Raw genomic sequence first — 72,089 nt, forward strand, 5'->3', positions numbered from 1 at the left:
CATGCTTAAAACACTCTTTAGACTCACTTCCCATCTTAGTTTTCCTAATAGTCTTCAAGAGTCAGTTCGTGTCCAATTTTTTGAACCCTACCTGATTTCCCAAAGCCAATAGTCTCTTTCATCACTTTTAGAACCTATCTTGTACATATACACACATATAGAAATATATATGTATATATGCATTAATATGTATACATGGGTATACACACATTCGTATAAAATAATGTTATTTCCTCTGACTAGACTGTAAGCTCCTTGAATTCAAGAGCTGTTTTCTATTTTTTACTTTTTTGTCTGGCACACAGTAAGAGTTTCATAAATGCTTTTTAATTCATTAAACCCCATACCTAACTTGACAGAGTCTCCAGCTTCCTTTAAAGCTCAGCTCCCCTGATATTTCCTACAAGAATCTTAGAATTGGTAGCATCCTCTTCCCAGAAATTTCTTTGTATATGTTTTGTATTTAATTTTCTATGTACCCACCAGTTTTCCCTCAATAAGCTCCTTGAGGGGATACATTGTTTTCATTTGTCTTTGTATAGAGCAGTGTCTAAGGCATAGTAGCTACTCAGTAATGCTTGTTGAATTAATTCATTTAATAGATCACTTGTGAGCAGTTACCGAGTGGAGGGCAGTGTATCCTGTCAGGGAGAAGGGAGAATCTGTGATTTCTTAGCTATAGAATTTCTTCTAACAACAAATTTACAATCTTCTCTGAGAGCTGCCTTGAGAATTAGGAGATTAAATGACTTGTCCAGGGTCATACAGTTAAAGGCCAGACTAGAAACCAGAAAGCCCTCTGTCCACTACATCAGGCTTCAGGGGAGATGACAAAAATAAACTAAGAAAATGAAAACTCTCCTTCTCTACCCCAGCCATCCTTCCCCTCCCCCACCTAAACTCAATCAGATATGTCCCGATTCCTTCCCCTCCCCTGCTTCCCCAGGGCGGGTTTCCCTTTGTAATTAATCCCGAAGCTCAAACCTAAGGAGAGAAAAAAGTGCTAATGAGGGAGCATCCCCTTATTCCCCGGGCGGGCTCAGCATGAATGCCGAGTAATTAATTTTTTAGGGGAGAGGGAAATCCCGGAACGAACAGGGAAGTGTGTGTGTGGAAGCTCTCTCTATTGATCCCAGCCGTAGACTGCCCTCTCTTCCCCATGCCACTGGGAGGTGTTGTGCTGGTGTGAGAGGACTCCCAGATCCTCAAACCCTGGTTTTTAAAAGAGCTCTAGGGCAAAGAGAGGAAAGAGTCCTCAGCATCCTCGGGGTTTGGGAACTGCGCCTCGGACAAGGCGGGAAGACATCTCCATCCCCAGCCCTCGGAGAGGCTGCCGGCTAGGCTGGGCGGGGGCCCGGGAATTCTCGCTCTTCCTCTCACAGTTCCAGGACTGGGGTCGCGCACCCTTCCCGACTAGTTTCCAAGAACCCGAGGGGCCTGGGAGAGCTAGGAGGAAAAGGGGCAGGGGGAGGGGAGGGGTGAGTAGCTCGGTTGGTCTGGGAACTGCGGCTCCGCAGACAATGGACGAGGCGGCGGGAGGGGCGGTGGCAGCCGGAACAGCCCGGGAGGAGGTGCTGGCGAGTGAGCTCTCCCCCCGCTCTCCTCCCCTCTCCCCTCCCTCCTCTCTTTCCCCCCTCCCCCCTGTGTTCAGCCGGCTCCTGATCTGATTCTTGATCCCTGATTCCCTGATCCCTGATCCCGCCATGGGAGCCTGAAGAACCCCTCCTTCCCCCTCGACCCCCGTCCCCGGGGCCCAGAGGGGGAAGAGGTTGCGGTCTGGGATAGAGCACGGGGGTGACCAGGACCAAGAGCCCCCCGCGACCCCCCTCCCTCGCCCGCCCCCTCGCCAGCGCTGCCCGGGAGCGCGGAGTTCGCTCCGAGCGACCTGGAGCGCTGCGCTGCCATACAAAGGCTCCGGCTGGGCCGGGGCGGAACTGAACGGACCGGGGCAGCTCGGGAGCGGCGGGTGAGTGCTGAGGCCGCGGGGGGCGCGGGCAAAGTTTGCAAAAAAAAAAAAAGAAAGAAAGAAAGAAAGAAAAGAAAAAGAACAAGGCGCCGCGCCGGACCGAGGGAGGGGTATCCCGAGCTGGGCAAGGGGGGCTTGGGTTTCGGGGGGGGGTTGGGCTTCCCCGCCTCTGGCCCGCCTCTCCACCCTGCAGGGCCCCCCTGGTCGGGGAGGGGAAGGGGCGCATGGGGGGGGGCGGGGCTCGGGCCTGGCAAGCCGGGGACTTTCCTGGGCCTGGGGCCGGGGCGGGGGCCTGAAAGGTCCCTGAGGGAGCGGGTTTCAGCCGGGGACCTGGAGTCCAGAGCGGTTGGGGGTAGAGGGGAATCTTTGAAGCTTGAGGAGGGAATCGGTTTTCGGGCGTGTCGCGTCTGGGGAGGGAGGTTGTATGGAGTCCCAGGAGGGCGCTGGAGGACTGGAGGGGAGCGGATGTGGACCCTGAAGAAGGGACTGAATGGGCTTTCTTGGGATCCCAGAGGTCAAACCCTAGCAACCACCGCTCTTCCCTTTTCTTGTATACCCTCTCTTTGGAGGGCAAAGGGACCTGCCACTGTGAGAACTGTTGGGGGGCGGCATGTGTGTCCTAGCCTGTCTTTGTGTTTGTATTCGTGCACGCCTGTCCCTGCAGGTGTGTGCCTTCGTGTTTGGGGTGTGTAGGGATTTCTCTCTAGCTACCAGCGTTTGTTTGGGGGCAAGGAGTGTCTGGAGTGTCTCTAGTGTTAGGGGGTCTGTATGTGTGTCCTTGTATAATGAGGAGGGGAGATATGTATAGTGGGGGAATGAGAATGTTTGTCTACATGGGTGTATGTATATTGGTAAAGGTGTATATATATCTTTGTAAGGGGTGTGTGTGCAGGCCCAAATATTGAGCTGGATGGGGGCGTGCTAGTCTTAGGGAAGGGTGTGTATGATGAGACTAGAGGTGTGCCTTGAAATAGATGTTTCTGTGGGTTCTACTGTGTTTGGAGATATATCATATGTATATTAGATGGGTATGCCTTTAAGTGAGTGGCTGTCCCTGGTGATGGTGGGTACTGGTCCTCCTCAGCCAGGTAGGTGAAGTGGATTTGAAACCTTAGGAGGAAGGATCTGTCTGTTCCATGGAGTGGTTGGAGGATTTGAGAACAGTAACGGTAGGTTTATTGTTGGGAATTAGGATGGGGTGAGAATGGGTGGGCAGCCTTTTGTGGGTCAGGCAGGGCATGCTTGTGGCTGCTGTGTGTATGTTGTGGCATGTTGACATCAAAACGTTTCTACATCCATGCCCAAGGGGAAGTTGGTGGAAAGTGCAGACCTTTATAGGACTGGCTGGGGGGGGGGGGGTGAGAGGAAGAAGGAGAGGCCATGTGTAAAGTCTGGGTTTGATTGAGTATTTTTTTCAACTCTTGCACGGAGGGTTAGGGGAGACCAGATTCTTGGGTTCTCCTCCCAAGATTCATGTCTTGTCTGCTCTAGCTGTTGGCCTTCCTCCAAGCACTTAACCTTTTTTCCCCTCTACTTTGCCCATACTACCTTTCTCCAGGACTAGTATTTCACCATCCAGTTCTGCTCTTGGAACTCTAAGGCCTTTGTGGAGTTTTGGGATTCTGATATAGGAAGAAGAAAAGAGAGAGAAGAAAGTTAAGGAAATGGGGTAGTTATGATCTTAATTCACTAGGAAGCCAAGCTTTTGAAATTAAGATAAGAGATTTGGGAAAAGAGAACAGGATGTTTTTGGGGAATGGACTCACTATTGGTTTGTGGAGCACAATTCAGGGCCACCCTTCTGCTCTGAGAAGAGCCTCTGTAGGCTGAAGGCAAGCCTGAGGATGGAGAGTGAAAGCTGGGTATATAGATATTATATGGAAGCTGAGAATGTGTGAGATGGATCCATCTGAAAGTATGGGATGTGAGCTGAGGATATGAATTAGTACTGAAGAAAGAGAATAGGAAATGAGGGTGTGGAGTAAAGATTTGAAATGAGGACAAAGGGTATAGGATTAGGTTAAAGATCTGGGATGGATACTAAGCCTGAGGGTTAAGGGTAAGAGATGAAGTTGAGGATATAAAATGGGAGTGAACATATGGGATAGGGATAAAAGCTGAGTGTATGGATTTGGGCTGAGAGTTGAGTTTATTCTTGGATATTGAGACCTAAGAGTTTAGAAGATAAGAACATGGAGTTAGGATTAAGTGTATGAAATGAATGTGTGAGCTAAAGGAAAGGATGGGAACTAAGGGTTAGGCTAAGGGCTGAAAGATGTGGTCTGGGGTTTTATTATGAGTGGTTTGGAGAGGAGGGAAAAGGGAAGCATACTGTGTACAAATTTGCTCTCATCAATCACTGTGATAATAGATGAGATGTGAGGACTCAGTTGCCCTACATCCAAATGGAAATATTTCTCTTTTAGAGAACAGAATTTTTTCCCTTCCCTCTTTGGGGCTAGGACTCTAAGAATCACCCTTTAATAGCAAGCCTGGAAAGGGAAGGGATCAGATTTAGGATAGGACTTCACTTTTAAATTCACAGATTAATAGCCAAATCACCTTTAGGTCAAGACATTAGGGCTTTGGTCTAAATAAATGAGGCTCTTCTAGAAATAGAGGCATTCTTACTTAATTTACTGAGCTCTGACCTTCCCGGATCCCACTCCCAGGTATCACTGCCCATGGGCTGTGCCCCAATCCCATTAGGATTTGCTTGGTAGTCAAAGGGATCTTAGTCAAGACATCAGTAATCACTTTCAGAGATAGAAGAGTTTGGTTGAAGAGTACCTCCTGCCATCTCTGGTGTTGTTCCCATCCCTACACCTATATGTATGTATTCTCTTTTGACTCTCTTGGGTAGGAGACTTAACTAACTGTTTAGAAGACCAGCTAATCAGCAAATAGGAAAGATTTAGGACTCTCTTGTTCTCTTCCTCCCCCAATAGGGTTCAGTAACTCAGACAACCCGAACAACTTCCCTTGCTTTTGTTTCTTTTGTCATTCCACCCTTAACTTGTCCCCCAGTTGTAAGGTTGTATAGAGAAAGCTCTGGATAGGGAAGTGAGGTACCTTGTTCTTGTTTTGGCTTAGTCTTTGATGTATCATGTGATACTAACCAAGTTTCTTTCCCTCTCTGGGCCTTTATTTCCTTTTCTATAAAATGGGACTAATGATACCTGTCGCTTCTTATTCCTAGGGGTAGGAAGGGGATCATGATGAAAAAAGGAAGAGAGATGCTTAATCTCTCTGTATTTTCAAATTCCTAGGAAGTCCATTTAATTTCATATCTGTTAAACCTGGTACCTGATTTCTTTTTTGTGATCTGGATTCCTGATTACTTTCATATTGTTTGGAAACATTTTCTCCACTTCCAGAGACTAAGGTTGGGAACATATTTTGTCTTGCTTCATCTCTTGAATTTTCCTGATTAGATTGCTTCCAGCCTTCTTTTTAATTCCCCTCTCTTAACCCCATTTTTGTCCACCAGAGATGATTTTGTAAAAATAGTCTAACTAATTGCTTGACTATTGGGTCTTCTTAACAGGTTGGGCCCAGGGCTGAAGAGAGTGTTTCTACTCCTGACTAGCAGTTTTGTCTTGCTCTTATGAAACTCTTGTTCTTTTTTTTTTTTTTTTTTGTCTGGAACTGGGAAAGCTCAGGGTAAATTTCTAACTGGGGTTTGCCTGAGTTGCCATATCCTCTGCCCAGCTCTGTGCAAATCTGGGACATAGACACCCTTTCTTTTGGGCCCCATGGAAATGAAGTCAATACTACCCAATGCCCCTGGCAAGGCTCTTAATTACAGACTGAACACCTGGGAAAAGGTTTGGAAGAAGTGGCTAGGCCTAGAATCTCTTAGTTATCAGGGTGGGGTGAGGAGAGGGAGAGTGGGAAGGAACTAGGAGCAGGGTGGGGCAGGCATCTTGGGGCCCCCTTTGTCCTATAGGGCCTCTGCAACTCAGGTTGAGGGATATGTAAGTGACTCAGGCCCTCTTGCCTGTGGTATTCAGTGGTATTCAGTGCACTATGTATGTATGTGTCTAGTCCTCCTAGAACTGAAGACAGGATCATGGGACTACAGATTCATAGATCTGTGGCTGTAAGGAACCTTGGAAGTCATTTAATGTAACCTCATTTTGCAGATGAGAAAACTGAAGCCCAGAGAGATGAAGTGATTTGTCCAGATAAATTACACAGGTCATATGAGTCAGAGTTAGAATTCAAATTCAGATTCTGTGATTACAGGTTCAGTGTGCTTTTTGAACTGTATCCTTTCTGAAATTATAAGTATGAAATTTTACAGACTCTGGGAATAGTACTCAAATTTTTCTGTCTAAACTTTGCCTTAATTTTCTCAAGGAGGGTAAAAAGTGGTGAGGTTCCTAGGAACACTAGAGGAAGGAGCAGTGAGTAGGAAGATCTCAGTAGGGTCTTTTCTTTTTGAAGAGTATGTTGAACATGGCCATGTTAGGGAGATATTGGAATCTTGGACCCATGGGAACACAAGAGAAACCATCCATGGTTTTGGATGAACTATATTGGCTTCTGAGAGTTCCTACTATAGAAGAGCAAGAAGAAGGTGATTGATTTTAACAATGAAGAATGTAGCATGGGAATACTAACCCTGGTACTCTCCCCACCATTATGTTAATTATCTTCAACTCTCCAACAGAATAACTTTCACTCCTCTATTCTGTGGTGGGAGATCTAGAAGAAGGCACTGCATACAGTTCTTCCCAATTTCCAGTCTGATGGAAAAGTTATTTGAGACAAATTTCTCTGTGGGATATTAGTGTAGGTGTGGGTAGGGAAATCACCTTTTATCTAGCATTGTTGCCTTCTGTGATATACATAGAACTTCTTCGTGCAAGACAAACCTTTTTAAATATTATTGTCACTAGAGCATTTCTGCCACCATCATACTGGAATTGTGTCTGATTTCCCTCTCCAGTGGGCCATTGTATATTATAAGGATGTGTGGGAATGTTTGACTGGAATGGTAGTATTCTATGAGTGGGGATATGAAAAAAACATCACTTTGCTATCTTCTCCCTCTTCTAGTTAGTCCCTCCCCTCCAAAAAGACTTGCATTTTGTTAGTGCTGGTCCTAGACTCTCTCCTCTCATTTATTTATTATTTATTTGTCTTAAAAGGGGAAGTTGGGATGGAGAGGGACAGGTGCAGAGACTAGTGTGAATTTTAAAAACAACTGAGTGTGAATGGAGACACTCATTTTCTCACCTGCTTAACTCCAGGAATGGCACTATGGGAAGAGGAGTTATGCTAAAAAAATCTTTTATTAGAGTTAAAAGCTTGGATAGGGAGGGGGGATAATTGAGAGAATGGAGGAGTTTCACTTTGGGGTCCTTTTTCAGTTGGAGGGGTGTTATACCTATCTGTATATGCTGGTCTGCTTAGAAGGAGGAAGAGTATGAATTGTGGAGAAAACGTTCAAAAGAAATCCAGGGATGCTTCTGGCTCCCCAGTATATGTATTAGACTCTCCTATTTCATTGTATCTGTATGCCCCTCATCCATCTAGAGCTATTCCATTACACACTCTCTCTGTCTTTATGCACACATTGCCTGTCCACTTCTCCTTCCTTTTCTATGAATTATTCTACATAAAACTGAATTCACTCCAGACTGGCTTCTATTTCTCCCTCCCAATTATACCTTCCTAAAGCACAAATAGGCTTATTCTGTTGTTTCTCCCCTCCCCTCCAAAAGCCTTTGCACATGCTCTCTTGACTTCTTTATGCCCAGATTTGAACTTTTCCTGATTTCAGGCCCAGAACTCTATCCACTGCACCACCCACTTGCCTCATATACACATTCGCTCCTACCTTATATCTCACTGCCTTTTCCATATAGATCTATCCCAGATTAATAACTCTCACTTCTTATACATATCAGCCCCTTCCCATTCCCTCCTGTCCTTCATTTAAGACTTTCCCATCCTAAATATATTCCACACTCATTCTCTGGTCACCACCTGAATCCTTGTCTCCTCTTTGTCTTTTCTTCCCCACACCCCCATATACATACAAAGCTCTATCCTTTGGCCTCCCTAGCTGGCTGGGCCAGTTAGGGGATGGGTTACTGGACTTTGAGAAGCGCTCTTAGGGTTTGAGGAACCAGACCTGAATCTGGTTGGGACATCAATGGGGTGGGGGTAGGGGAGAGAGATAGGGCTGTTTAGAAGGGGACAGGTTTTTTTTTTTTTTTTTTGAGGGGGAGAGCACAAGGGAAGATCATCGATTGGAATCCTGGGCACACACTTCCTGTTATCCACATGTCTGTTCTTGCTCCTCCTCTCAGGTGTGTGTGGGGAATCCTTTGCCACTCTGAAGTTTTCAGGAAGCTAGCTGAAGCTTGTGATTTGTTGGGGATACTAAATCTTGCCCTTGGAGGGGGAACCCAGGCATCCAGATTCTCTCTACCAGCCCCGCTGGCTCTTGCCCCCTCCTCCTAGCTCTTGCCTGGGACAGATGCCAATGAGATTACTCATCCTGTCCTCCCCTTCTTTCCCCCCCCCCCCACCTCCCCAAGTTTGCTGGGTCTCTGACTGGTTGTGGGAACAGTGGGAATGGGCCTGGGAGAGGCTGGGGAGTGTTTGTGGGGGCATGTGTATGTGATCCTGGGAGCTAAGGTGGGGGTGGGGATGGGGGTGAAGAGAGAGCAAAGCAGGTCTCTGCAGAGCCCGCTGGGCTGGGTGGGGTAGAATGGAGCTGGGTGGAGCCAGCCAGAGCCTTTCCAGGTTTCCAGGAGGGATAGTATATATAGGTCGGAAGGACCCTTCTGTTTCTCTGTGCTTCTCCCTTGGATGCCCTGATAGCCTAGCTCCTTTCATGAGCCCAAGCACAAACCCTTTAACCTCAGAATAGCCCTTCCCCTTCTATGGAATCCAGTGCAGAGGGATCCTTGATCTCTGCCTGTCATCCCCTCACCCCCTCAGGCCAGTGAGAATGGTGAGCTCACGTCTGAAGCTGCTGGGAGCTGCCCTGGGAGAGTGTCAGGTAAACAGGGTGGGGGCAAGGATACCCAATGCCAACCTCTAATGGACAACCTGTGGTTCTCTGAGCCCAGCCCCTGTCCGCCCCCTCTCTGGAATTTCTTCATCTCACGGTAGCTCCACCTTTTTTTTTTTTTTTTTTTCTCTGACCTCCCAGTCAGATGTACCACCCAAGGGGCAATGCTTATTTCTCAGGGAATGAAAAGTTGCAACTCTCAGGACTATTGTCCTTTCTCTGTTCCTTAGTTTTCCTCTTGAGTAGAGAGTTATAGTACATAGTCTGGATGGGAGATGTCTCTCTAGAGGGATAGGTTTGTACCATTGTCTAAAGATTCCATGTCATTTTTCTTGTCAGGGAGAGAAGACAATAAGATCCATCACCTAAAGGCTTTGAGACCCTTCATTCTGGAATAATGGTTGGGGAAATGCTTGAGTCAGTAGGGAATTAGCTGAGGTCCATGGAGTCCTTCTTGTTTGTTTCAGGCTTTGGGTCTGCTGAAAACGTTTTCTTATCTGTGGTTTAGACCTGGTAACTATGTAAGTCTGTGGCTTGAGGGAAAAGATAAGGCTGAACATTAGGTCAGTTGGCTCATTCTCTACCTTGGCCATGTGGATCCCTTTGGGCCCTTCAAAGTGCAGATTTCTGGGATCCCATGTCCCCAAGTAGAGGTTATAGGACTCGTGGTGTGTGTGTGTGTGTGTGTGTGTCTGTGTGTGTGTTTGTGCAATCTATACTGACCTTTTTTTCTGAGGGACTTTTTTTGTGTATTTTACTTTCAAATGGAACTATTTGGAAGGGGAATCATTGTGTACAGTGAAAGAAATGGTAATAGGAGTCTAGAGAGTGAGTTCCCTGTTCTCTCTCTTCAGTACATCAAAATTTAGCTTCCAAAGAATTCCTCATTGTATGTGCGCTCCCTACTGATTGGAACCCTTCCATGCCTTAGAAGGTGGCTTTTTGGTTTATTGTGACTAAAAAAAATTCATGATAAATCTGTTGAAATGAACTGACCAATATGTGGTCAAGTTTCTGGTGGCAAGCCAATCTGCTTTTGGCTAAACCTGGCTTTCAGATGACAGAATCTCTTCTTGGTTGATGCTCCAAGCTTTTTCTGATGAGAAGGATCTTCAAGAATTCAAGCTTCCCTCCATGTTAAGATGGGTTATTAAGAAAATGACTTCAGTAAAGGTCTGCCAATAATAATAGCTCACATTTGTAGTATACAAAATGCTTTCCTCATGACAACCTTGGAATTGGATAGTGCATGTTTTATATTCCCTATTTGAGGGATAAGTAAACTGAATGACATCTCTGGTCCCAGATCAGAGAATCTCAGAGCTGGAAGGGATCCTTGGTCTAATCCTTTCCTGACCAGGCTTATCTTTTCCAAAAATCCCTTCCTGTGAAGTTCGGAGGTCTTTAAGACTCACTTTTAACTATTGATCTCTGGCATTGCTAGGGCTGGGAACCCAAGTTGTCTTATTCCAATTCAAGGTTCTTTTTGCAATATCCCACAACTTTGTGACCTTGGATCACTATTTCTTCCTTTGTATAGTAAAAATGTTGGTCTGGATAATTTCTTAAGTCCTTTTTAACTCTTAACATTCTATTCTGTTGCTTTTCTTATGTTTACATATTTGGTTCAGTGGATCACTCAGAGCCTGAGAATTTAAACCCCACAATTCCTTTGATAAAAACATATCTATCAATCCTTAGGATAAAAGCAATCCAGGAATGTAAAAGCAGGTAAAAACAGCTAGGCTGTCAAAAGTGGTCTCAAGGAACTCCCTGGGGTCTCCTTCCCTGCCAAAATCCTGAAAGTGTTTTGTTGTCCTCTATGCCCAAGGCCATATTTGGACCCCAGATCCATTTATCTGGAACAAAGTTAAAAAAAATTTGGGGGGGGGCAGCTAGGTGGCTCAGTGGATAGAGCACCAGCCTTGAATTCAGGAGGACCCAAGTTCAAATCTGGTCTCAGACACTTAACATTTCCTAGCTGTGTGACCCTGGGCAAGTCACTTAACCCCAGCCTCAAAAAAAAAAAAAAAAAAAAAAAAAGGAAAGAAAGAAAGAAATTTTTTCAAAGTTATTAAAAATTATTATCCATAGTATTCAGAAGCTGTTCAGAGGCAACTATATGCCTGATGCAATAAAGAGTGTGAGCCTTGAATTAGGAAAACTGATGTGGTCTCAGAACTTACCAGCTGAGTGACCTCCTAAAGTCATTTAACTTCTGCTTGCTTCTATCACCTTAATTGTAACATGTGTGTGTGTGTGTGTGTGTGTGTGTGTGTGTGTGTGTGTGTGTGTGTGTGTGAGAGAGAGAGAGAGAGAGAGAGAGAGAGAGAGAGAGAGAGAGAGAGCAGCTAATTCACAGTATTTTTATGGGCATCAAATGAGGTAAACAGCACAATGCCTATAACATAGTAGGTGCTATGTGAATTTTGTCTATTAGTATTTTTAATTATATCATATGAATTGTCCTAGATTTATCCAAACTACTCTTGGCTTACTATAGCCCTGGTTAGTGATATGGAAGTGTGAGGTTAGCTCAATTGCCCCATTCTACTAGTTTCTCTTGGCTCACAATATCTATGAACCTACTGAGAACTAATTACAGCTAGACTAGTCATAGGCAGAAAACAAACCCTACTTTCTTCTCATAATGTCATAGATTAAGAACTCTCCTCATTGTTAGCTTGACTTTGAGATAGATGATCAGAGGATTTGTGACATGTCCATAGTCAGGAGGGATGTCACTTCTTCTCTGAAGTCAAGACAACAACCAATGACCACCATACTTCAAAAAATAGCCAGAGCAGAGCCAGGTCATTTTGCATTTTTAGGACATGCAGATTAATAATTCTCTGACTGGTTGTCCTAGGCTCTATGACTTTTAAGAGTTAATTATGTGCTCCATAGGTCAAAATCTAAAAGTTTTGGTCTAGTGAAAGCAGAGATGGAGCTGTATCCCTTCTACATTCTATTCCTTCTCAAGTCTTATTGGGGACTTGTGCCAGGCACTATGAAAATGAAAATAGATTCCTGTCCCAATAATCAAGCAAGCATTTATTAAATACCTATTCTGTGCCAGGCACTATGAAAATGAAAATAATTCCTGTCCCCAAGTGGCTTTTATACTGCTTAGGGGATACTATCTACAAAGATAAGTAAATACAAAATAGAATTTTAATGATGTTAGAGAAGCACAAACTAGAGAGAAAGGCCTTGTGAATAGGTGTCAGTAGTTGAGCCAGAGATTTAAAGAGGTACAAGGGAGAAGAGGGAGTGTTTTGGAATGGAATGGGGGGAGAGGCCCCAGAGGGTTTGAACATTGTGAGATATAGGATGAGGGAAGTCAAGGGAATCAGTTTGATTGGAATGTAAAGTATATGAAGAGGAGTAACAGAAGGGAGGGGGGCAATCCTGGGACCTGTGGTGGGCAGAGATGGGTTAGACTACAGCCAGGGAAAAAACTAATTATTAGGGAAGGTTTTGAGCACACGCTGTGCACAACACACACACACACACACACACACACTCTTATACAAACAAGTGTTTACATGTATACACGTGTTTGTGGTGGGCAGAGTAGGGAATCAGTCCAAGCTCTGACCTGCTTGTTGGAATGTGCTTCATAGATAGTTCTGTAGGAGGGAGTCTGATGAAATTATTTTGCCCATGTCAGAGCTTCCTACAGGAGGAACTAAACTCTCCTAATCTCTAATGTTTGGATTAATTTCTATTTAAAAACTACCACACACTTCTATTTCCTGTCCCAGAAGATTCTGCTTCCGACCCTTATGTATCGTAGCTTTTGTTTCCAGAAAAATCTGTCTTCTTCCTGTTGCAATATTATCACAGTTCCTCCATTCCTGTCCTTAGTGGAGATTAGAAGTCATGGGGTCCCCTTTTTTGTGATGATTTATGAAGGATGCCATAGGACATAGGGAGAGCTAGTATGGATTTTTGAGATCATTTAGTTTAGCCCTCTTATTTTATTTATAAGAAAACAAGATCATTAAGACGAATTGGCTTGTAACATACACATGGGTAGTGAGCTGGGACTAGAATTTAGGTGTCCCTATTCCTAGTTTCCAGGCTTAGCCTTCTCTTATGGAATAATCTTGGCCCCTTGAGCAGTGTATCTTAGTCCTGGATTCTTCTATTCATGTCTGTTGTGTACTCTTCAGCTGGGCTGTAAATTGGACCAGGACTGGATAGCATTGAGAGGTATCATGGTCCTAATCCTGATTAATTACACTTCTATGTGCCAGCCCCCTGCCGTGTTGTTTATGCTCTTGTGTGGGCAGTGAGGGTGCTTGCACATGTGCCCTATATGTGTTGTCTTGGAAATCAGGTGGCCAAGCCCCATCCGGTCTAAATGACCTGATGAATGGGGCAGGGTCTGTTGTTGGTTTGGGTTTTGGCCAGTTCTGCCTGTATATCTCCGGCTTCAAAGGCTGCACTCCTATCCAAGTGTATGTGTCTGGGGTGGGGGGAAAGCTACAGCACTGGGCTTAATTTTTTTCTGGGGCCTTTTACTCCGATTGTTTCTTGGAGAAATCGGATCCCAGAGCCTAGACAAAAGCTGGGGTTGAAGGAGAAACCCCATTCTTTCCCCTCGTCCCTAACCTCTCCCCTATCCCATCCTTATAACCTCTCGCTTTGGATGATGGGTATGGGTTCCAGGACCTGGCTGCCATCACCTAGGCAACAGGGGGCTTTGGTTGCTATGGTGATCAATGTGGGAGAAGCTGGGCAGCAGGGACAAAAGACTCTCCTCTCCCCCCCTCAACTCCCTCGGGATGAGGCTAAGACATTCCATTAATTTTATTTGTGAAAGACCTTTGGGGGAGGGAGCACCCCTCTTTTTGTGAAGGATCTTTTCCCTCCTTCTGGCCTTCTTTTAACCCCATATGGACTGTTGAAAAGAATTAGGTTTTTTTGGAGAGAAGATAGATTAGGGGAGGGATTGGACTCCCAATTTAGAGGCCCTCTCTTATCTATCCCTCCGAGCTCCCTGCTCCGCCCCAAGCCTATAATTCCCTCCCCGTCTCCCTGTCTCCCTTTCAACATTCCCACTTGTTGCTCTCTCCTGTCCCCACCCCCTTTCCTGAGAATCCTGCCTACCCTGGAGACACCAAAGCCCAATCCCTGGGACTAACTAAATAGGGAAGGACTCCTCCCTTTTCCTTTCTGTTGTGGCTGCCTTGGTAGTTAGTTGGGTGTTGGGGGGAGCAGCAAGCCGGTGTCCCAGACTTTTGGATTCTATCCTAGATCTCTCAGTGACCTTTGGTGGGTGGTATTTGGGTCTTTCTAGGTACCCTGTCCTATTTTAGGGAGGGAGGTTAGTTAGTGCAGAGGGTGGTGGGGATGGTAGAAGAAAATGGATCTTGCTGTCTGTCTCTTTAAGAGTAACTTGGGGAAGGAGGTGGATGCCTGAGCCTGTTCCCCAGGCAGGGGGTAGAGGTGGGTGGCTGGGAAGGGGCCTGTGGGCTGAACAGGCAAGGACAAAGGACTAGGGGGAGGTGGGGTACTGGTGGCTGGCCCTGCGTCTGTTTTAAAAATTTATCTGTGGGGATAACACCACCCCATCACCCTCTCTTCCGCATGTGTTTGAAGTGACTTTTCTAGCCAGTAAGTGTGTATCTGTCAGAGTGGTTAGGGATCTGGGCTAGGATGTACTTCTGTATATTTGAGTAAGTTTGACTTTATTGATTCCATCAAATCTTGGGGATCTGTAGTCTCTGAGGAACTGGAATGTGTCTGTTCCTGGAGCTGTGGCTCATCTAGTCTCACTTTTTAGGAGATCTGGATTTATCGATAACACAAATTTATTAAGTGTTTGCTATGTGCAATGTACTGGCATTGGCTGGGGGGGGGGAAACGGACTAATGGGTTAGAAGGCATGGGGAGGTGCTTCAGGCTATATGCTGACTGGTTTATTCTCAGCGCCCTAAATGTGCTGCCATTTCTCAATTTCTTGCCTTTGTTTACACCCTTTGCCTATGTTTGAAGTAGTCCCTTCCTTCTCTGTTAAATTCCTATTTATTTTTAAAGTCTCAAATCAAATATTGCCTTTAAATTTTTTAAATTTTCTTTATTTTAACTTTTCTTTCTTTAATAACATCTAGAAACCTGGAGTCTTCTCTATAAGTAACATCCCTCATTACTTTGTCTCTTACTCCTAACAATGTGGTACTTATCATGTAATATTTTGTGTTAGTTTTATTTGTGTTCATAGTAAATTCTATGAGAGGGAAGACAGGGTCTTTTTTAAACTTTGTATCTTTCCTTGTTCAGGAGAGGGATAATAAATACTTGTTGGAATGAATTGAATCAAACCCTTTTTTTTTTAATTTTTGGAGCTTTATATAGAATATTGTCTATTGGAAAATCTTAAGTGATTCATGTCTACATTTCATACCCTGTCAGTTACCAAGTTCTATAGATCCCAGATTCCTTACATTTCTCCTTATCTCAAGTTCCCTATCTTAGTACAGGTTTTCTTCCATATTAGAAAGCTGAGATGATGAGGAATCATAAAGGATGGGTAAAGCCAAAAGGGGTGGGAGGGTGGATTTTCTAGGCACTGAGAACCATGTGAGCAAAGATAGAGAAATAGATGGTATATAGTGCAAGTGGGCAGTATTTCAGGAAACATGGTTTACTCCTATGGAGGTGAATAAAATGAGATAATACTTAAATATAAGAAGTTGCAGATATTGGAGTCCTTAAGTGCTAGACAAAGGCATTGAACTTTACTTGGCGATAATAGGGAGCCATTGAAGATTTTTTTCTGTATTAGGGGAATAACATGAAGAGATAAAGATCAACCAGTGTTAGGTTTTCCCTTTGATGGGGGCCGTGATCAGAATGAGTGCTAAGGCATGGAGCATATTTAAAATTTGTCTCGATACTAGGGATGCTTCACACTATGGACCCAACTGTGATATGCTCATATGAATTGAGTTCATCTAGGGGACTATGGGAGGAGAGATGTGCCCTGAAAATGTTCAACCAGATGTCTTTTTTTCTTTTTTAATAATATTTCAATTTTTTCCCCAGTACATTTTTAAAAAGGGTTTTTTAAAAATGTTTTTGTTTCCTTCTTCCTTTCTCTCCCCCTTTCTGAGACCAATCAGATGTCTTTCTGATAAAGTTCATCATCTGAATTACTAGGCTTCCTTGGAGGCCCCTTGCTGGCACCCAGGGCCATAGAAATAAGCATATTCTTGGCCTTTTTGGGATTTATTCTGTGGAACATAAAGATATACCTATCAGTTTAGATTCTGACTTTTTTTCTGAAACTTTTGCTTATAGCTCCTTGAATTCTCTCATTCAGGAACAAATTCAGGACAGGGCATATGAAGAGTGTGATCCATATAGAGGTGGGAAGTAATATCCTAGGAGTGAGTAAGATTGTCAGGGGAGGGAAGATTGGGACATGGCAGATCTGTGGGAATACTCACATTGAAGAGGTAAGGAAGAGGATGAATAAAGGGCACAGAAAAGGAGTAATTAGATTTAGGAGAACTGTTGAGTATGTGAGATATTTCAAGCCAAGAGACGAGAGAGTTCCAGTAGAAGGAATAAAACTCTACAGAACAGTCAAAAGAATTAGCACTGAAAAAAAGACCTTTGGTTCTGGAGAGTAGGGACTCTGTTTCATGTTAACCTTTGCAAGAGCAACTTTAGCATGTAAGCTAGATAACAAGGGATGAGGAGAAAGTGTGGAGTGAGGAGACAGAGGATTCAAATGTAGACAATTTCCCCAAAAGTTTAATCTGGAAAGGGAGGAAAGAGATGGGATATTATTATGTGAGGATTTTTTTTTTTCCTGAGTGAGGGAATCTGAGCATATTTGGAAGCAGATAATAAAGAGACAATGGAGAGGGAAAGACTGAAGGAAGGTTCAGGAGAGAAAGGATAGCTTCTAGAGCTAAGTACTAGAGAAGATAGAAAAGATGATCATTAAGGGGACAAGTAAGGGATAAGCATTAAATTAGTGAGGCTTAGGAAACTGCTGATTCTATGACCTGAAGAGAGGGTAGATTCTGATACTGAGAATTTTTGAGGACTGAAAGAATGTATGTTCTGAAAACAGTTCATGTTTAGTATATGTTTGGTGAATGATGAATCAGTGACTTAGTGATTAAAGGTCCTTGTCCTCAAGGAATTTAGGACAAATTATTGATTGGGAGATAATGAATTTTCTCTAGAAACCCATGTCTATCTGGCCTGGAAGAGAGAGTACTGAATCACAATTCTGAAAATTTTTAAAATAATCCAGAAATCCTGGGTTCTATTTAGAAAATTACTTTGAGCCCATACGGAAAGTACATCATGTTTTTGGTGAATGGGGCATAATAGACTGATAACCTGACCTGAACTGAAGTAAGAGACAGAGAGCTTTCTTAGGTTTAATCCATACATTCGTCATCTTTTGAACTTTTTTTTTTCCTATCATTATATGCCATTGTCCCTTGTGAATTGCTCACCCTCAACAGATCCCTATTTTTGTTAAATGGGAGTTTTAGTCTTCCAGAGTAGGAAGTAAGATCAAAAGAACAGATTAACCTTACTTAACTTAGTAGATGATTTTCCTGACATGGGGGCTGGGCAAGTGTATAACATACTAGAATGGGTTTCTAAGAGGAAGATCATAGGATAAAAAACTGGAAGAAGCCATACTATATTCTTGTCCAACCCCTTCATTTTAAAAATGAGGAAAATAAATCTCAGCAAAATTAAATGATTTTCCTAAGGCTACTCAGGTCATAACTGTCATTTGTATAATTCGAATCCATTTCCTCTGAATCCAGAGACAATATTCATTCCATCACACCACACTGTCTTTTTTCTTCAGGGATTTTTGAAAATGCAATGTTCTTTCTCTTCTTGTCTCTGATTTGTTTAAAAGGAAAAAATGACAAGATGACCTAATGTCCCAGTGGAAAAGCAGTCAGTGCCTTTATAAGAGGTCTCATCCCCAAATAGGAGCCCTTGGAAAATATTTATAGGGAATCTATCTCCTATTTGGCCTCTATGCTGGACATTCTCCATGACAGCTTCAAACACTGTCTCTTTTATGACTCACCTGATAACAAAATCAGGTCATCAAACAAAATTCTTGATATTGTTCTATTTTTAAGCCAATATGGTTGCCAAATCATTCATCTTCACAGCATCTCTTGCATTCATCCACTCCCTCCTCTTCACTTACACATGAACCATTTCAATCTAGCTCTTAATACTTCTCAATTGCAAAAGTCTGTTTGGTCTCCCCAATTCAAATCACTCCCCTCTTCACTACATCCTCTCCTAGCTACCAAAGTGATTTTCCTAAAGTGCAGGTATGATCATGTCATTTCCCTACTGAATAAATTCCAGTGGCTCTTTATTACCTTTAGGATCAAATTTAAACTCCTTTGTTTGGCATTTCAATCTCTTCACAGCCTGGTTCCTTATTCCCTTTCTGCCTTTCAACATATTACTTCAAGTCTCCACTAAAATCCTACCTTGCTACAGGAAGCCTTTCTCTGTCCCTCTTAATTCTAGTGCCTTCCTTGTGTTATTTCCAGTTTTAGATATGTTGAGTTTAAGATTTCTGCGATATTCAGTTTGAGATGTCATTTGAAGGCAATTGGAGATGTGAGTTTGCAGATAAGAATAAAAAGAGTTTTTTAGGACTGGATATGAATTCAGCAAATGGAGACCTCAGTGCAGGCTAGGATGGTAAGAAAAGGCTTTCTAGAATAGGTGATGCTTGAGCACAGCCTTAAAGAATGGATCTGATAGGGATCACTTGAGAAGAAGGAACAAAAGTATTTCAAGAAATAGGCCAATTATTGTATGAGAAGGGAAACAGACCAGGTTAAGAATACAGAGCTGGCCACAGTCCTAGTCTATGGCAGTTACTCAGACCTTCTCAGAAAAGTGGTCATTGATGCTAGATCTTTTGGTCCTTATTTCTTGATGTCTTTTGACTAAAATAAGATCAGTAGGCCCAAAATGAGATACCTGTGTTTGGGCAGGATCATTTAATGATATATTGAGAGAGAGACCATGATTCTGTAGGAGGTCCATTCTTTGGACTTGACATATATAGGTTCATGACCAGCTTTATTTATTCCTTATTCCAATATGTGAATATTCTCCTCCTAAATCTCTTACACAATGTAGCCCAGGCAACCGCCCCCAAAAATTTGTTTTTAATGAGGGGCAGTGTGATTTGATTGTTTCCCCAGGCTCTGATATCAAAGGATGGGGAGCCACAAGGGATTGGCTGAAAAAACTTTTCAGCAAAGGATTCATGATTTTGAGAGTGGAAGAATGAAAGGGAAAGGAAGGATTGGGGATGTAGGGGAGGGGAGGGATCCTGAAGAAGGATTGGAATGGGGATGTGTTGGGCACCTTGGCAAGGGGAGGGGGTTTGTCCAGAGTAGGAGTAGGCTGTGTATATGAATCTTACACAATTTTTAAAGAGCTGCCATTAAAAAAAAACCCAAACCCAAAACAAAACAAAACCAAATCTAGATATTTTCTGGTTTACCAACACACTGGTCCTTCACCGAGTCTTTTTTTTTTTTTTTTAATTTCTGATCAGACCTATAATTTCATGGGTGTAGGAAATCTCCAGGAATGAAATCACTTATTCAACCAATGCTTCTCTTCCACTTAATGTCTTAAAGAATTGCCTGGGGACATAAGAAGTTAAATGACATTTATCTTAGGCAGGGCTTGAACTAAAGTCTTCTTGACTCTAAGACCAGCTATCTATTTCCGTACTACCTACTTATCTCACAGTGGGAAAAGTTTGGTCTTGACCATCTGGGCTTTAAATCCTTCAACATCTTCTTGATCCCACCTATAGAAGGCAGTGTTCTATAGGAAGGAATGGATTTGGAATCAAAGAATGTGGATCCAAATCCAGTCTATCACTGTATCAGGGTGGCCTTGCACAAATCACTTTATCTCTATTAACCTTCTCAGTTTTGTTCTTGCTTTAAAGAGAAGAGGTTAGATCAAAATATCTGTCTCTAAAGGTCTCTTTCAGCTGTGAATCTTTGCACCTATAATTCCCTTCAGCAGTAACTCTGTTCCTTTTCTCCTCTCTCCCCACTCCCTCCAACAAACCAAAAACCAAACCCTTCCCAGTACGTTGCTTTTTAGGTGTGCTAAATAGAGACATTGAGGAAATGAGATCCAGAGAAATGACTTTGGATACAATCCTTTGTATAGGGGATAAGTAAGTAAGTATATAGGAAGAAGGGAAAGAATGAAGACAGCTAGAGGATAGATACTATCTGATGACTAAGAGTATTCAACAGATGTGTGCTAGAGCCAGTTCCTCCCTAGAAAACAGATTATTAAACTTTCAGTGTGGGCATTTACACCTTGAAAAAAACTTCCAATCAAAGTTTCATTAATTCTTTTGTTGATTTCCTAGACTTTAAAATTTTAAAGTCATGGGAAAAGATTTAATAATTCAGTTAAACTTAAAAGTGTGTCTAGTCTATTTTTTTTTTTTTAATGGAGAGCTGGTTGTTAAATATTTACCAACATATTATTGTTCTCTATTCAATTTGAACTGATTTTGTATTCACTTTTCTATGTCCATGTTATATCTTTCATGTAAAATGTAAGCTTCTGGAAGGCAAGTACTATTGAATTTTTACTTTCTATCTCCAATGTCTAGCACAGTATCTAGTTCATCTTCATTCAGAGCAAATGAAAGGAGTGGTCATTTTACTATACTCTACCATAATCAGATCATTTTTGGAAGCCTGTATTTATATAACATTTTAGTCAACACATTTGACAAAGGAGAGTATTGCAGCAGTAGAGTCTAAAAATTGGGAAGGCCCTTGAGTTCATGCAGCATGAGAATGTGTGGTAGAAGGAAGTTAGGGATGGTTAGCTTGGTGAGAAGACTTGGGGAAGGCTGAGGTGGGTTACAATGACTCTTTTTATTTGTTTGAAATACTTCCATATGGAAGAAAGATTAGATTTCTTCTTTTCGTGCTCCTCTTCCTCCTCCTCCTCTTCCTCCTTCTTTTCCTCTTCTTTTTCTTCTTCCTCTTTCTCATCCTCTTCCTCTTCCGCTGCCTTTTTCTCCTCTTCCTTCTCCTTCCTTTCTTCAGGGTATTATGAACAAAAAGTAGAAGCTGCTGAGGCAGATTTTGGCTAGTTATAAGAAAAGACTTTGCAACAATTAAGTGTTCAGAAAGTGAAATGGGGAGTTGGTGGTTTCATCAATTTTTGAAATGGAGGCTGGACGAATAGTTGATGGAGTTGTTATTGAGGGTATTCTTGATTTCTTATGTGGATTGAACTAGATGATTGCTGAGTTTCTATTAATTCTACAATCTTCTCAGATCTTCACAGGAATAGTAGGGTCATTATCATGAGCCATTATATCTTTGGAACCCATTCTTTTCTGGATCATTTATAAATGGACAACATTGACTTGACACCCAATCCTGGGATCTTCCAGATAGTCTTGATTCTCCAGGAAGAATCTCTTGGCACTTCTGCTTCATCCAAATCTTAGTGCCTTAAGAACTTTTCCTATTTAGCATACCTAAAGTTTAATAACCTTGTCAGAAAGTTATTCTGGCTTTTTCCTTGAGGGGCATGGTGAGTGAGAATATAGAAGAGGAGTGGAGTCACTGATAGAAGAAATCATAGTATCACAGATTAGAGTTGGGAAGGACCTTTACAATGATTTAATATGACCCCTTCATTTTATATTGGGGAAGAAAACTGGAGGTTGAGAGTTGTGACTTGCTCAATATCATGCCAAAACTGGTTCTTCAGAGTTTTCTGAAAGAGTTGTGAAGAAGAATTGACTAGACCACTGAATTGGATATATTGGTGGGGGGGAGGGTGAAGAAGAGTGAAGAGTAGGAGAGGACACTGGCATAATGAACCCAAGAGACTGAAAGCAGGTGGTGCATCAATAGGAATGGAGAGGGAAGTTAGAAAGAAGGGTTTAGTCAGAAAGAGTACAAGCTTTGTTTTGGACTTGTTGAGTATGAGATGCGTGTGGGACATCTACGTGGTAATAACCAGCGGGCATTTGCTGGTGTGATTTTGCAGCTGGGTTTTGTCCACACCTAGATCTGGAGGTTCTCCTTGAATCTTAATCCTTTGATGGGATGTTGAAAGTGGAGGGGCTCCATTCTGCACATAATTTGTTGTGCTGCTCTGTTTCAGGGGGGGAATCAATGAGTCTGTTAATAAGAATAAATAGGAAGTAATCTGAGAAAAAAGATGCTAACAGTGGGAAGGACTCAGAAAGCCTTGAAACTTTGAATACCAGCTCTATCCTATCTAGGGTCATTCTTATTTCCTTATATCTTTCTGGGTATCTTTATACCTGTCTACATATTTGAGTGGTCTCTAACTTCTCTTAGTCCTCTGAGGAAAAGAACACAAGCTGAGGAGTTAGGACAGACGCTTTGAGAACTATTTGCCTGTCTCCCATTCTCCATCTTTTTTACCCTGAGCTCCTGGATGGTGCCCCCTTGCCATGTCTAACCCCACTTTCTTTCTGTCAGGAGTGCCGCTTGGTTTTCTCTGAGACGAGCCCACCCGCCCAGCAAAATAGAGTCCCTCAGGGTGACAGTTGACTTCCTGAAGGTGCCTCTTGGCCTGAAGAAGCCAGAGCTGAAGGAAGTGGCCTTGGGGCCCCCAAGGAGGCCCCAGCCCACGGCCCTGGAGCGCTACAAGGCAAGGCGCTCTGAGGCCATGGACACCGAGTCCCAGTACTCCGGCTACTCCTACAAGTCTGGCCACTCCCGAAGCTCCCGGAAACATAGGTGGGTATGGTGGACAGTAAGGAGGAAACAGGGGACCTGAATAGATAGACAGAACCAGAGACAGACAGACAGAGAGAAACACAGAGAGACAGAGACAGAAAGAGGGACAAACTGACAGAGAGATAGAAGGGGGGGGAGGGGAAGTGGGAGGGAGGAAAAAAGGGAGAGAGAAGAAGAAGAAGGAGGAGGGAGGGAGGGAAAGAGAAGTATCTCTCTGAAGTAGAAGTGAGAGTGGGGAGGGGGGTCAGATAAGGCAGCTGGTCAGAATGAGAGGGCAGATAAAGTATAGGTGGGTCCAAATGTGACAGTGATTTTTGTCCTCTTTGACTCTTCATGCCTGCCCCCTTCCCTTCTTACCACAGAGACCGGCGGGACAGACACCGTTCCAAGAGCAGGGATGGAAGCCGAGGAGACAAATCAGTTACAATACAAGCACCGGGGGAGCCCCTGCTGGACAATGAATCAACCAGAGGGGATGAACGGGTAAGGAGCCATGAGAAGGAGATTCTCTAATTGCAGAATTTTGTAGCTAGAATTATCCTTAGAGATCATCTGATTCAGCTCCCTCATTTTAAAAGTGAGGAAAGTACAGTTGGTGCAACTATTTTAGAATCCCATATCATCACTTATTGCCCTTTTCTGAGACTAACTCCAGTCTCTTTCTCTCAGGATGATTGTTGGCTTGTCTCATACCTGAGACAAGTCTTGCTTTACCTCATCTGTAAGAATGAGGGACTTGGATTACCTGATCTCTAAGGTCCCATCTTTTTCTAAATCTATGATCCTATGTAACTCTGGCCTAGAGATCTTAAAAATGATTAGTCTGTTATTGCATAGGAAGTGTCCGAGACAAGACTTAAACAGGTCTCTTGCCTGTCAGGGCAGTGACAATCCCTACTTGTACAGTTGCTTCCTCTTGTTTCTTTATTTTATCTCTGTCTCCCACTTTTTTTTCTTGACTTAACAAACTTAACAAACATTTATTAAGTGAATATACTATGTTCAAAGCATGATTCTTTGTGCTGGAGTATAGGGATGAAAATGACCCTGCCTTTATGGAGCTTAGTTCATTCACTAAGCAATTATTAAATAGATGCTACAGATTAAAATACTTGAAGTAGGGAAGACCTAGTTTCAGATACTTACTAACTAATGGGCAAGTCACTTAACTGCTCAGTCTCTTCTTCTATAAAATGAAATATAATAAAATACATACCTTCCAGTATGAGGATAAAATATGAGATACTTTTTATAAAGTGCTTTTATAAATCTTAAAGTTCTGAATAAACACTGTGGCAGATATATCTTTCTGTATGCAAGATTACAAGGGAAAAAAATACTCCCAAAACATCTCCTAACCACAAGAAAAGGTCAGCTAGATAGCTCAGGGAATAGAGTTCTGGGCCTGGAGTCTGGAAAGTCTGAGTTCAAATATGACTTGAGACACTTAGTAGCTGGACAAGTCACTTAACCCTATTTGCTTACTTTCCCATCTGTAAAATGAACTGGAGAAGGAAATGCAAGCTTTTACAGTACCTTTGCCAAGAAAACTCCAAATAGGGTCACAAAGAATCAGACATGAACTGAATCACAACCACAAAATGGGAGCCACTAATATGCACATAAAGATCTATCCCCACTTAATATTGATTTAGAAAACCACACATTAATATTATCTGTGTTATGTTATATTCTTAATGATTATTTTTACATATTTCCCAATTATATTTCCATCTGGTTCTAGCCCACTCTTGGAATTGACGCCTCTGATAGAGTGGATAGAATCCTGGGAATCAGAACACCTTGCTTTTAAATCTTGCCTCAGGTGCCTGTAGCCATGTGATCATGGGCACTCTCAGAGCCTCAGTCTCTACATTTATAAAATGAGGGGGAGGATAGCCTTCTAGCTATAAATCTATAGCTCTGTGAAGTCATACATAATAATTATAAAGTAATTTTGATGGGTAGGACACTAGTAATTGGGGGAATTGTGATAGGCCTCATGTAGGAGTTGGCACTTTAGTCTCTACTCATAGACACAGTGACATAATCTACTCAGGCACAAACACCACTCATGACCTTCTGGATACTCCTGTTTGTCAATACAAATGCCTGTGATACATATATAAACTTCCAGGCATACATTTTCAAATTCTTGTACATAGAAACTCAGCCACATGTAGATAAAATTAAAGTAACGTGGGTAGCCATCTCTCTCCCCATGTTTGTCTGTCTCCCTATCTCTCTGTGTCTTCCGTACTTCTCTTACTCTCCTCTCTGACTCTTTTGACTCTTGATTATTTCCAGTTTTCTGTCTCTCAGTGTTTTCTTCATTTCTATATTTCATCTGGGTTTCTGTCCCTAAGATTCTGCTCTCAATATATCTTTTTAAAGACTTTATTCTCTTATTTCATTTTGTCTTTTTGTCTTTATTATTTCTCTGTGATCTGAAGAGTCCATCCATCTCGGTGGATAGATTTGTCCCAAGTTCATTCATAATTGGTAGCAAACTAAGAACTGGGACCGAATTCTCTTGAGGGTAGTTTAGATTCAGTAGGTAGGTAGCATAAGGAGGGAGACCCTACAGGAATCTACTATTTCTTTCTGGATGGCCTTGGGGTAAGCCACGATCTCTCTGACTCTCATCCTCATTTGTAAAATAGTGATACTTACATTTGGGGTTAACCCTACTTTATGGAAATGTTATTTAAATCTTAAGGCAATATCAATATTCCCTTTCAGAGTTCCATGCCAAGTAGAAGAAATTTCTGGAGCAATAAAAGCTACCAATTTAGGATTTAGAACTGTCAGGGTCCTTAGGAATAATCTAATTCAGTCTATTCATTATAGAAATGAGGAAACTGAGACTCAGAAATCTTGAATTTTACTCAGTGTTAAACAGATAATCAATAGAAGAGCAAGGATTCAAAACCAGACTTCCAACCAGAGCTTTTGGGGTTTATCTCTGCCCTGTACTATGTCTTTTTTTCATTGGAGGCTTCAAAAAAAGTGGGTCTTGGATAGGCATTGCAATGGGGACCCGCCCCCTGCTTCCATACTGCTAAAAGTCATGTTTATGGTAGAGTTGAAATTCTGAGGCTTAAGAAGCTCCTGTGAGTAGGAGGATAGGGGAGAATCTGAAGCCCTCTGGTGGCAATTTATCAAATGACATTTTAACAGGCTTGAGTTGTATGGTACTAAGAGCAGATGAAGAAAATAGGAAAAGGGGAAGGTCAGAAATTCAGTAGATAAGGCTGGAAGGTTAAGACTTATTTTCTTGGGGAGCCTGATTAATAATGACTATGTAACCTTTTGGCCTGCTGGCCTCATGGAGTAGAGTGTGAGGACATATCTAAGGATCTGCATCCTGAGAATGGAGAAGGTAGTTATGAAAGTGGTACATTTTGTCTCTTATATTCCTACAGGGGATCTTATGCTTTCAAATGATGTTCAGGGAAGTTAAGGGATTTTTTTATGAGGTCACAGAGATAGGAAATGTGAAGAGTGAGATTTGAATCCAGATCTTCATGCTCCATACCTAGGCATCTTCCCACCATATTACTCCACACCAAATTCCTCACCCCCCCACCACACATCAACATCCTGATGCTTTGAAGGAGGAGAATTAATTTTTTTCCTTTTTGATAGAATCATAAGATTTCAGAGTTGGAAAGATCACAAAGCAAACTTTACCTAAATAGGTATCATTTGATACCTATTTAGGGACTAATGCCATAGCTTCCCAACTGGCCTCTTTGACTTAACTTTGGACCATTCCTATGCTTTCAGTCCATCTTGTGTCTCCTTTTTCCTCCTCCTCTCCAATCAATCGTCCCAAAATAATGCTTTTATTGTGTCATTCCTCTGCTCTCAAACCTGCAATGACTCCTCACTGCTTATAGGTTTATAAGCTTTTTTTTTTTTTAATGTCTATTTGTGTTTTGTCAGGTCTGGAATTCAGTCTAATGGGAAAAGCCTTTGTTTTGGATTCTTTAGCCTGGCATTCAGGGTCCAAATCTGTTTCAAAACTCCATTACTACCCCCTTAAATATTGTTATGTCCAAATAGAACTATATACCAGTCTGCCATGTTTTTTCTTTCTTTCTTTTTTTTTTTTTTTACCCCAATCTCTTTACTTTTCCCTTTAAGTTTCTTCCACTTGGAATGTCTTCTCTCTGATGTCTCCATGAATTCTTCAAAACCCAGCTCAGGTGCCACTTCAACCAAGAAGCCCATAGTAATTTTCCCTTTTCCAAACACTATAGTACATGTAGTCTTTACTATTCCTTTAGTGTTTGGCATTGACTGCCATGTATGTCATTTATTTTTGTGTGTGGCTGTATTTTTTTAGTATGTCGTTCGTATGGTAAAGACTCCTGGATTTGGTGTCTACTGCCACCTGCTAGCTCTGTGATCATGAGAAAGTAACTTTGCTTCTCTGAGATTTAGTTTCCTCATCTGCAAAATAGGGATAATGATATAATGACCATGCAGGATTGTGGCAGGGAAAGGGCTCAATAGATCTTTTGAAATATGTTACTATCTTTTTTGCTGAGGCTGGGGTTAAGTGACTTGCCCAGGGTCACACAGCTAAGAAGTGTCTGAGACCAGATTTGAACTCAGGTCCTCCTGACTTCAGGATGGTGTGCTCTATCCACTGTGCCACCAAGCTGTTCCCAAATATGTTGATATATTTAAAAATATATATTACTAGCTTAATGAACAATTCAATAATTCAGGGGGAAAGGACCAAAAAAGAGGTTGGAATTGAAGCCTTAAGCTTCTATAATACATAGTTTTTTTATAGTATGCATTAAATTTAACACAGTAGTAATAACAAAATTGTTCCATTTGTTTGTGCCTTCTTTTAAATTTTAAAAAAGTATTTTCCTGTAGGTACTTAAAATTTTTTTTTAACAGCCTGTTATCCCTTCCCCCAATAAAATTGCTCACTTATAACAAATTAGCATATCATGGAAAATAATTCAGTACCTTGGTCATGCCTAAAAAATGCATGTCTCCTTCTGTACCTCTTTCTTAAAGAGCAAGAAGCATGTTTCATCATCAGTCTTCTATAGTCTTTTGGAGCTGTTTTTCATCATGTTCTTTGGATCCAATCAATGTCAGTCAGCATTTATTAAATACCTTCCATGTAGCAGTACTAAGTGCATCATATTTATTATTTTGTATGGCCCAATTATATTTCATTATGTTGATATACCACAATTTTTTTTATCCATTTCTTTAATGCCCAGAGCTTGTGATTTTTGTTTTCTCTTGATTGTAAGTTCTTTAAGGACAGAAGGTATTTTGTATCTCTCTGACTATGGAGCTTGATACAGTTGAATACCAGTAGGTGCTTGATAAATACTTAGTAACAGAATGTTTGCTGATTAACTTCTTCCCTTCTTTCTGTTTTCTCATTTTCCCTTATCCTTCCCGCCCTTTTCCCTCTCTTCTCCTTTCCTGTTGTCCTTATCCTCCCCAACATTTCCCCCTTTGTTCCTCTCCACTTTCTCTCAAAGGATGATAACTGGGGTGAGACAACTACGGTGGTGACAGGCACCTCGGAACACAGCATCTCCCACGATGACCTCACACGCATTGCCAAGGACATGGAGGACAGCGTCCCCCTGGACTGCTCCCGTCACCTGGGGGTTGTGGCTGGGCGACCCTTGCGCTGCTCTCCTTCCTCACCCCGCTGGCCTTCCTCCTGCTACCCCCGCTCCTGTGGCGGGAAGAGCTGGAGCCGTGTGGGGCAGCATGCGAGGGACTCTTCATCTCAGTGGCCTTCAAGCTGCTCATCCTGCTGCTGGGCAGCTGGGCCTTGTTTTTCCGCCGGCCCAAGGCTTCTCTGCCCCGTGTCTTCGTGCTGCGCGCCTTACTCATGGTGCTTGTCTTTCTGCTCGTGGTCTCCTACTGGCTCTTCTACGGGGTTAGAATTCTGGAGGCGAGGGAGCGCAGCTATCAGGGTGTGGTGCAGTTTGCCGTTTCCCTAGTGGATGCCCTGCTTTTTTGTGCACTACCTCGCCGTGGTCCTGTTGGAGCTGCGCCAGCTGCAGCCCCAGTTCACCCTGAAAGTTGTGCGCTCCACCGACGGGGCCAGTCGCTTCTACAACGTTGGCCACCTCAGGTACAACAGGCGTGAGCGTGTGTGTGTGTGTGTGTGTGTGTGTGTGTGTGTGTGTGAGAGAGAGAGAGAGAGAGAGAGAGAGAGAGGAGAGAGAGAGAGAGAGAGAGAGAGAGAGAGAGAGAGAGAGAGAGAGAGAGAGAGAGAGAGAGAGAGAGAGAGAGAAAACAAAAGGGAATAGGAGATAACACTAGGTTAGGACCAGGGTTATAAAAAGGCAGGGAAAGAATACTAGCATAGGAAAGAATTTTAGAGCATATGCAGATATATGGTTGGGGTTTGGGTAAAGGAGTAGGAAGAATGCTGGGGGACTGAGGGCATGAGTTTTATCTGGGGGACCTGGGGTGTAATGCTGTAGTATCCAGTAGCAGGTGACAGGCCACAGGGGATAGCTGGAAGTACTGAGGGACAAATGGGTTGGAATTGAGGGAGTGATCAGGACATGTATTTAGTGAGGCTGAGGCACTTTGGTGAGAGAGAATTGGTGCAAAATTCATAGGGGAGATGGAGTACTGAAGGTGGGAATGAAATAGAAGGAATGGGAGGAGTTCTGTGGAGAAGGATATGGGCCAGCGGCTTCTTTGGATCCTTTTTACATTTCCTTTGGTTGTGACTGCCACAAAAGCATATTCTTTCTGGTGACTCAGTGAGTATGAAATGAATGAAGCTGGGTAAGGCAGAGGAGGTTATTTTGAAAAGGTTATGTTAGAGAAGGCTAAATAGAGGGCTGTGGTTCAGTGGTCATGCACTACTTATGAGTTAACTTGGGAAAGGGTGTGTATATTTGTTTGGGTCCACTTGTGTGTGTGTAGGTATCCTTGTCTGTATGTGTATATTTTTGACAGGATGTGTGAGAAAGATACTTCATTGCCAGAAAGATCTGGCAACTTGGCAACTTGAGTCTTGAGCCTGACCCTGGACCCTAATGCTCTTGGGAGTTCCCATTTTATTGTTCCTTAGGATCAAGTATATGAGGTCGGTTGGTTTCCAACCCTCATTTGGGAAATTTTCTCAGCCCAGTGAGATTCCAAAGGCATGATGAGTAGAGGCTGTTGGTGGCAGCTCCTAGAAGGTCCCACTTATATAGACTTTAAGTGTGGAACTAGATGACTGTCACAACCTGGCCAGGAAAAGGGCTCTGATCTGGAGGCTGGAAGGAGACCAAGGGGGAGAGACCTCAGGGTGGCTTCCTTAAGCTGGGCTTGTCAGAAGCAACTTCTCCCCATCCTTTGTTCTTTCTTGTTTTAACACCCTGCCCTGACGTGTCCCTCCCTCTGGACACCTTTGTCTGGTAGTGGAGGTGACCATGAATGTTCCCCTTACCTCCTCCCCTCTCCCTCTCCCCTGTGCTCTCCCTTTCCCTCCCTCCCCTCTCTTCCTTCCCTTCCCCTCCCATCTCCCCCACAGCATCCAACGTGTGGCAGTATGGATCCTGGAGAAGTATTACCATGATTTCCCCGTCTACAACCCTGCCCTTCTCAACCTGCCCAAGTCCGTCCTGGCCAAGAAAGTGTCCGGCTTCAAGGTGTACTCCCTCGGAGAGGGTGAGCTGCCAGGATCTTCCACTTTTCTGCTCTTCCCTATCAGGGCTTCTTTGCTCCTCCTCTTCTCTTTTTCTCTGTTTTACCTTTCCCTTCCACTTCTCACTCCCTTTCTTTAGTCCCTTTTGTACTGTCCTTCCCCTTGGCTCCAGGTGGAGGGTCTCAGCTTTTGGATCCTTTCCCCTATTTCTTTCTCTTTCCTTCTACCTTCCTCAATCCTGCCCTCTCAGGTTTCACCTCCTTTGACTGCTCCTCATCAGCCCTGGCACTCTCAGCCCTTCAGCCATTTAAGTCCTGAATCTTATGGATCTCCTTGGAAGTCCTGGCCCTTCTTTGCTGCTGTTCCCTGGGTACCCTTTTCTAAAGGTGGCTGGGGACAGTGCCTCCTGAAGACTGCATAGTCTGGCTGCTGCCCTCAGCCCCAGGTCTTTCTGGAAACCAGTTCCCCATTCTGATCCCCTCCTCTGCCTCCCTGCCCTCTCCCAGAGAACAGCACCAACAATTCCACTGGACAGTCTCGGGCAGTGATTGCAGCAGCAGCTCGGAGGCGGGACAACAGCCACAATGAGTATTATTATGAAGAGGCAGAGCATGAGCGGAGGGTGCGCAAACGTAGAGCCAGGTATGTGCTCTGGGAAAGAAGAGGGGGATGTGTGTAAAGAAAGGTGAATGAAATAGGATGGGCTAAGATTGCATGGAGACTATATGACTTTAGAGAATCCTTGTTTGGCCTTAGTTTTCTTTCTTTCTTTCCTTCTTTCTCCAGTTGAGGTTAAGTGACTTGCCCAGGGTCACACACCTAGGAAATGTTAAGTGTCTGAGACCAGATTTGAACTTGGGTCCTCCTGACTTCAGGGCTGGTGTTTTATCCACTGCACCACCAGCTGCTTCTGGCCTCAGTTTTCTTATTTGTAAAATGTATAGGTTGAATTAGGTGACTCTATGTTTTGATGATTCTTTGAATTCAACTGGGAGGTTGTCCATCTGGGGGATGAAGGTTGTAAATGAGTCTTCATGGTCTCTGAAAAGAATAGACATGTGGAACAAGTTGCTTATATTTATTGGGAAGAAAAATGGAGTTGGTACCCAGGAAGAAGAAATAGGTAAAAATCTGTGGCTTTAAAAGTAGAGGCTAGATTTGATCTAGGGACAGGTATCAGGGTCCAGAATCATTAGTTTTGGTACTAATGGTGGTCTTCAACATTTTAACTACTTTTCCTTGCTAGGCAGTATGCTAAAAATTTTATAAATATCTCATTTTGATCTCATAAAATCCTGGGAAGTAGATATTGTTATTATCCCCCATTTTATAGTTGATGAAATTAAAACAGACAAATTAAATGACTTGCCTAGAATCATACAGCTAGTAAGTATCTGAGGCTGAACTTGAATTGAGATCTTCTGGCCTCGACTTTCTATCCACTGAACCACCTAGCTACTTAGTAGAACTTTGAGCTGATTCCAGTTGTCTCTGCTATGGACACTTCACTATACCCTCGCTCTCCTGGGTTTACTAACATTTCCATTAGAAAGGAGAACACAGCCTTCAGCAGTGTCCCATTCTTTGCTTGTAGGATCATATAATGGCGAAGTTGAATGGGACCAAAGAGATCATATAATTCAAATACTTCATTTTACAGCTGAAGAAATTGAGTTGAACAGATTTACCTGACTCCAAGATCACCATTCTATTCATTAGAACGGGAGGCAAAACAAAGTATACCATGCTTTTCCTCAGAGACTTAATTTTCAATCTTTTCTATATCCTGCACTCCAAGGCTTTGGGTAAATGAAAGAGTAACTAACCCCTTGCTGTGGAGTCCTAATATCAAATTCTTGTTTTGTATGTATCTAAGATGTTTTTGGTCTTTCTGGTCATGAACTCATAGTGTCAAAAAATATTTTACTTCATCTTAACTAAAAAACCAAAATAAAACAAAATTTGAGATTTGAAAGGAAAATGACTAGGAGAATAATTTGGAAGATGATGGAGGATAAGGATAATGCAAAATCAGTTTCAGGAGTAATTTCATCCTGAAGAAAATGGAGTAAGAGCTTACTTAAAAGAACTGGTTCTTATTGAAAGTTTTAAGAAGTTTATGTGTAGACAGAGTGGTGTAGATGTAAGACTGGAAGACCTGAAGATCTGGAGGCCTAATCCTGGCTCTGTCACCTAGTTATATCACTATATGTAAGTCACAACCTCAATCTCAACCTCCTCTACTGTAAAATAGAGATTGAAAATTCTTGTGCTGCCTCACTTAAGGATTGTGATCAAAATTCTTTGTGAAGCAGAAAGAGCTACATATATATGGGTGGTGATATCATTATTGACAGTAGTTATTCCAAGAAGAACAGCTAAAAGCTACTACTGGTTGTAGTGGTAGTGTAGGAAATGTCAGAAAGAATTTTCTGAGTTCTAAAAGGAAGTTTTGAGGTCCCCTTATTTAGAGAGTTCTCCCTGGAAAGGATACTGCCTCTTTCTGTTAGGAGGCTATGACTCAACATCACCTCTTGTTGCAGAAATTAGACAAGGCTTAGGCTTCTTTAATGAGAGAAGGTTGAAGGGGTTTTAAGAGGTGAGTGTGAACTGTGTCTTGTTCTCAAACAGACTGGTGGTAGCAGTGGAAGAGGCCTTCACACACATCAAGAGGCTACAGGAAGAGGAACAAAAGAACCCAAGGGAAGTGATGGATCCAAGAGAGGCTGCCCAAGCCATTTTTGCTTCCATGGCACGAGCCATGCAGAAGTACCTACGCACTACCAAGCAGCAGCCCTATCACACCATGGAGAGCATCCTGCAGCATCTAGAGTTCTGTATCACTCATGACATGACACCCAAGGTAGGTTCTGTTTTACCTCCCATCCTAGTAGAGAGTGCTAGCCCTACAGTTAGGAAGTTCTGCTTTCAAATCCTGCCTCAGGCAATTTATAGCTATATGACTCTGGACAAGCCATTTGAAATGATCCCTCTGGGGGTTTCATTGTCCTCATTAAAATAAGCAGGTCATACTCAATGGCCTTTAAAATCTATTCTAGTTCTTGATCTAGGATACTGTGGTCATGTGCAGACAGGGACAGAGAGAGAGAGAGTGAGAGAGACAAAGAGACACAGAGAGAAACAGAGAGACAGAGAGTATGGGTATGACCTCAGCAGCTGCTTCAGCAAGATCTTTGGTCTTCCAATCAAAGGCAATTTTTCACTTTGACGTGTTAGTGTTTGCTTGAATGTGATCTCTTTTTGCCCTCTGCTGCTAGTTGTGGGAATTGCTCTCCTTTCCAACTCCAAATACTTAGGAGAGTAGTACAGCTATTCTGGATGATGATATTATTGCATTATAGATTTAGAACTGGAAGGGCCATTAGATGTCCTCTAGTCCAACACCCTCATTTAACATATATGGAAATTGAGGTCCAAAGAGAAGTGACTTGTCCAGAGTCTCAGGTTATATCACATTATTATTCTATATATCACCATATTATTCTATTTGAACTTTCATAATAATATCATATTTATATGTATGGTATACACATATATGTCAAGTCAGCAAACAATTGTTAAGCACCTACTATGTACCAGGTATTGTGCTGAAGAGACAGAGAGAGGCAAATACAGAGTTCTCACGCACACATACACATACATACATGTGTGTTTGTATCTATATATGTATGTATATCTGTACCAGATAAATTGGAGCTAACCTCAGAGGGAAGGCAATTAGGGGATTAGGAAAGGCTTCTTGAAGAAGTTGGGGTTTCAGCTGAGACTCAAAGGAAGCCGGGAGGCAGAGACCAGGAGGATTAGTATTTCAGACATGGAAAATGGTCAGTAAAAGGTCACATTTGGTAAGTGTCATGGAGGAGGAATAACAAGGATGCCATTGTCACCGAATTATAGAGTACATGGAAGGGAATAAAAAACATATAATGAAATATATAATAAATATATAATAAAAATATTTAAGGAATAAAAAAAAACTGGAAAGGTAGGAAAGGTCAATGTTATTAAGTGCTTTAAAATCCAAACAGAGAATTTTATATTTGATTCTGGAGGTATTAGGGAGCCACTAAAGTTTATTGAATGGGGAGGATGTGTGTGATGTGATCAGACTTGTGCTTTAGGAAGGCCAGTTTCAAAGCTGTGATTCTGAGTATGAACTGAAGAGGGCAGATTTGAGCTACCGTGACTGACCAACAGACTTGGATTAATTCAGGTGTGAGGTGAGGGCTTGCAGCAGGGTGATAGCAGTATCAGAGAAAGGGGACTTATATTAAAAAAATTACAAAGATAGAATCAGTAGAAATTGGCAAGGGATTGAACATAGATGGGGGAGAGGAGGAGTGAAAGAAAATGAGGAGTTGATCTGCCTCCTAGATTGTGAGTTTGGATGACTGGGAAGATGGTTGGTACTCTCAACAGTGATAGGGAAGTTAGGGAGAAGGCTGGGTTTTGGGGAAAAGTAATGAGTTCTCTTTTGAACACGTTGAGCTTGAGATGTCTGAGACATTCACTTTGAGATATCCTATCCTAAAGGCAGTTGCACATGCAGGACTACTTGTTATGAAATAAACCTGAAAATTGCTTGCATAGAAATAATAATTGAAGATTAGCAAGAGAGTGAAGCTAATAGAAGGGGTGATATACTAGTAAAGATGGAGTAGAATAAGATGGTATGCAGAGGGATTTGTTTTCCTAAGAAGAAAGGCATGGCATATGGGTGAAGGAAGAGAATATAGAAGAAGGATTCTGAATGGTACTAAGTGAAGATCAGGTAAAAAGGGGGAGTTCATGGTGAAAGGAGTTCCATTTTTTTTCATTGAAATAAGAGCAGCAGTCTTATCTTGGGTATAGTCATGAGCTGTTTGAGAAGGGATGGAAAGGTTTGGAAAAGCTGTTGTATTGAATAAGATAGTGAATTCATTAGGGAGATATAAAAGGATTCTTTGCTATAGTGAAGATCCAGTTGAGATTATTTAACATAAATCTGCAGTGTATCCAGTCATCATACTTATATGATTTTTTTTCAGGTGTTTTGTTTTGTTTTTTTGTTTTGTTTTGTTTTGTTTTGTTTTTTGGGGGGCCTTTGATGAATAAGATCGAAGGCAGCAGATGGCAGAAAAAAATCTGAAGCTGGGCCTCAGGAAGGCAAGATCAGTATAAACAGGACAAATGACTGAAGAAAAGAGGATGGTATTAACTTGATTATTAAGGATGTCAAGATGAGGAAGGGAAGAGAGTATAGTCAGTGAAGGGGTGATAGCCTGAGAAAGAACTGAGCAGTGGAAGAAGCTGAGGTTGTGATAAGGATGTAGAACAGGGATTGTATGATAGATGTAGGTAAGGAATGGAAAAAATTGATGATGAGATAAAATAATTTCAAAGTTTATGAATATGGAAATAGAACACTTGTGCGTGATGGCATTAGAGGTATGACCATCTCGTGTGTAGCTGAGCTATGGTGGTGGAGTGGGTCACAGGAAATGAATTAAGTCAAGGAACTAGAAGTTCAGGTGTTTGAGGGAGTATCAGTATGTATGTATGAGGGCAGGAGTTAAGGAAGAAAGAAAGACTGTGAGCCAGGCATTGTGGAACTCTTAGGAAAGAAGGAGAGTGTCTTTGAGGTTAAGCAATAGCTCTCGAAATCTTGATTAGGTGGTTAATTGTATTACAGATTGAGTGAATTGTATAGTAGAAGTTTCTGAGTGATGGTGCTGGTGGAAGTGGTAGTGGGGATCAAAGAATTATGACTTACTCAAAATGACCCAGTGAATCTGGAGTTATGAATGAAAGAGCAACCCATGCTGGAAAGGGTGGCCAGGGAAGCTGTGTCATCAGAACAGAATCAGTTGTACAAGAAGATGGAAGGAATGAGAGAGGAAATGTTTTAAAAAGAAGGCAAATTTATTACATGTGGAAAAGTTATCCATAGAACACAGTCAAAGGAGTGAGTAGGTCTTGAGTGGCACTGGGGCAAGGTTTGTTAAGGGGAATGGGAACAAGATAATGGGTAGTGGATAGCAGGGAATGGGAGTTATATAATGACAACTGGGGATTCAAAATCACTAGGATAGAGAGGGTATGATCAGGTGGGTACTGAAGAGAAAATTCAGGCAGATCATCATTGCCCACAAAAGTTCAGACAACAAACGTGGGGCTGTAATCAATCTAAAAAGGTGATTGATGAAATGACTGATCCAGGCAAAGACCTTCCTTTTGGGGAGGCGGTAGCATACATATTGTGCATATATAATGGGGCTCATAATAGTGCACCCACAGGGTCAGTGTGAAGTTCAAATGAAATCATCTTTGTAAAGGGCTTAGCAGAGTGCCTGGGATATAATAGGTGTTTAGTAAATACTTTTCTCCTTCTCCCTATACACGTATGCACATATACATATACACATATATTTACACATATATACATGTATGTATATTTGTATTGATATGTAGATATGCCATAAGGTTTATAAAATATTTTTCTCACTATAACTCTGTGAGAAACTGAGGCTCAGAGAGGGTAATTTGCCCAGGAATATATTGCTAGTAAATGTCAGGACTGAGATTCACATATGGGTCCTTTGATTCCCAGTTTAGTTTTTTATCTGCTGTGCTGGGTCTGGTCTTGACTACTGCAATTAGAATGAAGGAGGAATGAAAAAAAAAAAGAGAAGAGGAACATTATGGGATGGAGATCCTTTTGGGGAACCCCTTCTGCAAAGAGTAAAGGAGGGTCTGCAGTGAGGTGGGGGTAACCAATACTATATTGTGCCATTCTCTTTTCCTAGGCCTTTCTGGAGCGGTACCTGGCAGCTGGCCCCACCATCCAGTACCACAAGGAGCGCTGGCTGGCTAAACAGTGGACACTGGTAAGCGAAGAGCCAGTGACCAATGGACTCAAAGATGGCATTGTCTTTCTCCTCAAACGCCAGGACTTCAGCCTGGTGGTCAGCACCAAGAAGGTCCCATTCTTCAAGCTGTCTGAGGAGTTTGTGGACCCAAAATCGCACAAGTTTGTTATGAGGTTGCAGTCTGAGACCTCTGTGTAACTGTGCAACAGAATGGGGCGAGTTGGGGGGGGGTGGAGGGCTGTGGGAGACTCCTGGGGGCAATGGTAGGGGGCTTGAAGTTCAGCCTCAGCCAGTTCTACTTCCGTCCCTTCTGCCTCCAACTCTGTTTTTTACTTGAATTCCTAACTTACTCTCCACTCCCACTCTCCTCTTCCTCTCTTCCCTTCCCTGTCCCATGTGAAAGGGGAAAGACCACCCTGAAGTGGGGGCAGCAAGTAGAGTGATACCTATCCTGGTTTTCCCATTCCTTTCCACCTCAAGCCCTGTGGGAATAGATTCCTCTTCTCTCCTTTTTTCCTCTTTTCTCTTCTTCTCTCCTGTTCTCTCCTCACCAAGACAGTCTCTGCTGACCAGGGACATGGCCCTTCTGTCCCCTACTCTTCCTTCTCCACCCCTCTTCCTCTTTCTCCATCTAGGTTATTGTAGCAGTTCTCTTCAGCAGCCTCCTGGAAGTACTTCTCCCAAGGGGTGAAATCAAGATCACAGCAAACCATGGTGCCAAATCATTCCAGGTCAGGGCTAGTCCTCTGGCATCCAAAGTGAGATGAGGCTGTTTTTCCTGCCTGTCTCATTAGGATTATCTCAGGAACTCTGAGTTTGGGGGAAAACAGGACTCCTGGATCTGTGGCCTTTTTAATTCCTGCACAAGTCACGAGGGTCAGGAGTCTCCCACAGAAATTTTTTTTTTTCTTGTTGCTACTATAGCCTCTTTTCTGTCTCCTGGTTATTTTCCTTTTATATTCCTTCTCTTCTTGATCTCCTGGTCCCAAACAGACACACAATCTCTCTCTTTTTCTCTCTTTCTCTCCCAGAAGGGAAACTCATTTTCTCCTAGCCTTGTCAGGGAGAATTCTCCTTTTTCTTTCTCTTATCCTGATCTCTTCACTCATATGGAATTGCAAGAACCCAGAGGAATGTGGTCCCTTTGGGCTCTTCCCTGGGATATGGGAAACACTCCTCTACTCTTTATCTCTCTCATTTGCCTTCCCTTTCCTAATTCCCTACCCTAACTCTTTGCTATGGGATGGATTTTTCCCCCCCCAACTCTGTCTTAGTTACTAGTTGGCCTGGAGAGGATGGGAAGACCCATGGGAAGAGAGGTGAATTTAGAGCCAGAGGACCTGAGTTTAAATCCTAGTTTTGTCCCTTACTATCTGTGTGGCCTTGGATAAGTGACTTTCACCTTTCTAGGTCTTGGTTTTTTCTTCTATAAAATGACAAGAATTGGACCAGAATGTGTCTTGTAACTCTATGATCCTGTGATACATGGAATTTGGATGAGACCCCTATGGAAGTCAGTGAACCTGTTCTTTTTATCCTGGATAGGTTTTTCCATTGTCAAACAGGTGATGATATACCTGAAAGGAGTGAGCTTCTAAGCATCTCCTTTCTCCCTCTGTGATATCCCTCTTAGACTTTTCTTCCCTGGGCAGAAGTGCTACTTTTCTATGTTGGGGAGGGCCCCCATTGCTTCTTCTCTTCTCAATTTAAATGAATCCCTTTACCTGAGAGATCTCATCACTTCAATGCTCTGGGGATTCCATTTTGTTTGGCTGATCTCACACTGGAATCAGGAGCTGAGTCCCTGATGTTTTGAGATCACATAGTCCCTTGCCCCACTTCAGCTTCCAAACGTTTCTAGCGGGATTCATCACTTAAAGCAAATGTGGGCAAAATTGTCCTTCATCCTATTTTCTGAATTTGGATTGTCAGCTTGAGTATGGGAAATTTTAGCAAGGGGAATGGGAATTTGAAGCATTAACATGTCCTACTCTTAACCCTTATCCTTCCATTCATATCCAATCAGTATAGCTCCAGAAGCTGGGATGGGTCCATACCCTGCTTGGTGTGCTTGTGCTTTGCTCCCATTTTGGTCCATCTTCTTCCCTGCATCATTTATTGCTCCCCCTTTGTGTGCAAATGCCTGGGGAATTCAGAGATAGAGCACCCTCAGCTTCATTCTCTTGGAAACCTTCTACCTTTAAAATAGAAACCCTGAAGGTGATTCTGGGCTTCAAAGACTGCTGCTAACTTTGTGAGAGAGGAGGCAGAGCCTTAGCCCCATTGATCCAACAGAGTCTTTCTGAATAGTGCCATCCTTGGACTTGTACCTTGAACCCTTCTCTTCCCCTTTGGAAATGCTCAGGGACGTATGGGGGGGTTCCCTTTGTGTAGGCAGAAGTTGTACCTGGTGATTACAAGACTGATTTTTCCAGAATTGCAAGTCCCTGGGTTAAGCCCAGGTAGTTTTGAGATACTGCTAGAGGATTGGGGTGCAGCCACTTTTCTGGACATATCTGTTGTCTGCAAAGTTTAATGTGGGAGGGGTCTCTCCTGGTCTAAATAACTCTTTTCTAGAAAGGGGTCTTGGATGGATAGTCACTGCCTTGGTGGAAAGAGTATTGGAAGCAGGATGGGATTTTGAGATTGTAAAGGACAAGGTATTTGAGACCCTTATTGCTTTCCTTGATTATGGGCAGTGGATGATTCTTTTAAAGGACCTGCCATGTTTTTAATCACTGTGATTTTTTTTCATTCCTTTTCTTTAAAAAAAAAAAAAAAAACTAACAAAAAAAAGCTACCCTAATTCCCCTCCCCCCCTTGTCTCTTAAGCACTAAGGGCTGTGATTGAGAATGGCAATGTTTTAGACCCTCTGTGTCACAACTGTGGTATCTTTTTGTTTTCATTTTCTTTAAAAAAAAATCAGGATGAATTGTGATGTGTATGTATGTATGTATGTATGTTTTGTGTTTTATCTCTCCTCTGTGGGAAGTAGTCTTAAGGCTGTGACCAATAGTGGGATGTAAAATTAACACTCTTCCTTAGAGCGTTCTCTCTCTCCCTCCCTTTCTGTCTCTCTCCTCCCCTTTCTGTAATTCTTTTTCTCTTCCTTCTTATAGAAGCTTCTTGTAGTTCTTTTGGGGAGGCACAGGGTATGCCCTTCTTCCATTGTTTCCATTTGACTTTTCCTACTCATTAACCATTCATTTAGTTTTTTTTTGATGTACTTAATCCACCTTTCCCACCCTCTGGTCACTGTGCCTCAATCCTTCACCTACCTCACCATTCTGCATCTGTCATCATTGATTGCTTTTCCTTAAGCTCATTTCTGTGTCTTCTGCCTTCATTTTTCTCTATTTTTTTCTTAAACTATCATCTTTCTCCTTGTTCATCCTTCATCCTGCCCTTAAATTCTTTCCTGACATCCCCCATGGAACTCCTAGGCTGTCCCTTTTTTGTTAGAAGAGATGAGGTGAAACAAATGGACCTTTAGAAACCCTCAACTGGGCCATCTGTTTTTGCGGGCTTGTGCTTTCCTTTCTTGGACCCACATAGGCTCCCCTGTCTCTGTATGGTGTCTTGTCTGTCAGTTTGTCTTTCTTCTCTTTCCTGTGCCCATCCCCTAGGGCAGTACCTGCTGATGGATTCAGTCCTGGTGTAGGACTGTTCTATTGCGTTCTCCTATGCGCAAAAGGAAGGGGAGGCAGGGGGACTACTAGGTCCCTTCCAAGTGAGATTGTAAATGTAGAATTTTCCATTCAATTCTAGAATTTTTTTTTTACAAAGCTGAGACCTTTGTGCATGCATGTAGAAAATTGTAAAATGTAAAATTGTTTTTTTTAATATATAAAAAGCTTGTTTTTACAGTTTGCAGTGGATCTAAGCATTATGGCAAATTTAGGGATTTTTTTTCTTAAAATATAGGAACTAAAACTGTACAAATTTTTTTTATATAAAATAAACACATTTGACTTTTTGGGGTGGTATCTGATTGCTTTATTACTGAAGTAAGAAAAGAGCTTCCAGGAAGTCAGCCCTGGAAAGTCTAGATTTTTCACAGTTCTGCAGCCACAAAGACCTAAGTGATTGATCAGATTATAAAAATGCATCAGCAGAGGGCAATGTAAGCTTGGCTTAAGCTCCAAGTTCCTGAGGGTGAGATGGAAAGGAAATCTGGTGTTGGGTAGAAGGATTTATAAGGAAATTATGTCATGGGCTATGTTGCTTGTGAGAGTCCTCACACTGTAGTTGTAGACTGCAAGAGACCTTAAAAACCAACTGACCCAAGCCCTTCATTTTTACAGATGAAGAAATGGAGGCTCAGAGAGGTTAAATTATTTGCCCAGTGTCACATAGATAATAAGGTGATCAGTAGGACTGGAACCCAAGTCCTTTGACTCAGTGCTTTTGGGTAATGACAAAGGGATCTTTTCTTTTTTCCCTCCCTCCCTCCCTTCTTTCCTTCCTTCCTTCTTTCTTTCTTCCTTCCTTCCTTCCTTCCTTCCTTCCTTCCTTCCTTCCTTCCTTCCTTCCTTCCTTCCTTCCTTCCTTCCTATTTATTTCAGAATCATGAAATTCTGGATTCAGCAGACTTATTGAAAAAACCTTAAATTATTAATATAATGAAAACTATAATTTACAAATAGACCCAAGGAAACTAATTTCCTTAAATTTATTCCTTTATCCCTTTATTATCAGTTTGCACAAAATTTATCTAAGTATATAAAATGGGGTCTTTTCTTGAAAATAGACACTATAGAACATTCCAATTCTTATCTGTGTGACTATTAAACTTCATATCTTCCTATTTCCTGAATCCCAGAAAAATAGGTTTTTTAAGAGGCAAGTGGGATCATGATTGGAAATCCCCAACCACTCAATAACCTGAAAGGAGATATGTACCCTTACATTGAAACCTTTCTTTCTTACCTCATGGCTGCTTAAGTTTCATGTATACCCAATTTGTTTTCTTGATTCTTGGTGTTGCCTTAGTTAATCCATTTCATCATCCCTGCCTTTTCCTTTTGTCCCTTTGACCCAGCTCGTCTTTCAACATCTATGCTTTATAAACAAGAAAAACAAAATAAAAACTATCTATGCTTTCTCTTTGATTGTCGATGTTTCTCAGCATGTGATTTCAGAATCTTAGTCTCTCAAGGTAAGGATGCACTTTAGAGGCTACTTAGTCCAACCTAATTCCTGTGATGTGGAAGAGATAACTCTACTTTAAAAAATTTCATTGATGCCTCTTGTTTTTACAGTATTAATTTCCCAACATCTCGATTGAACCCTTTCTTGTGTTAAGCAAAAATATCTGATCCTGATTTGATCCTGAGACTAACAATGTATACAATATTCTGTCCTAGTAGTCTCCTACCTCTGTTCAGAGAGAGGAAGCTGGGAGTCACTTTTTAATTCCTTAAAATCATGTGATCAAAACTGTTGACTTTTTCTCCCTTTCTATTTTTATTTAGTAAACTATTTTACAGAGGTAGCTGGTGGTGCTGTAGATGAATTACTGGTTTGAAATCAGGAGATTCAGAGTTCAAATCCAGCTTTAGGCACTAGCTATGTGTAATTCACAGCAAGTCTTTTAATCTCTGCTCATCTGTTTCCTCAACTATAAAATACAAGTAATAATAGCACCTTCCTCTCAAGGTTGTTGTTAGCATCAAATAAGAAAATTATCTAAAAAATGCTTAGCACAGTGGCCTGGTGTTATAAAAATACTTATTCTCTTCCCCCCTTAATTACAACATCTAAAATGCTTTATTCATATATCATCAACACCCATTAATACTATTATGTCTGGAATAGTCTAATCTGACAGTTTGCCAATGGAAACTTAAAAGCTCCAAGAAAGTGATTTGTCAGTGATTTACAGGAAATAAATACATCTATACCAGCCACTAGAAAATGTGATTCTTAGCCTGAGGGAAGGGGCAGACTAGACCCTTCTTGGTGGTACACTGATAGATTTTTGGGAAATCCTTGAACTTGCATAGGAATGTTTTTATTATCCCTAACTTCTAATTGAAATTTAATATTACTTACACTTTTGAATATAGATAATAAACCTTTGTTTTAAGGCATACAAGGATACAAAAAGGCATTTAACTTTGGTAAAAAGTGAAAAGAGAAAAGATCCAAAAAAGAGCCTAGTAGGCTTGGAGATCTGGGTTCTCATCCTAGTTTAGCCACTAGTTTAGCCATCCATTCTGTGACCTTGGGAATTTTTAACATAAAAGAGCACTGGGGAATCAAAAAAATTTGTATTTTAGTTACAGGTCTGCAATTAACTTGTGGATTTGGTAAATCATTTAACCTTTTTACACCTTTTTTTTAAATCTATAAAAATGAGAGGATTTGACTAGATGTCAAAGATCATTTCCAGCTCCATTGTTGCTGTTGACATTCACCCAGGTATAGCTGTGCTCAATTTGTACCATTATGACATCAATTAGCAATCTAATCCAGCAATTATTTATTAAATACTTAATTATATGCAAAGTACTCTGCTAAATATTAAGGTTATTCAAATACTTCAGTGCTAAGGTTCTTAATCAAGTATCAATGGGTCCTTGTTTAGCCTTTGGATAGATTCTAGGTCCATGAACATGGATGGGGAAAATGACATTTTTATTTCCTTTTAACTTCTCACTGAAATTTAATATTTTTTTCAGTTGTGACTGTAACGAACAAATGTTATTTTGAGTGGAGGTCTTTAGGTTCTACTAGATTGCTAAAAGTATCTGTGACACAAATAGTTAGCATTTATATAAGCACTTTTAGGCTTGCAAGGTGCATTACAAACATTATCTCACTTAATCATCACAACCTGAGAGGCAGATGCTGTTATTATTGCTCTCATTTTATAGATGAAACTAAGGTAGATAGTTTTTAAATGACTCAAGATTCTATAGAATAGAACTCTGGTCCTAGAGTCAGAAAGACCTCAGTTCAAATGCATTATCTATATGATCTTGGGTAAGTTATTTAATCTCTGCCTCAGTTTCCTCAACAATAAAGTGTGGGTATTAACAGCATCTATCTCACAGGAGGCAAGATTTGAATTCCTGATTCCAGACCCAGCAGTCTATCATCTGTATCACCTGTCTAAATTTTTTTTTAAGGTTAATAACCTCTAGTCTAACGAAACAGTGATCTTACCAATTTTGAATTTTCTTCTAGTGGTATAGATTGTTTACCTACCCAGTATGCCTCATTCATGTTTTTTCTATAATTTCTCCCTTGAGTATTTGTCTTGATCTATTAAGACTACTCAAACCATCCACTGTAATCCTTGCCATGTGATCAACACATCTTTTCTGATCAACGATTTCTTGGTGACATCTTTTATTCCTATTTCTCAAAGTTCCCTATTGATTACAGATTATAGACTACTCACTTACACATTATAACAACTCATTTTTAATTCTTGAGAGACTATTATATTCAATCTCTTGCTGCTATCTAGCAGCTGGGAATACAAAGACAAAATGGGAAAAAAAAATAACCCAATTTTTTCTCTTAAGGAGCTTGTGGTGGGGAGGAAAGGACACACAAACAGTGGTGCGGATAGATTGAAACCTATCCATCCACACTTTTTCTATGTGACTTTTGCTCTGTCTTTTGATAAATGCAGTATATTGGAGGGCTTCCAATATTCTGTGAGCATAAATACTGTCTAAATCTTAACTCTCATTAACATGTATGGGCTGACACTTTTCTGACTGTTTATTCCCTGGGTGATGATCTTCTATATCATTTCTTGCATCCAAGATATGACATTAATAATATGTTATAGAATTTATTATCCACCACATGTTTCTTCATTGTCCCTTGGGCCACTAGCAATATTGAATCTCAATATATTTTGGTGTTTCTTACTGAGTGTCCGTGTGTGGGGGGTATGTGTGGGTGTGTGATGGAAATTGTTTATGTGAATAATTAGTGAGAAAACCAATTTGACTGGTGAACCTGGAGCAAATGTGTTACCTCTATGCTAACCTAGAACTCATCTCCTTTTCGAGCCTCAATTCCTTCAGCAAAAGAAAAAAAAAAACTATAGCTTCAGAATTTTGATAAAGAAAAAAGAAAATTAAGAGAAAAATTCTTTGAGAACCTCAGAAAAAAGATGTGTGTGTATTAAAACTGGCTCATAAGGGGAAAATAATAGGAAGGAAAAGGAGGAGTAAATGGGTTAATGCACTAATGGCAAGGATGGTTACAGAGGAATAAGCAATTGCTGGTAGTCAAAGCTTTCAGTCTAATATTGTTGAACCATTTCCATACAATATAGTAGCCAGACCCTGAATCATATTACTACCACACTGAGAGATCCTGCTGTGATAATAGTTAGCATTTATAGTGCTTTCAAGTTGGCAAAATACCATACATACTATCTAATTTGATCCCTTCAACAACCCTTTTGAGGTAAGTGCTATTATTACCCCTGATTTTAAAGTTAAGGAAACTGAGGCAGACATTAAATGACTCATCTGGTGTCACACAGTTATTAATGTATTAAGTGAGATTAGACTCCAAGTCCCAAACTCTCACTCATTGCACCACCTACTATCATGAGTGTGGTTTTTTTTTTCTCCTGCTTAAGATGATCAAATGTCATTAGTATTTACTATTGTATACAATGCATTTGGTGTCTGATAGCAATTAGGCCATAGGACCTACCCCTATATGTGGGGTTGGAGGAGGTCCATAACAAATTCTGTGGTACTGGAGAAGGGAAGGGTCTGACACTTAAACTTGCTGCAACCACTTATTATAGCTCTCTCTATCCTATTCATGCCTCATTATCTGCCATAAACTCATGCTATCCCTTTCCATAGTGTCTGGTCCCCTAAAACTTTATATTACTAGCATTCTCATTCCTTCTTTTTTTGAAGCATATGCATATATTTTATTTTGATAATAGTTTTTATTTTCAAAATACATGCAAAGATAGTTTTCTGCATTCACCTCTGTAAAATCTTGTGTTCCAAATTTCTCTTCCTCCCTTCTCCTTATCCCCTTTCCCTAGATAGCAAATAATTCAATATAGGTTAAACATGTGCAATTCTTCTAAGTATATTTCCACATTTATCATACTGCACAAGAAAAATCAGATCAAAAAGGAAAAAAAATGAGAAAGGAAAAAAATCACAAGCAAACAATAAGATGATACCATGTTGTGATCCCACATTCAATCCTTATAGTTCTCTCTCTTAACACTGATGGCTCTCCATCACAAGTCTGCTGAATTTGGCCTGACTCACTTCTTTGGTGTAAAGAGCCAAGTCCATCACCACAATCTTCTTGTTGCTGTACAATGTTCTGTTGATTCTATTCACTTCATTTAGCATCAGTTCATGTAAGTCTCTCCAGGCCTCTCTGAAATCATCCTCTTGATCATTCCTTATAGAACAATGATACTCCATTACATTCATACCATAACTTATTCAGCCATTCTCGAATTGATGGGCATCCACTCAGTTTTCAGTCCTTGTCAATGCACAAAAGGCTGCTACAAAAATTTTTGCACAGCTCATTACTTCTTGATCCCATTAAATACATAGCAAAGGGTTATAAGTACTCACTCTTTTGTAGGGGTTTCCAAAACAGTGGGAGATGCAAAGGTAATCTTTCCATAAAAGGGGAAATGCCAAGGTGTGCCTTCCTGTCTCAGTTTAGAGAAAGCAGTATGATGCAGTAGATGAAGAAATAGTCTGGAAGTTAGGATACCAGGATTTTAAGCCCAACTCTGCCATAATTTCATTTCAAGAAACATTGAGCATGATAATACAGTTTTATGGGAAATATGTATCTTTCCATAGTAGAATGTAAACCATATATCCTTGCTAAGTCCATCATTTGTTTGCTTGTGTTTGCCTTTTTATGTTTTTTGTTTTTGTTTTTTACACCTGTGTTTCTGTGGCAAAATTTCTATGCATTTCTCAACTTTTCAGCAAGTGGGAGCCCACTATTTCATTAAAGGCCTATTTTCCCCTAATAATATTTCATGAATCCTGAAAGATAGATAACTTTAGTTATTATCTATATTTCCTTAAATGAGGAAACATTTAAGTTTATAGAAGTTAGAAGATTTGTCTGGTCATATTCAAACCTAGAGCTCTTTCTTTTCCAAATGCAACACTCTCTGCTATATTATGAAGGACATTTCTAGGTAATAATGCATCCAAAGAAGGGTGACCAGGTCGATGGAAAAGACCTTGAGATTATGCCCCATAAGGATTATTACTGTTTAGGAATGGGATGCTTAATCTGGAGAAGCCTTAGGGAAAGACTTGATAGGTGCCTCTGTGCAGTTGGATATCTGCTAAATGGAGTAGGTATTGGATTTATTTAGTGTATTCTCATGGGGTAGAAAGAGAAGCAATGGGTAGAAGTTGCAGAGGCAGATCTATAAGAAAAAAACTTACTATACAAGGCTAGATTTTTAAACTAATGGTCGATGATCTTGTATGCTGGAAAGGGGGATAATTGTTTCTATGTGGATTGAACTAAAGGACCATGAAGGCCATTTTAATTTTGAGATTCTGTGGTTCTGGTATGAATTCCATTCAAAAAAAGACATATGCCTCTGCTTTTCTTTTACAAGAAGGGAAATTTTAGCTAAGAGAGGAAGAATTGAGTCCACCCTTTAGTGCTACCATTCCCCATTGTAGCTTTCAGACACATATCAGCTCCTTTCCTTCCCCACAAGTGCTCCATCCTTATTATCCTTATCAACTGGATATGTAATTAAGTGTTTGGACTTTCCAGGAGGTCTTTTTAACTGGTTTGATGTCTCTGTTTATAAATAACTATTAGATTCTCACTGTGCAGGTTGTTTGGCACCAGCAAAATTGATTCAGCTCAAGGCACTCAAGAAGAGAAGGCTTCTAGCTTCATCCCTGAATATTTGGGTATTTCCATATGATGAGAAGGAATCTTTCTGCCCCTTCGACTCACCTTGAAGTTTTCATTCCCAGGCCCCTTGGGGGTGTTACTCTCAAGGTTTTATAATTGATTCAGAACATGAGCCAAGAAGATTGTCCCTCCTGGCAGTTACAACTACTAGTCTGTCCTAGGCCCAACAGAGTACCCTTGACCACTGACCTTTGCAGTATGAACTCTACCCGGCTCGCCTCCTCTGAGGCCTTCCTTCTCTGGCCATGATTTCTTGAGTCTATAGCTTAATAACCAGTAGCGCACTCAAGAATAGCCACGTGTAATCTTAAAAGCCTTTATTATACCTACTCACATAATGCCCTGACTTGATGCCCTGACTTTAAAAAAATTGATTCTTTAATTTTCTTATAATATTGTTAAAATTGATTCATTTAAATATTGTTTTCTTTTTAAATTTTGAGTTCCAAATTGATTACCTTCCTTTCTCTTCTCCCACTCACTGAGAAGGCAAGCAAAATAATATCTATTTAATTATATATGTGATACCATGCAAAATCCATTTATAAATTAATCATATCACAAAGCAAAGAAAAAAATAAAGCCAGAAAGTTATACTTCAATTAGTACTCAGAGTCCATCAGTTATTTCTCTGAAGATGGGTAGAGGTTGTTTTGTTGTTTATTGTTGAATATTTTTTTTTATTGTGGGTCCTTTGGAATTGATTTGGATCATTGTAGTGATCAGAGTAGCCAAATATTTAAAAGCTTTTTCATAAAAAACAAATTAAATTTATTTTTTCCTTTATTTTTCTTAATTAAATGTAAATTTGTTTAAAATTCAATTTTAAAAGTTTTGAGCTTCAAAGTCTTGTCTCTGCTTTCTTCCCTCCCTCTCTTTTTCCCTTATCCTTCTCTTTCCTCCCTCCCTCCCTCCTTTCCTCTCTCTCTCTCTCTCTCTCTCTCTCTCTCTCTCTCTCTCTCTCTCTCTCTCTCTCTCTCTCTCTCTCTTCCCCCCTTTCTACCTCCTCTCTCCCTCCCCCTCCCATGAGAAGGTAAGCAATGGGATATAGATTATATATGAAAAGTCATGTAAAATATATTTTTACTTTAGCAGTGTTGCAAAAGTAAACACAGACTCTTCCTCCCTGCTCCTCACCCCCCCCCCGAAAAATAAATAAAAATATGTTTTAAACTGTATTCATGTTTCATCAGTTCTTTCTCTCAAGATGGAGAACATTTTTCAGTGTCAGATCCTATATCATTGTATGGCTCAAAACAGCTATAACCTTCACAGCTGATCACTGAACAGTGTTACTATAACTATACAATGTATATATATATACAATGTTCCTTTGCTTCTGTTTATTTCACTTTGCATCAATTTATTTTTTTTTTTTAGTTCACTGTATCATTAGCTGTTTTACTTGCTTACAAGAATCCTCTCACAAAGAATGTAATCTCTAAATGTTTAAAATGTAAAAGCAAAACAAAGCAAAACAAGCAAACAAGCTGAAAAGGAGGGTACATATAAGGGCACTTATTGTGTTCAAAACCCATTAATTAGATTCACAGGCACTTTGCAAAGTAAACATTGCCAATAATCTCCAAAATTAGTTATATTAAAATTCTAAAATTTTGCTTCAGTTTACATAAATCTTCCCAGGTTTTTCTGGAAGCATCGTGCTTATCATTTCTTATAGCACAATAGTATTCCATCACAATCATACACCACAATTTGTTCAGTCATTTCTCATTGATGACCATCACTCCACTTTTCAATTCTTTGCCACCACAAAAGAGCTCTTATAAATATTTTTGAATATAAATAGGTTCTTTTCCTTTGATCTCTTGGACATACAGACCTAGTAGTGATATTGGTGGGTGAAAGGATATATGTACAGATTATACCTCTTTGGGTAGAATTCCAATTTATTCTCCACAATGGAGAACCAATTCACAACTCCACCAACAGTTGAGGCTAGATTTGAATTCAGGTCTCCCTGATTTTCGGGCCTACTCTCTAAACAGTTTATTAGTGTAACTATTTTCCTTCATCTCCTTCAACATTTGTCATTTCTGATAGATGTAAGAGAGAGAGAGAGAGAGAGAGAGAGAGAGAGAGAGAGAGAGAGAGAGAGAGAGGAAAGGAGGGAGGGAGGGAGGAAAGAGAAGGATAAGGGAAAAAGAGAGGGAGGGAAGAAAGCAGAGACAAGACTTTGAAGCTCAAAACTTTTAAAATTGAATTTTAAACAAATTTACATTTAATTAAGAAAAATAAAGGAAAAAATAAATTTAATTTGTTTTTTATGAAAAAGCTTACATTTGCATTTCTTTGACCAAATGATGATTTAGAATATTTTTCCATAAATAGCTTTGATTTCTTCTTTTGAAAACAGCCAGTCTTAGAGTTGTTTTGTTTGTTTTTTAGAAGGGACCAAACAAGTGGGTGATTTCTTTTTCTTATATTATTTTTGGAAATCTTGCTGCCTTCTGAACTCGCAAGAGCTAGTCACTTTGTGACTCTGGTAGCTCTTTGTTACCAACAAGAGAATGAGTTAGTGGAGGGAGGGATGGTGCTGTTTTGACACAGCATAGGCCACTGCTGATGAGGCTATCCATCAGCGCAGTCTCAACTCTAGAGCTCCAGCATCAGACATAAAATGAACATCTGATGCATTAATGTCTTTGGGTTTCTCCACCCTGCCTCTCACAAATTACTGTTGGGTTTTCCGGCAAGAGTCTCCCTATCTGACCCCTCCTATTTCCTGTTCATTTTATTGAACATAGATTTTTAAATGAGTTAACCTCAAACAGAAAAAAAAAAAAATTGCTTGCACTTTAAAGTCATTTTGGCAGAATTAAGAACAATGGGTAGAAACTGCAAGAAGGCAGAATTAGGATTGACCAGAAAAAGTTTCCTAGCCAAGAATGGGTTTCCTCAGGAGACCATTGAACTATTTTCAAGTTGAAGCTGTATGACCACATTGGAAATTTACTTTTGGAAAAGGAGACCCTTTATATGACTGTCCAATTCTCTTCCAACACTGAGATGCTGTAATCCTGGACCTATCTTCCTTTTCTGAGCAGACTAAGTCAGGCTCTGGTCCTTCCACTTAGTGAGAGCTGCTACCTGGATCTCCATCTCTGGAGGATCATTCTTTACTAATCACAAACCTGACTCATTTTGAACTATGGTTCCAGACTTGTAGAATATGAGAGTCAGATGGGGGTCTTTGGAAGTTGATTAGTCTAACACCTTCATTTTTCAGGCAAGGAAAGTAAGACTCAGAGAGATACAAATACCGAAACCACACAGCAAAGACTTGGAATGCACACCTTTCTCATCCCTATCTCCCAGAATTCCTTCTTTTTCTAGGTTCAATGTGGGCACCAACTCTTTCAGGAAATCATTCTCCTCTTTGAGATCCAATTAGTTGAAAGTATTTTCTGCCTTCTCCACTCTCCTGGAAAATTATTTTGTATTTACTTATCTGTGTAAATATTACAGTCTACTTTGAAGTTACTAAATGGCAAAGTGAATAGAACGCTGGGCTTGAAGTCAAAAAGACTTGAGTTTAAATCTATTCTCAGATACTTCTTAGTGGTGTGACCCCATACAAATCACTTAAGCTCTATGTGCCTCAGTTCCTTCAACTGTAAAATGAAGATAATAAGAGACCTACATTGAAACATTCTGAGGGTGGAAATGAGATGATATCTGCACATGGTAGGTGGTTAATAAATGCTTATTTCATTTCTTTCCTAATGGAATGTAAGCTTTTAACAGAATTACTGGGTTTTTTTTTCTTTGTGTCTCTAGCTCTTAGTACAGAGTTCTGCATATATTGGATGCTACTATAGGCAACTGTAATTATCTACCTTGATTGACAGGATCAAGAAATACTAGATATATTGAATTAAAATAAATTTTAGCAAAGCTAAATCTAGATAATAGGTCAAAATGGCTATATATACATTCCTTTCTTGTACTGAAGAATTTCAGTTCTGCCGTAGGAGAGGTGAGTGAGGAAAAATGTTGACATCAAAATCCTTTGTGAACCTCAGAAGCTTCAACCATAACTGGACTCTTGGGCAATCTACCTTGAAGTCATATCTAATGTCAGATATCTTTTTGTGAGTTAGGCTCACAAGTTGATAGCTTGAATGGTTAATAATAGTAATAACATCTTATATTTGTATGGCATTTTTTGATTTATCAAAACATGCTTTCATACTTTTTATCTCATTTGATCTACTTGAGGTCCCATAAGATTTGAAAGGACAAGTATAGTACAGAATAGTGAAGCAACTTATAGAGTTGTATAGCCCAGAGATATGCTAGGGTCAACTCCAACTAGCTCATGAGAGTGATTGTTAAATTTTCAGGGTGAGCATTTATTTATTTATTTATTCTTCTTTTTTAAAATTAATTTTATAATTATAATTTTTTGTCATTACATATGCATGGGTAATTTTTTTTTACATTATCCCTTGTATTAATTTTTCCAAATTTTCCCTTCCCTCCCCTAGATGACAAGCAATCACATACATATTTAATGTGTTATAGTATAACCTAGATACAATATGTGTGTGTAAAACCAAATTTCTTGTTCCACAGTAAGAATTAGATTCCGAAGTTATAAGTAACCTGGGTAGAAAGACAATAGTGCAAACAGTTTACACTCAATTCCCAGTGTTTCTTCTCTGGGTGTAGCTACCTCTGTCCATCATTGATCAACTGGAAGTGAATTAGATCTTCTTTATGTTGAAGATTTCCACTTCAATCAGAATATATCTTCATATGGTATTGTTGTTGAAGTGTACAGTGATCTTCTGGTTCTGTTCTTTTCTCTCAGCATCAGTTGATGTAAGTCTCTCCAAGCCTCTCTGTATTCATCCTGCTGGTCATTTCTTACAGAGCAATAATATTCCATAACATTCATATACCATAATTTACAGGGTGAGCATTTATACCTAGAAAAGCTACAACTTAGAGTTTGCTTTATTGTTTTGTTGTTGATCTACATTTAAGAAAGTGATAAAAATGTTAATTCAGATTGAATTTAAAAATGTGTCATTTTTTTTAAGTTGAAGAGTTATTGTTAAACATTTATTAGCATACTCCTGGCTGTACAAGAACCTTGATTTTCCAATTCCCTACTTTTGCTTTTTCAAATTCCATCCATGACACTGTAATTAATTATGCTACACCTTTCTGAACTTCAGTTTCTTCATTTCTTCATTCTTCATTTCTGGGAGTCAGGATAATTTGGGTTCAAGAACAGTCTCTGACACTCACTGGCTATGTTGTCCTAGGCAAATGATCAGACTTCTCACTGACCTAGGAAATTTTCTTAAAATTATAATTTGTAGAACAGGAGCTCATCTGTATTGGTAGAGGGTTTTTTTCCACTAGGATTTTCATATATCAGTGAAATCACAGGTCCAGACCTCCCCCCCCCCAAAAAAAAAAAGAAAAGAAAAGAAAATTATTTCCTATATTTCTCTGGGGAATTCTATCTTACATCAAGAAATAAAAATAAATACCATATTCATGCTGTATTCTGTCTGTCAGTTATGAATTTCCCTCGAGATTTGTCAGGGCAAGGGACCATGTTTCCTTTCCATCTATCTTTTGCACTGACAGTCCAACCTTCTATTCCAGTGCCTTGTACCTCAGTAAAGGCCACTGACTGACTTGAAGCAGTTGTGGGGGTGGGGGGAGAGGAGGGAGGAAGAGAAAGAGAGAGGAGGAGGGAGAGAAAGAGGGAGAGAAGGAAGGAGAGACGGAAGGAGACAGAGACACAGGAGAAAGAGAGAGACAAAAAAGACAAAGATAGAGACACATAATTAGAAACATAGAGAGACACACATAGACAGAAACATTTATTTAATATGAAAAGAATCTCTTTGACTGGATTCATTGGTGGAACTAAAAAGAACCTTGCTTTGGAGTGAGGGTAATGGTGAGTCTGAAGTAGTAGTAAGTTTTCAGATTGTTCATCTGGGTCACCATTAGTTTCTGTAGTAGACTTGGAAGTCCTAGAATGTTGGACCTGGTAGGGATTTTGGAAAGGACTAGCTAGGAGCGTGCAGGTATGTCTAAAAGATTGGTGTAGGATTTAAATAGAAATGGGGCCACTAATCTATATATTCTCATAAACCATGTGTTGGCTTAGTTTAAAAATAAAATGTTATCTATATTTTATTGTATTTTTATTTTGTTAATTATTTCCCAAGAAAATTATTTTGGGAGGCAATGGGTTAAATGACTTCAAGTCCTCCTGATTCCAGAGCTGATGCTCTCTATCTGCTGTATCCCTTCTCACCTAAATTTTAATCTGGTTTTTGCCATATCTAGAAGTGTTGTGGAGTGGCAGGCCAGTGTGTTTGACACTTCTAATTTAGTTTTGTTCAGACATATGCTAGGAGATTTTTGACAATAAACTTTCTGAAAAAAAATATGTCTAACACACTGATCTGCATGATTAACATTTCCTCAGTCACTTTCTTAGGTCTAGATAATCAGTAAAACAATAAATCTGCCCTGATTTGTAATATTTGTCAATTCCTGAGGAGTAAATGCTCAAAAGGGCAATTAGGTGGTGTAATAGAGAGAATATGGGTCCTGGAATCAGGAAGAACTGAGTTCAAATATGACCCCATGTACTTCCTAGCTGTGTGACTCTGGGTAAGTCACTTAATTATGCTTACTACTGTTTCCTTAACTATACAATGAACTGGAGAAATGGCAAACCACCCCTGTCTCTTTGCAAAGAAACCCACAAATGGGGTCATGCAGAGTTGGACATGACAACAATGAAAATGTTCATACTGAGAATTTAACAGTTAGCTGCTGGCTAAGTCCACCCTCTTGTTTTCAATATGAAGAAATTGGGAAGACAAAATGATTTGTTCAGATTTATAGATTTGTGTGTTTAGAAATGTGGATATGCTTTTAGAAACCTCAAGGACCAAGAAATCTTTAATGGTAGGATTTTTAAATGGTATTTTATTTTTCCAAATACATGCAAAGATGGTTTTCAATATTCACCTTTTAAATTATTATTATTATAGCTTTTTATTTACAAGATATATGTGTGGGTAATTTTTCAGCATTGACAATTGCAAAACCTTCTGTTCCAATTTTCCCCCTGTTTCCTCTCCCCCTCTACCCAGATGGCAGGTAGACCAATACATGTTAAATATGTTAAAGTATATCAACATTCATCTTTGCAAAACCTTGTATTTCCAATTTTTCTCCCTCTTTCTTCTTTCTTCCTCCCCAAAATAACAAGCAATCTGATATAGGTTATATATGTACAATTCTTCTAAACAATTTCCATATTCTTCATGCTGTGCAAGAAAAATCATATCAAAAAGGAAAAAATAACTTGAGAAAGAAAAATCAAACAACCATCCCCCCAAAAAGGTAAAAATACTATGCTTTGATCAAACCACATCCAGTCTCCATAGTTCTCCCTCTGGATACAGATGGCATTTTCCATTCTAAGTTTATTGGAATTGTTTTGAATCATCTTATTATTGAAAAGAGCCAAATAATGCTGGGATTTCAAAGGGGTTTGTTGAGGCAAGGTCTCAGGTATGAACTTTTCAGTTTCCAGGAGTAAGTTATTGCTTCCCCGTAGCCACACACACAAAAAAAATCATCTGACTGAACTGCCTCCCCATTTCACTGATTTCAGCCACTTATTTTAAATCCCACTTCCCCTTAGTAGACTGTTTCATAAATTGCTCTGGTCAAGTAATTATATGGTAGTTAATTTTCTGATAATGGGTATTTCTGAACTAGTTCAGACTGATCATCATAGGATCATATATAGAGAAGGAAAGGATGCTAAAGTTCACTAGTACAACACTGAAAGTAAGTAGCAAAAGCAGAAAACATCCTCAGCTCATCTGACTGCAGTTGAAACATTCTTTCTACTACAAGGAAGGAGACACATTTACTAAGCATTTTATTATATACTGGATACTGGTCTTACAAATATTGTTTCATTTACTCCTATTAACAACCCTATTATTATCTTTATAATTGAGGTGGAGGAAACTGAAACATGTTGCCCAGGGTCCCATAGCTCAAAAATATCTGAGGCTTGATTTGAACTGGGGGCTTCCTGACTCCAGACCCAGTATATCACCTATACAGACTCTCTGGGCCAATATTTTTCATCATTGAATGCATGCATACCACTAACATAGATCATGAGGCTTGAAGAATAAGAAAGGAAGAAGGAAGGAAGAATGTGCATTGTGATAATTGCAGTTAAGTCATTGTACTATGACTCAGATAACTGCTCAAGACTGTATCCACTCTGTCTTTAAAGCAGCTCCAGTCATAGGGCCAAGAACCAGCAAGCCCCATCCTCTCACTCCTTAGCTATTGCTTACTTTGCCTCCTGAGTAGTGTGAGAGAATCCTTTGTCACCTTTGCTAGTCTCCCCACTGCAGGGAAGTCCCTTCCCAGTCTGTCAGTATCTATTTTAGAGAACTCTGAGTGAGAATAGAGAATAGTTGGTGTTGGAGGAAAGTACCCAAAAAGAAGGATAGTTTATGGGAAAGCATCCTAAGAGGGACAAAACCTGGGTTCTTTGTTCTGTTATTAGTTTAGTAGGTGATCTTGGACTTCTCTGAAGAAGTTCTTTGTCCAACTCATAGGGTTGTTATGAGGCTAAAATAAAAAAAAAAGGTGTGTCAAAAATGGTAAATCATTTTGCAAATGTCAGAACATATGAGATTGGATTCAGGGAAGCAAATGATGAGATTAGGGTTCCTGGTGATTAGGGAGTTAAATGTTAAGGTTAATGGCAGGTTCAGGGTTCAGGGAACCAAATGAAAATGTTTGGGTCCCCTAAATCCCCTTTAGGATTGGTGTAAGATAGGGAGTTATTGGAACCCCTTTTCTGATGGTGCAGAGGTCCTTCGTAAATAAATTTACGAATGTAAAAAACTAGACTGATAAAAAGGAGTTTATTATAGGCATTGGGAAATCAGCTTTTGCTATGCATGAATAGAAAGGCTGAATTCCTTAATGGCAAGGTCCCTACAGAGAGAGATATAAAATCTCATTAGGGAAATAGGTAAGGATAATGAGAGAGTAATAGTGAAAGAGAATATCATTCCAGTGGGCAGAGGTTTCCTTGGCATAGCATGGCATGTTAGGTCCTCTGCAAGGATTGAGCCCTAAATTGCCATTTTTATAAGGAAATCTGAAACAGAAGCTTCAATTGAATGAGATTCCCTCATTGCTACTGCCCAGGCATAGGTAAGACCACTTAATGGGAGTGGTTTTGAGCCAACAATAGGGGTAGAAAATCTTGGAATTGAATGCTTCAACTAGTCCCACCAAAATAAACCATTTTATCTTGGTTTCTTGGGGTGAATCTCACAGAGAAGGATTCAAGGAGAATTTTTCCTTGAAGGAGTTTTCAGAGAGTTTCAGAGTCCTTTCATCAATTCCATTTCCAAATTATCTTTATTTATTTTTTCATATTATCTTATTGTTGGACACTTTTCTTATACCTTAATTTTTCTTCTTGTAACCTCCAACCATTGTTCCTAGTTTGGGCCTCTGGGGCTAAAGAGAACAAGTTTAATTCTTTTTCCATGTGATGGAGTATAAATTCTTAGGATCCTAGATTTAGACCTGGAAGAGACTTTAGAGGTTATCTAGCCCAAGCCCTTCATTTTATGGAGAAGGCACTTGAGACTAAAAACATCAAGTGACTTGCCAGTGTCATGTAGGAAGACAGTTATTATGCTCCTTTCAGTTTCTTTTCTCCAGGCTAAATATCTTTAATTCCTTCATCTGGATTTCCAAGTGGCATGGTTTTGAGACATGCTACATTTTATTTTTCTTGAGCTCATAGAGGACTTTCTAGGTTTTTCTGATAGCACCTTAGTCATCATTTCTTATAGAAAGTAATATTCCTTCATAATCACATATTATAATTTATTCAGCCATTTCCTGATTGATAGGTATCCCCTAAATTTCCAATTCTTTGTCCTGAGAAGAGAGCTACTATAAATATTTTTGTTCATATAGGCCTTTTTTCCTTTTTGGATTCATGCATGTCTGGTAGTGGTATTGTTAGGTCAAAGAATATGCATGAATTTGTAGCCCTTTGAGCATGGATCAAAACTTGTGATCATTTATCAGTTGGGTCATGGCTCTTATTATTATTATTTATAAATTTGACTCGGTTCCTTCTATATTTGGGAAATGACATTTTATCAGAGAAATTTGTTTCAAAATTCTTTTTACAATTACTATTGCTAACTGTATTCCCTCCATTTATTCTATTCTCTTTCTCCTTTCACCTTGTCCATTCTCAAAAGTGTTAGGTCCTTTCATAAAATGGGTTCTAATTTCAGATGGATTTTTTTTCTTTTTCATTTTTTACCTGCATCTCAGAAAGTGGGCTTTTCAGCCCTTCTCTTGACTACATTCTACTCTCTCCCTAGGATTATTATGTTTTCTTCTTCTGTGTCACATTAATGTAAGTTTCTTCTTATCTCTACTAAATTCCAGTTTTGTCCCCTTTCCATTTCTTATTTATGATATCTGAACAGAGTTTTTCTGAGACATCTTTTACTCTCCTAAATATTTTCCTGAAAGTTATATTTTCTGAACAATGTGTGAATTCATTCATAACACTTAGGTAGTAGATAGCTTTAATGATTTCTATTACAATAATATACTGGGGATTAGTATAGCATTTTCAGGATTGAGGCAGCCCACTGACAGTTCTTTAATATCTACTCTACTCATAAGACTATTTTCTTCATGCTTTGTAAATAATCTGGAATGCCCCTCATTTGAGTCTTCAAAGCAAGGCTTCAATTTATTTTTTCATATCCTTTAAGGAAGCTTTGCAAGTGCCAAATAGTAACAACATGAGTAGAGTAACTTGAGTTTTCTTCTTAGTTGTGTACATGAATTCTTTAGGGAAAGATTTATCAGTTTTCTAGGTGCTATGCCAAACATTCTAATGAGGAGCACATCATTTCCTCTACTTTCCAATGAGTGGAATTGTTTTAATCTCAATTCTGTGAATGCCTGAATCTCATTGATTTCTTTCTTCAAGGAATCTCCTGCATCATCTTCATCTTCCACTTTGCAAACAGAGTTGTTTATTCCTGCTTACACATTTCTTCATTCTGCATAGGTCATTCTTGTACTTGTGGAAGCAGGTATCCTCTATACACCTGGGAGGGGAAGATGAAGGCTAAAAAAAGGGAGAAAGAGTATGCTGTTCTCTACTTTTGAATATCTTCAAACTCTCAACCTCATACTATTCACACTAATGTATATGTGAGTTATTAAGCTAACTCTGATTATTCCCAACATATGGTTCCATTATTCCTTTATTGTTATGGTTGTTTAGTTGTTTCGGTTGTGTCTGACTCTGTGACTTCTTTTGAGGTTTTCTTGGCAATGATACTGGGTTATTTATAATTTCCTTCTCCAACTCATTTTCCATATGAGGAAACTGAGGCAAACAAAGTTAAATGATTTGCTCAGGGTCACACAGCTCTCTCTTGATAACTAAGAGTTGAAAAATCATTCTTCTGAGCCAAATGAGTCTATTATATGTTGGTGTAATCTAATTTGAATTGGGCACGTGGGACTTTGAAATAATCCTTTTATTCTTTTATAAATGGTTTTTTCTCCCACTCTCTGAATCACATTACAAACTTCTCTCTTACATTTTTTTTCCCCTTACAGTTGCTCTATTTGGATCTGCTACTGCTCTAAGCAGAAAATTTTTATATGACTTCATGAATATGCAGCACTTTTAAAGTGTTTTAAAAATAATATACATGATACAAATATTTGCAATGAAAATCAAAATTCTATATACTTTTGATTTTATTTATTTATTCAATAATTACTATAGTAAACTTTATTATAATTCTTTATTGGAATGTTCATATCATTAGTTCATATCATATTCATGTGTTTCTTTTTCCTTTTCTTTTATGATAGTCAGTTATAACACCTTCTTATATAACTTCATTTATAATATATAACTTCAGATTTCTGCCTCTAGATGATTCCAATAAAATAATTGTTCCAGCCAATCAAAGCTTTCCCATCAACTTGAAAATAGAAAGGCTATCTATTTGATGTCTACTTGCCAGATATGATCACATGACCTAACTGCCCAATAGCAGTTTGTAAATCATTTAAACTATGCATTTCTCTTTTTTGGAGAAAGGTAAGCACAAAAATTATGTGAACAGTGACATAAAACAGTAATGTTTTTCTTTTTCTTTCTTTTTTTGTTGAAGCAATTGGGGTTAAGTGACTTGCCCAGGGTCACACAACTAGGACGTGTTAAGTGTCTGAGGCCAGAATTGATGCTCTATCCATTGTGTTATCTAGCTGTCCCCAGTAAAATGTTTAAAACAACATTTCAGCTTCATGACAACAATTCAATGTGTCAGTGACTGTATACTTGGGAAGCATAGAGGGAATTTCTCTTCAGGTTTCTCATATCTTCTCCCACCATCCTCCTAACTGAGGATCTTCTCTCATGTTTTACAGAGAAAATAGAGATCATTTACCATGAACTTCTCTTCATTTCAAATACTCTTGCTATTGTTGACAGTCTCTCCTCTTTTATTTGCATTTTGAATGAGATGGTTTTTCTTCTTGCCAAAGCCAACCCCTCTTCATATACACTTACTCTTATTGTTTCTTGTTTTCAACAATATGTTAACCCATTCAAATTCAGTCTTTTTTCCCTTTTAATATTCAGCCTCTGGTTCTAATAGTTCCTTTGCTGCTGCCTACAGAAATTCAAAGAGATAAGAAGTGATGAGAAGAGAAATAAGGCAACAAATGTAAGCAAAAATTATTTTGCAATTTAAGCAATGTAAGCAAAAAATTTCCCCCTTTATTAAAGCTTTTTTATGTTTCAAAACATATGTGTGGACAATGCTCGAAAAATCTTGTGCTCCAATTCCCTCTCCTTCTCTCATGCCTTCCCCTATACGACAATTAGTCCAATATATATTTAATATTGTAGAAATATATGCTAAATCCAATATATGCATACATATTCATACAATTATCATGCCATACAAGAAAAATCAAATCAAACCAGTATAAAAAAAAGAGAAACAAAATAAAATGCAAGCAAACAACAGAAAGAGTGAAAATGCTATGTTGTGAACCATAGTTCTCATAATCCTCTCTCTGAATGTAGATAGCTTTTTTCATCACAAGGTCATTGGAACTGATCTCTTTTTTTTTTTTTAATTTTTTATTTTATTTTATAATTATAACATTTTTTTGACAGTACATATGCATGGGTAATTTTTTACAACATTATCCCTTGCACTTACTTCTATTCAGATTTTTTTCCTTCCTCCCCCAACCCCCTCCCCCAGATGGCAAGCAGTCTTATATATGTTAAATATATTACAGTATATTCTAGATACAATATATGTGTGTAGAACCGAATTTTTTGTTGCACAGGAAGAATTGGATTCAGAAGGTAAAAATAACAGTTTACATTCATTTCGCAGTGTTCCTTTTCTGGATGTAGCTGGTTCTGTCCATCATTGGAACTGATCTCAATCATGTCATTGTTGAAGAGAGCCATGTCTATCAGAATTGATCATCATATAATCTTCTTGTTGCTTTATATAATGATTTCCTGGTTCTGCTCATTTCACTTAGCATCAGTTCATGTAAGTCTCCCTAGGCTTCTTTAAAATCATCCTGCTGCCTGTTTCTTATGGAACAATAATATTCCATAACATACATATACCACAATTTATTCAGCCATTTTCCAATTGATGAGCATTCATTTAGTTTCCAGTTTCTTGCCACTATAAAAAGGGCTGCCACAAACATTTAGCAAAATTCTTTCAAAAGAATTCTGCTGAGAAAAAGAAGTATTAGATGATAACTTGAGAGGATAGTAGAATCTAGTGAAATTGTGATTTTTTTAAGGATTGGGGAAATAGACATTTTAAAAATAGGTTTCCCATCTCACCACACAATTTACCCAAATCAGAACTTATGTTCTTTCCTCTTAAATCCATCTCTTTTCTTAAATTTCCCCATTTCTACCAGGGGTACAACTATCCTTTCAGTCTCCCACATCCACAAACTTGATATTATCCTTGCCTCTTCATTCTCTCTCATCTTACATGTTTAATTATGTGCTACATCTTTCTTCTGCAACATCTATGGCATTTATTCCTTTCTCTCTATTCATGATGAGGTTTAGAATTGGCGTACCTCAATGGAATTAGGTTTAATTGAGGTCTAATGGCTGGTTCGGGGTATAGGGAGTCAAATAGAGCTCCCCTGCAGCCCCTTTAGATTTGGCACAATGATACAGAGATAAATGAGGTCTAGTAGCGGCACAAGAATCCCCTATAAAGGAATTTACAGACACCAAAACCTAGATTGATAAAAGAGATTTATAGGGTTTGGAAGTAAAGTTAAAAGATGTTAGGTAAAGAGAGGAGGGCACCAGAAGCAGGGTTCCAGTGGGCAGAAACCCTTTGACATGCCAGATATAAGGCTGGCATGTTTGGGATCTCTGCAAAGAGAGGAGTCCAGCTTGGCTATTTTATAATAGGGGGTTTGGCTACAAGCTGAAGGGGGCTTGTGGGTGGAGTCCCAGGTTGGCTATGGGCTGGGTTTAAGCCAGGGTTAGAATCTCAATTGAGTTCAGTAGGTTTCGGGACTGAGCCAGATAGCAAAGATGAAACTGTTTGTGCTTAGGGTGGGGTCCCCTCCCTGAGGCAGGGTCCAAGGAGGTTTTCTCCTTTAAGGATTTTTCAGTTTTGGGGTTTCCTCTCATTCACAAGCTACTGATTTATTTCAGTCCCTTATTATCTCTTATATGGATTATTGCATTATATTCCTAATTGGTCTCTTTGCTTCTAATCTCTTCACTCTAATTCTTCTGCATGATTATTGAAGTTGTTTTTCTTAAGCATGGGTCTGACCATTTCACTTGCTTACTCAATAAACTCTAATGGCTCCCTATTGCCTTTAGGATAAATTAGCCTAGGAGTGGGTAAAGATTTTAGTCAGGTGGGATGATTAGTAGGTTATTGTAAGACCACAGGAAAGATCAAGATAATCTTACCTAAGGTGGTAGATGTGTAAATAGAAAGTTGCTGGGGGAGATAATAGTAACAAGATTTGACATCTGATTGGAAATGTGGAATGAGAATGAGGAGTAGGGGAAGATGTTGAAGTTATAAACTGGATTGAATAGAAGGATGGTAGTGCCCTCAGCAGTACTAGGAAAGCACAAAAATGGAGTTGGTTTGATAATGAGTTCTGTTTTGAACATTTTGTGTTTGAGATGTCTACAAACATGTTTAAAATGTTTAATAAGTAGTTTGTGATGTAGGATTGATTTTTGAACTTTTCAGCTTGTGTGCAATTTATCTTTTTTTTTTTTCTCAGTTTTTCCCCCCAAATCTGTGGGAGTTCTGCAATCTAACTAAACTAATCTTCTTGCTGTTGCCCTTCCCACAGAAAATTCCATCTCATCCCAGTTTCTTTGTACTGTTCTCCATGCCCAGTTCTTCACTACCTTCTTACCTTCTCTTTTCAGGGATAGATTGGTTGTCTGTGCTCACTTACGTTTTCTGCCTGGGTTTCTGATTTAAATGCTCATTATGTCAGAGATATTTAACAATTTGTCTAAAATTACCCAATGAACAAATGGTAAACCAGATTTTGAACCCACTGCTATTGAGCTTTATCTAGTCCCAAACTTTACCTGCATTTCTAATGACCCTCCTGGGCATCTTGGATGTTATGCCATTTTTTTTTCATAAGACTACCTGATTTCTAGTACTCTATTCTTTCAAGATTTTCTGTTCAAAAGGTGGTACTTATGAATTTTCTAGTTTATACCATATAGCATAGTATAATAATAGCAGCAATAATAAAAACAATATCAACAACAACAAACACTTCTAAAATGTTTTAAGATTTGCAAAGTGCTTTACAGATGATTAACTGTGAAAGACTTAATTATTCTTATCCATACAATGATCCAAGACAACTCTGAAGGAACTTAAGGTGAAAATACAACCTCAGTGGAAGAACTGAGGAATTTGATGGAATCTGAATGCAGACAAAGCTAGAAACTTAAAAAAAAAAAACCAACTTTATTTTTCTTAGTTTTTTATATTGGTCTATGTTTCCTTTTACAACATGACTAATATGGAAATGTTTTCCATGACTACCCAGGTATATCATTCTCAATGAGGGGGATGATGAGGGAGGGAGAAAATTTGGAACTCAATTTTATTTTTTTTATTATAGTTTTTTTATTTACAAGATATATGCATGGATAATTTTATAGTACTGACAATTGCCAAGCCTTTTGTTTCAATTTTTCCCCCTTCTTCCCCCCACCCCCTTCCCCAGATGGCAGGTTGATCAATACATGTTACATATGTTAAAGTATAAATTAAATACAATATATGTATACATGTCCAAACAGTTATTTTGATATACAAAAAAAAATCTGACTTTGAAATAGTGTACAATTAGCCGGTGAAGGAAATAAAAAATGCAGGCGGACAAAATTAAAGGGATTGGAAATTCATAGTCATCTCCCAGAGGAACTTAATTTTTAAAACAAATGTTGACAACTGTTTTTGCATGTAATTTAAGAAAAATAAAATACTAATAAGATTTTTTTTTACAAACATGATCTCATTGTATTCTTACAACAACCCTAGGAGGTAAGTGCCATCATTATCCCTTTTTTTACAGTTGAGGAAATTGACAGACAGCTTCAATGATTCACTTAGGGTGGCATAGCTAGTAAGTGTCTAAAGTAGAATTTAAAGCCAGATTTTTGAAATTCTAAGTTGTGCACTCTATACATTACATCACTTTACATCAAATGGATATTTATATATACTCTATTCCTTAAATAGTTTTGAAACCTTTGAGGGTAGGGACATATTATCCTTTAATTTGGTATCCTTCTTCATTCTTGTATTCCTGTTCCTATCCCTTGCAAATATTAGGTACTAAGAAATATTTGTTAAATAAAGATGAGAGAGGTAAAGTGCATAACTGATGTCACATAACTCTTCAGCATCAGAACAAGGATTAGGATTTGCATTTCCTATCTTTCAATCCCCTACATTTTCACAAGATTAATTGAAGTTGATCCCTATATAATAATGCTTAGGAACAGTTTTGAAAACTCCTATATAAATTGCCCCCTGCTAATTAAGGGGAAATTACAGAGATCCATGGCTGTTGCTTTAGCTTTATTCTAAAGTTTACCTATATGGGGCTCTTTTTTTTTTCCCTGAGAGATAAAATGAGTACTGGGAATAGCATTAATTTTAGAGTGAGAAGACCTGGGTTAAGGATATCTTCCAGGGAAATGGAGGAGTGAGAAAACTCAGGGGAGATATACTCAATGATTCCCTCAAAAAGCAACTGAAATGTCCTCAAAGAAGCAGAATTTTCAAAGAAAATCATTTTATAGAAACATTGAAAGAAACGAGTGAACAAATGAGGCATCATTTACAATAAAAGAAAGACGCAGAGCATTAAGGGAAACTAGAAATTCTATAAGAGAACTATATTTAGGCAACACCAACAACAAAATCCCTCAAGACACAATATGATGGATAATAAACACATTGAAGGAATCAAAGACAGAATTGAAAATAACAAAACCATCCCAAAATGAAGAGTTGAGAGCAACTAAAACATTTCAGGACATCATGATGATGGAGTCAATAATTTGGAAAGATCCATAGAAACTATCAAAAGAGTTATAGAAACAATGATTTTAGTGAAGGACAACATGGAAGAAGGACAACAGAAAAAGGAGAAAAATAAGCTTTGGAAACTAAGCAAGAAAAATTGGAAAATACATATAGAAATGATGAATCTAGATGACAAGAGAAATGAGAGAAAGTTTATGGATTATTTGTCTTTTCCAAAACTGTAAAGAAGAAATTGACTACTACATTTCTTTGAAGTCATACAGGATAATTGTTTAGAATGTTCAGGGGGTGGGGGAAAGAAAGATTGCAAATCAGTGAAGATTAGAATCAAGTAGTAAAATCAAGAAGCATTTCCTTTTGAAAAAAAAAAAAAAAAGACCCAAATTAAATACCAACTCAGCTACTTACTAATTATGTGACCTTAGGCAAGTCACTTAGTCTTTCTAGGCCTGTTTACTTATTTGTTAATAGTGAGGAAGATGGACAAAGGACTCTAGGGCCATTTCCAGTTCTAAATTTATGATCCAATAATCATAGATTTCCTTGTATCCCCAGTGTTTAGTATGGCACCTGACACATAGCAGGCTTTTAATAAATGTCTATTGACTTACTCTCTCTGGGCCTCAATTTTTTTCTTCTGTAAAATGAAAGTGTTTAGCATTATCCCTCCTAACTCTCAATCCACCTTGTATTACAACGGATATAATATATTACATGACATTAAAAGAGGTAAACTTCTAAGATGTAGGAAGTGATGGTTCTACCATCCTCTACCCTTGTCAGATGCCATCTGGAATATTTTGATCAATTCTGTGAATTACAATTTAAGGACACTGATAATCTGGAGAGCATGGAGAGGAGGATAACTAGGAGTATGAATGAAACTGGCCTTAAGTGAGGAGTAGCTGAAGGAAAAGGGAGGGTTTAGCCAGGGGGAGAAAAGAGTCCTGAGTGGGGAAGTGATATTTATTTTCAAGTATTTTCAGGAATATCATGCTGAACACTGATTAGGTATGTTGCTATTTAGGGTAGAATGAGGAATTGTGAATGGAAGTTTCAGATGGACTCAATTAAGCGTTATCAGGGGGGGAAATCCTTTCTAATAATCAGATCTGCCCATCAATAGAATGGGCTGCCTTTAGAACTCAGATCACCTGTAGCATATGCTATGGGGGAGGAGGGTGTCTTTTGTATGTGGATTTGGACTAGATGACTATTAGGGATACTTTCAGTTCTCAAATTCCGTGATTCTGAGGTCCTTTCTGAGCCTCCTTGAGTTTGTAGGATGGAGATACAAAAACTCTTACTACTTATCTCACAAGCTTGTTGTAAGGGAAATGCTCTATAAATTATAAATATCATTTATTATGTATGATAAAGAATTAGGAGAGCCTTGTTTCAGTTATGGAGATAAGACTGACTCACATTTGTAGTTATGGGTGATCTTGTTAAATTTCCTGTGCCTCAGTTTTTCCCTTTTACAAACTGGGGAGTACTAAGAATGTCCTATTTCCTCTTTACTACCATCTTCACAGAACTGTGAAGATGATGAGATAGTAGAGGAAGGAAGAAGGTAGTTTGAGCTCTTCAAAAGAAAGAGACCACACAAAAGTAAGATATTATTGTAACAGATCTTACAGTGTTAGTTAGTTTCAGTTTCTGAAATATGGTAAACAATTTTCTGGGTGGTTTTTTTTTTTTTTTTTTTTTTGGTACTATGGATTGTAAACCTTATAACTGTGACACTAAAAACAAAGAAACCCAAATTATACTTTGAATCCCTAGCACTTGGCACAATAAATGTTTGTTATTGGTACTAGTTTTATTTTTAATTCCCTTTCAAGAGAATGGTATGTTTTGTTGATCTTGGAAAATACTAGTTCACAGGACTCTCTACCTTTTAATCTGGGGCCTATTGATGCTCATAGCTTTGATATAGATATCTTTAGGCAATCACTCAAGACCAGAATTTTTTTTTCTTCTTTTCTTCCTGCCTTTTTCTCCTGCAAGATAATTTAAACTGGTTATACCTAAACTTCACAGGAGGGTAAGCAAATGAAAAAAAGAAATTTCCAATTTGAGCATCCTGGGTGAGTTTTGGCATTGAGATCATAATTAGTTTGTATGTTGAACAACAGGTTAGAGATAAATAATGCTTGAGCAGATGGGTCATTGCTGGGAAGTGAAAATGTGCACCATATATGGAGGTATTTCCATTCCTACCCCCAACTAGTGCTTTTCGCTTCAAAGCATTTGAGAGTCCCCAGTGAAAACCACCTAGCCTTCTGTGCAGTGGAGATTGTGACATGAGGCAGTGGTGGTGGTTGGCCAAGATGTTCCTTTCTCATAGACTAAAAACTGGAATGAATGACTATGAGAATGGAGGGGAAAACAGAGGGAGGGAGATAATAATGACTCACAAAAGGAAGCAAGGAGCTTCTTCTCCTTCCCTCCTTTTCTAAGGGGCTATTTTCCACCCTGATCATCCTTTACATTTCAAGTTTTCTCTAATAAGTCATAGTGTCCCTTTTGTGAGTAGAGTTTATTTTATTCCTTCCATTATCCTGCACTAGGGAAGGGAGTAAGACCTTCTTTCCTAGCCTTTTTTTTTTTTTTTCTCTACTCTGACTAGTTTTTCTTTGCCTTCTCAACTGTCCAATCTGGGGGAATTTCCAATAATTGAGGGGAACTTGGTACACACCTAGACATCCTAAAGTAAGATATATTATTAGCCTCAGTCAATAAAGAATGAGGAAACAAGTTTAAAAAATTAGTTGAGCTAAAGAAAGGATAGTTACAAAACCTTTCTACTAAAACTCTTACATTTACTTCTTAGGCTGACATATAACATTTACAATTCTAATTTACATATACTTTTGACAACCCTAGTTTTTTGATTTATCAAATCATAACAGATTGATACAAACCAATCAGAAGAAAATCAGAATGATGTAGGCCTCAAAAGTGATATTGTGACATGTGATAGACTGATAGGTAGGGAGGAGTATGATTTTTAAAAATCCTTGGAAGGAAGGAGTGGGTACATATAAATGATCTCTAAGATCTCTTCCAACTCTAATTTCTAAAATTTTATAAAGGATTTTAATGAAGAAAATGTTTAGCTCTCTGAAAGGGTTAGTTTCAGTTATTTTAATTATTTTGAACTTTGGATAAAGAAGCAGTAGCTTGCATTCTAAATTTGGTTCCCTGTATTGATGAACATTTATTTCCATCTGACTCCAGCTGTGATTTTAAGAAGTCTGAAAGAGAATTTATCATCTTTGTCAACAACCACCCCCTCCTCTTAACCATTTCCCAATTTCCACCAATAGCATCATTAATTTCCTAATCATCTTAGCTTGAAACTTTTAAGTCATTGATGATTTCCCTAGTTCTTGGTCCCAAATCACTGAGTCCCCTGATTTTCTTAAAATTTCCTTTCATTTAAATGTAGATCACCTTCATCATATCATACTTGCATTAATAATACTAATTGGTTTCCTAGAGGGCTCCAGACTCTGAATTTCCCTAAAATTCATCTTCCTATAACTAAGTTATAAAGATACAAAATTTGGATAAGACATAATCCTTATTATCATGGAGTTCATAATTTCATTGACAGACTTCAAACTCATTAGTGAATTAGGGAGTTATCTACCCCAAATATATGAAGACTTCCTCTCCAGCAGAATGGGTAAATGAGAACAAGCTGTTCCAATGACCATGAAGACGTTTGAAGCAAGTTCTGTGAAGCACTTGGAGCTTGGTCAGATATCAATGATGTCAAGGTCATCCATTGAATTCCAGGCCACTGCTAATTTTCTTGACTATACAGTCTTCCCACTGGATTTTGATGACTATAAAAAGGAGAGTGAGGCTGTTGACTTTGTGCAGCTCTACCTCACTTTAACTCAATTTACATGTAATGACATCAGATGTCATTGGTCCTTTTCAAAAATGAAGGACAGACTACTCTGAGGGACTTATGATGAAAGATCCTATCCATACCCAGCAAAGGAACTGATCATGTCTGAATACAGATCGAAGTATACACATTTTTTCTCTTCTTCCCCTAACCCTGCCTCTCTCAGTCTCTCCCTTTATTTTTCTTCAGTTTTTTTTTAGGGGGGGATATATGTTTTCTTTTTTTAAATTTTATTAAAGCTTTTTATTTACAAAACATGCATGGGTAATTTTTCAACATTGACCCTTGCAAAGCCTTCTGTTCCAAATTATTCCCTCCTTCTCCCTACCCCCTCTCCTAGATGGCAGGTAGTTCAATACATGTTAAATATGTTAAAATATATGTTAAATCCAATATATGTATATATATTTATACAGTTATCTTGCTATACCCACAAAAAAATCAGATCAAGAAGGAAAAAAAAACTGAGAAAACAAAATACAAGCAAACAACAATATAAAGAGTGAGAATGCTATGTTGTGGTCCACACTCAGTTCCCATGGTCCTCTCTTTGGATGAAGATGGCACTCTTTATCACTGAACAATTGGAATTGGTTTGAGTAAGAGAGATATGTTTTCTTTTACAGCATGACTTTTATGGAAATGTTTGGTATTACTTCACATGCAGTTTCTTAATAGGAATGGGGAGAGGGGGTACAGGAAAGAATCTGGAACTCCAAAGTTTTAAAAACAAATGTAAAAATTGTTTTAGATGTAATTGAAGAAAAATATTAAATAAAAAAATGAAGGCTATATAACAACACAGTCTCATGGAGGAGAGGCAGCAAGACACAATAGCTGATAACAATAATACCTTATATGATAGGTGCATTGGAAAGATAAGAATAATGTTCCATATGAAATATGAAAGGGATGATCATTATGGATAAGAAGAATCAGTGAAAGCATCCTGGAAGGAGTGGTATTTGAGTTAGACCATGAGAGATAGTTAATAATTCATCAGGTTGAACCAAATCAGTTCCAATAGAGCAGTTATGAACTGAACCAGCTACACTCAGTGAAAGAACTCTGGGAGATGACTATGAACCACTACATAGAATTCCCAATCCCTCTAATTTTGTCTGCCTGCATTTTGGATTTCCTTCAGAGGGTAAATGTACACTATTTCAAAGTCTGATTCTTTTTGTTCAGCAAAACAACTGTTTGGTCATGTATACATATATTATATTTAATTTATACTCTTAACATATTTAACATGTATTGGTCAACCTGTCGTCTGGGGAGGGGAGGAGGAGGGGAAAAATTGGAACAAATGGTTTGGCAATTGTTAATGTTGTAACATCACACATGCAAATATCTGGTAAATAAAAACTATTAAAAAAATAAAAAAATAATAATTCATCAGGTAAAGAGTAAAGAGTAGGCAAGGAATTCCAGATATAAAGAATGGCATGATTGAAGGTATAAAAGTTCCAAAAATGGAAGAGCATAGTGCATAGTTCAGGTAAAGCAGAGAGAGAAGGCAAGGGATAAAAAAAGTTCAATTTGGCTAGAACATAGAGTACTTGAAGGAGAGTAATATGGAACAATGTTGAAAAGATAGGTTGATTCCAAATTTTAGAGAGCCTAGAATGTTAGGCAAAGAATTTATTTATTTATTTATTTGTTTGTTTGTTTATTATAGCTTTTTATTTACAAGATATATGCATGAGTAATTTTTCAACATTGATCCTTGCAAAATCTTCTGTTCCAACTTTCCCCCTCCTTCACTCCCTCCCCTAGATGGCAGGTAGAACAATACATGTTAAATATGTTAATGTGTTAAATATAACATATGTATACATATACATATAGTTATTTTGCTGTACAAGAAAAATAGGACTTAGAAATAAGGTAAAATTAACCTGAGAAGGAAATAAAAAATTCAAGTGGACAAAAACAGAGGGAGTGGACATGCTATATTGTGGTTTACACTCATTTCCCAGAGTTCTTTCACAGGGTGTAGCTGGTTCTCTTCATTATTGAACAAATGGAACTGATTTGGTTCATCTCATTGTTGAAGAGAACCATATCCATCAGAATTGATCATCATACAGTATTATTGTTGAAGTATATAATGATCTCCTGGTCCTGCTTATTTCACTCAGC

The 72,089-nt window shown here is 39.4% G+C and overlaps 2 protein-coding genes across 2 annotated transcripts in view; one reads left to right on the forward strand and one right to left on the reverse strand.

The window, feature by feature from the left end:
* The first annotated feature begins 1,609 nt into the window (after positions 1-1,609).
* Positions 1,610-41,310, forward strand: VANGL2 (VANGL planar cell polarity protein 2). The gene is given in 10 exon segments (XM_074262324.1): positions 1,610-1,966; positions 22,553-22,813; positions 23,176-23,296; positions 28,339-28,480; positions 28,483-28,826; positions 28,828-28,946; positions 30,351-30,487; positions 30,971-31,106; positions 33,096-33,327; positions 37,271-41,310. Coding segments are annotated over 9 exon segments (1,563 nt in total). The 5' UTR covers positions 1,610-1,966; positions 22,553-22,742; the 3' UTR covers positions 37,532-41,310.
* Positions 41,311-60,976: 19,666 nt separating this feature from the next.
* The window catches only part of LOC141539477 (SLAM family member 9-like), a 58,656-nt gene continuing 47,543 nt past the window's right edge, over positions 60,977-72,089 (reverse strand). The window contains exon 9 of the mRNA XM_074262327.1: positions 60,977-61,056. The gene's annotated coding sequence lies outside the window, so the exon portion shown is untranslated. The remainder of the gene's footprint in view (positions 61,057-72,089) is intronic.

Source organism: Sminthopsis crassicaudata, chromosome 4 (assembly GCF_048593235.1).
Source record: "Sminthopsis crassicaudata isolate SCR6 chromosome 4, ASM4859323v1, whole genome shotgun sequence".
NCBI lineage: Eukaryota > Metazoa > Chordata > Mammalia > Dasyuromorphia > Dasyuridae > Sminthopsis > Sminthopsis crassicaudata.